Below are 72,089 nucleotides of genomic sequence, written 5' to 3' on the forward strand. Positions count from 1 at the left end.
GATTATAGTTTAACTATATGATCTGCTCTTGATAGACAGTCAGTAGCCCGGTTAGACCAAAGTATGGTTACCACATTCAACTACCTGGAATAGCTAGGTTGGATTCTCAACCTAGAGAAATCTTCCTTAAAACCATGAAGAAGGCTAAAATACTTGGGTCTGATCATAGATACACCCAGAAAAGCGTATTCTTGCCCCAGGTAAAGATCAGCGCCATAAAGGAACTGATTCAGGTGGTTTAAGCAAGATGAATTCTTCTATTCAGCTTTGCATGAGGTTGTTGGGAAAGATGGTGGCTTCATTCGAGACCCTTCCTTATGCTCAGTTTCATTCGAGACTGCTGCAAAACCGTATCCTATCGGCTTGGAACAAAAGGGTTCAAGCTCTTAGATTTCCTAATGTGTCTGACTCCAAAGGTGCGCCAGAGCCTCAGTTTATGGTTAATAACCAAAAATCTGCAAAGGGGAAAATCCTTCCTTCAGTTACCTGGGCAGTGGTAACAACATATACCAAACTTTTCTAGGTTGGGGAGCAGTCAACTGTCCAAGAGAAGTGGCCCAGATCAGAAATAGCCTTGCCCATTAACATTCTAGAAATTTCGGCAGAGCACTTGGTCCTGAAGGCCTGAATGTTCAGTTTACGGAATTGTCCTGCCAGGATCCAATCCAAAAATGTCACAGCAGTGGCCTATATCAATCACCAAGGGGGCACACTAACTTGTGTGGCCCAGAGAGAGGTGAATCATATTCTTTCTTGGCCAGAAAACAATGTACGTTGCCTATCGGCAGTCTTCATTCTAGGAATAGAAAATTGGCAGGCGGACTACTTGAGTTGTCAGCAGTTGTTCCCGGGAGAATGGTTCCTTCACCCCGATATCTTCCTGTCAATATGTCAAAGATGGGGGATCCCAGACGTAGATCTGTTTGCGTCCAGGTTCAACAAAGAAATTGACAACTTTGTGTCAAGAACAAAGGATCCACTAGCATGCGTAACAGATGCCTTGCTATTCCTGTGGAATCAGTTCTCACTGATTTATGCATTCCCTCCTATTCTACCTGCGTCCACGACTTCTTCGTGGGATCAAGCAGGAAGGAAAGTATGTGATTCTTGTGGCCCCCAGCGTGGCCCAGGAGATCTTGGTATGCAGAGATCATAAGGATGGCGGTAGTGGTCCCATGGACCCTACCACCACGTCCAGACCTTCTCTCGCAAGGTCCAGTATTGCATCCACCTTACAAATACTAAATTTAATGGTTTGGCTATTGCGTCCCACATTCTGAAAAAACGTGGGCTGTCAAGTTAAGTGGTATCTGCCTTGGTTAATGCAAGGAAGCCAGCCTCCACAATCACATATTCGAGTCTGGAAGGCATATGTCTCCTGGGTAGAATCCAGGGGTTGGCACCACAGGAGGTGTCAGGTAGAATCCTTGACTTTCTGCAGATGGGGTTAGAAATGAAGCTGTATATAAAATAAGTGCAGCGCTAAACCATAACCGAAAAACATGTAAATACCAAAAAATAACACAAGTGAACTGTGCGTAGTGTAATAACTGGCAATAAGGTGAATCAGCACATATAATATAGTACCTAATAATAAAGTGAATCAACACAGAAATCACTGGAGTAAGTATGAATGTCTATAATGTCATATGCTAAACTCTGTAACCAGAGTCCATGAATAAAGATGAAAGCAGTCTTCTCAGACAGTGGGAGTGCTTAAACACAGGATGTTGGCTTGAAACTGAACTGCACGGCAACCACAGGTAATGCGTCATAAACATCTAAGGTTGGACACTCTTACCGGATGTTGTGGAACATATCTGCCATATAGCAGTACGTCTGTCAGCCTGTGGAGGTAGCCTCCTGTGAAATCCTGTGACCCTTCAGTCCCGATCTCGGATAGGCAGGGTTTGTCCCTTGGGTCACGGTCACCGATAGCCAGGATCGTCACAGATGGCGACTGTCCCCTCACTCACACACTCCAGTTCCAGGCAGGTTCAAGAGGTCAGAGGCAATCGAATGATAGATGAAATCATGGAGAAAAAAGGGGCTCCACATGGCGCAGGTCAAAAAAATAAAAGGATTTTATTGGATAAAAAGCCTTACAGGATAAAAAAGTGATCACTGAATAAAATAATGGCAACATGGGACCCAAACGCCCTACGCGTTTCGACTAAGAAGCCTTCAACTGGGGCATGAAACAACCTCCCCACGTTGCCCATATATATATATATATATATATATATATATATATATATATATCTCTATATATATATATAGAGATATATATATAGAGATATATATATATATATAGACTACAAACACAGTTTCGATTAAGAAGCCTTCAACTGGGGCATGGAAACAACCTCCCCACGTTGCCCATATATATATATATATAGACTACAAACACCATTTCAAAATAATTGGGTCTGCCCCCATCATGGCGGGACCGGAAGTGCATTGTTTAGTACTGTAATCCTGATAAACTGATCTCACATAATGCTATTTGCATATATAATGACACAAAGCATCTGGTTACAGAGAGGGGAATAATTCCTGGGGTTATACTGGAACATACACCGTGGAGGGGGCCCCGAACGTCAGATCGCCGAATCAGAAGGGATAACTTGTTGGATTTCACAGGAGGCTACTTCCACAGGTAAGAGTGTCCTCCGGTAAGAGTGTCCAACCTTAGATGTTTATGACGCATTACCTGTGGTTGCCGTGCAGTTCAGTTTCAAGCCAACATCCTGTGTTTAAGCACTCCCACTGTCTGAGAAGACTGCTTTCATCTTTATTCATGGACTCTGGTTACAGAGTTTAGCATATGACATTATAGACATTCATACTTACTCCAGTGATTTCTGTGTTGATTCACTTTATTATTAGGTACTATATTATATGTGCTGATTCACCTTATTGCCAGTTATTACACTACGCACAGTTCACTTGTGTTATTTTTTGGTATTTACATGTTTTTCGGTTATGGTTTAGCGCTGCACTTATTTTATATATATCTTTTGTGACTTGGTTTGTCTGTGTGTTAGCTGCTACCTGTTTATATTGTTTATATATTTTTACTTTTGGGCCAGCGCAGTTTCCTTTTCATATCACTAGAAATGAAGCTGGCCTTGAGTACTTTCAAAGGCCAGGTCTCGGCCTTATCGGTATTGTTTCAACGACCACTTGCTTCGCATTCTTTGGTTTGTAGTTTTTTCAGGGGGTAACGTGGCTTAATCCCCCGGTTAGGTCACCCCTGAACCCTTGGGACTTGAATTTAGTTTGTAATTAATTGTCTGCATTACAAAAACAGCCTTTTTGAGCCGATACAACATTCCCTTGGTCCTTTTGACAAGGAAACTAGTTTTTCTGGTGACCATATCCTCTGCAAGAAGGATATCAGAGTTGGCTGCTCTTTCTTGTAAAGAGCCATATTATTATTCAAGGATAAGGTAGTATTGCGTCCTCATCCTAACTATCTACAGAAGGTAGTGTCAGGTTTTTTTTTTTTTTATCTAAACCAGGATGTGGTTCTATCTTCATTTTTTTCCAGAACCCTGTTCTATGGAAGAGAAATCACTACATTCTCTTGATGTGGTGGGAGAGGTCAAGGTCTACTTAAAGGCGACTGCTCAGATTCGAAAAACGGATGTTTTGTTTGTGTTACCTTAAGGTCCTAAAATAGGACAGGCAGCATCGAAATCTACTATTTCTAAATGGATTCAGCAAGTAACTGTTCAGGCTTATGGTTTAAAGAGAATTCCACTCTCTCAAATCAAAAGCGTACTCCACTAGGACTGTTAGTGCTTTGTGGGGGTGCATCAGCAAGCTTCCATGGTTCAAATCTGCAAGGCCTCAACTTGGTCTTCAGTCCATACATTTACCAGATTTTATCAGGTGAATGTAAAAAGGCATGAGGATATCACCTTGGGCGTAGTGTGCTGCAGGCAGCAGTATAACTCCTCTAGTCTCATGTTGCCCTAATTCTGTTGTGTCTCCCTACCCTCAGTTGGCATTGCTCTGGGACATCCCACATAGTAATTACTATGGCTCTGTCCCCCTGATGTACGATTAAGAAAATAGGATTTTTATAACGGCTTACCTTTTAAAATCCTTTTCTTTGAAGTACATCACGGGACACAGAGGTCCCTCTCCTCTTTCTGGTATACACGTTTATTGCTTTGCTACAAAAACTGAGGTACTCCCAGTAGTGGGAGGGGTGATATAGGGAGGCAACTTACAGTGTCCATCACCTGAAGGTGGCATATAATCCACATAGTAATTACTGGCTCTGTGTCCTGTGATGTACTTCAAAGAAAAGGATTTTACAGGTAAGCGTTTTTTTTTCAGTTTCGGGGGCCATGAAATGCCAAGATAGCACAAATCTTCCCCAAATGACTTTTTGGAAAATAGTGTTAAATTTGGTATTACTGCTCTCACTCTCCCATACTGGTCACTGGAAGTTCAACATGGCACCTCATGGCAAAGAACTCCCTGAGGATCTAAGAAAAGAATTGTTGCTCTGCATAAAGATGGCCTAGACTTTAAGAAAATTGCCAAGACCCTGAAACTGTGCTGCAGCATGGTGGCCAAGACCATACAGTGGTTTAACAGGACAGGTTCCACACAGAACAGGCCTCGCCATGGTCGAGCAAAGAAGTTGAGTGCACATGTTCAGCGTCATATCCAGAGGTTGTCTTTGGAAAATAGACGTATGAGTGCTGCCAGCATTGCTGCAGAGGTTGAAGGGGTGGGGGGTCAGCCTGTCAGTGCTTAGGCCATACGGCGCACACTGCATCAAATTGGTCTGCATGAATCTCGTCCCAGAAGGAAGCCTCTTCTAAAGATGATGCACAAAAAAAGCCCGCAAACAGTTTGCTGAAGACAAACAGACTAAGGACATGGATTAGTGGAACCATGTTCTGTGGTCTGATGAGACCCAGATAAATTTATTTGGTTCAGATGGTGTCAAGCATGTATGGCGGCAACCAGGTGAGGAGTACAAATTCAAGTGTGTCTTGCCTACATTCAAGCATGGTGTCAGGAAGTTCCTGCCAGTAACAGGCATCCTGAGCGTGCAGTTGCACGATCGCGTGCGCCTATGCACAGCAGCGCGCGCCCATTAGCAACAGGCGGGCTATTTAAACCAGACTTTCACACTGAGATCTTGCTGTCTACTCTACAGCGCTACGTATGTTTTGATCCTTGAGAACCTGTTCCTGTGCTAAACCCGGCTTGCTCCTGACTATCCTTGTTGTCTGCCTGCATCTGATCCTGGCTTGTCTCCAACCATCCCTGTCATCTGCCTGCATCCGACCCCGGCTTGTCTGACTACAACTTCTGCCTGACCCTCTGGCACCTCCACTGTCTGCCTGACTACCGACCCGGCTTGTCTGACTCTCCAGTCTCAGTATCCTGTTCCAGTCTGCTGTCTGGCTCCAGTCTGCTGCACCAGCCTGCTGATCCAGCTCCCTCCAGGTTCCAGTCTACCTTCCATTTCAGTCTGAGGTTCTTCTGCACAGTGCTTCCTGAGTTCCAGACCCATCTCCTGCCATTGATCCTACCATGCACTCGTGCTTCCTGTTCACCCTACCTGGGCCCTCGAGTCGGAGCCGCAAGAGAGGCCATCCCCTGCAAGTCCGGCTCGTCCACAAGGTATGTGACACATGGTGGTGGGAGTGTCTTGGTCTGGGGCTGCATGAGTGCTGCCGGCACTGGGGAGCCACAGTTCATTGAGGGAACCAGGAATGCCAACATGTACTGTGACATACTGAAGCAGAGCGTGATCCCCTCCCTTCGGAGACTGGGCCGCAGGGCAGTATTCCAACATGATATTGACCCCAAACACACCTCCGAGACAACCATTACCTTGCTAAAGAAGCTGAGGGTAAAGGTGATGGGCTGGCCGAGCATGTCCCCAGACCTAAACCCTATTGAGCATCTGTGGGGCATCCTCAAACAAAAGGTGGAAGAGCGCAAGGTCTCTAACATCAGCCAGCTACATGATGTCATCATGGAGGAGTGGAAGAGTACTCCAGTTGCAACCTGTAAAGCTCTGGTGAACTCCATGCCCAAGAGGGTTAAGGCAGTGCTGGAAAATAATGGTGGCCACAAAAAATATTGATACTTTGGGCCCAATTTGGACATTTTCACTTAGGGGTGTACTCACTTTTGTTGCCAGCGGTTTAGACATTATTGGCTGTGTGGTGAGTTTTTTTGAGGGGACAGCAAATTTACACTGTTATACAAGCTGTACACTCACTATTTTACATTGTAGCAAAGTGTAATTTCTTCAGTGTTGTCACATGAAAACAAATCCTAAAATATCTACAAAATTGTGAGGGGTGTACTCACTTTTGTGAGATGCTGTATATAGAGAAAAACATATTTTATAAATAAAATAAAGATAATGATGAAAAATAGAGTAAAATAGAATTAGAAATAAAAATAAGATAGAGATAAAAATAGAGATACAAAAATAAAAATGAAATATAGTATAAAGATAAAAATAGAATAAAAATAAAATAATGTAGAGTAAAGAAATATAGCATTAAAATTGTATATCTATGGGTTTAAACGGTAAGCATGAATAGGAGGTTCATTCATTTCCCTGGTATACTTACAAATTGACATTGTGACAATCTCTTTGCCTAACAAAATTACCATCCACACACATGCATATCTATGTGTGTGCATGCGCACACCTGTACCCATAAGGGAATTGAGTCATTATGCAGAAACTATGCAAACAACAATCAAAACGTGGGCATGTGCATAAAACGCAAGCATATGTGCATGTTTGACCGCACACATTATTGCTATACATGCTTGTCTCCAAAGCACTGTGGGCTTCACAAAATGAATGTGAGTGGCCCTTGGGCTCTTAGCGATAATGGGGGAGGGAGGGAAAGGAAATCATGGGTTAATCTAGCAATTGGGTGAGTGCTGGTGGTAGGTTATAGGGAATGGCTATGATTGGGATGGGTGGGTCTGTAGGTACCAGTATATATTAATAGATGGAATGAATTTCAATATCCTCGCTTAATCCACTAGGCTTTAAACTATCCAGGGCGTAGATCCAGAAGGTTTCCCTCTCGCACAGACGCTTAATGCATTCGGCTAGAGGGAAACTACCCTATATGGTCTCCACAACCCAGACATATAGGCCATTGGTGGAGCCCTGATGGAATTCAGTGAAATATCTTAGGATAGTGAGGTCGCTTTTGTCTTCAATTGAGCATCTATGTTCTCCGAGCCTTTTGCGTAAGGTTCTGATGGTGCGACCTACATAAAGCAGGCCGCAGCGACAAGAGAGGCAATATACCACACATTTTGTTGAGCAGTTAAAGAATTTGCCAAGGGAATATGTTTTGCCTTTTGTGGTGAATTGTTTTTGTCTGTGTTGGACAAATTTACAGGTTAAACAGTTAAACTTGCTGCATTGGTACATTCCCTTTATGTCTAGAAAGGTGAGGGTTGATGTTAATTTGGGTTTACAAGATTTTAAATTGCTGGTGCTATTCTTTTTAAGTTTTGGGACTTTCTATATGTGATTTTTGGTACATTGCCAAGGCTGTTTTGAAGGTGGGGATCTTCTCGTAGTATGCCCCAATGTTTTTGAAACATGTTCCATCTTTTTATGCTGTGTGTGTGGAACTGGGTAATGAATCTGGGTGTCTGGGAGGATGAGGTGGACTGATGGTGGTTGGGTCTGGGTGCTTCACTCAGAAAATGGTTATAAGCGCCCTCAATGAAGGGGGCAGGATAGCCCTTTTCAAGGAACTTCTTCTTGAAGAGATCACTCTTTTCTGGTATAGTCCTCTAAACGGGTACAGTTGTGTTTTAAACAACAAAATCGACTTTTTGGTATGTTGGAAATCCAGCTACGAAAATGAAGGTATGAGTTTGCCTGCGGTAGGTTTTGTGTAATTCTTTGTGTGAATGGTGTTGTCAGTATGGCTGAGTTCTAGAACTAAAAAGGCTAAAGTGTCGGGATCACAGATTGAGGTAAAGGATAGAACTAATTTGTTGACATTCCAATAGGCCACAAAATCATCAGCCTGGGGCCAAGACCCTTCCTAGATGATGACTATATCGTCTATGTGTCGTCCGAAATACACAATATGTTCGGAGTAAGGGTTATTATTCCAAATCGCACGTTGTTCCCAGAGGCCTATTGTCAGTTTGGCATAGCTTGGGGCAAAATTTGCTCCCATAGCTGTGCCTTGAGTCTGTAGGTGGTATTGGTTCTCAAAAAGGAAATAGTTATGGGTTAGGCAGAATTTTGTGGATTCTATGATAAATTCTACCTGTCTAGAATTGATTAAGGTGTCTTGGGAGAGAAAATATTGTACTGCTTCTAATCCGATGTTGTGGGGAATAGATGTATACAATGAACATACATCAAGGGATAACCACAGGTAGGTGGATTCCCAGCGGTAGTTTTGCAGTGTGTTCATTAAATGGATACCGTCAAGAATATATGCTGGTAGGTTCTGAGCCAGTGGTTTGATTTCAGAGAAGACGACTTGGTAGAAGCTCTGTATATATGGGCCTTTGACATGGGTGGGGTTGAAAGTGGATTTTGGTCAGAATGAAGTATGTTGAACAGGTGGGGAGATGTGGTGTTAAATTAGATGAATAAATATCCTCATTGCCCTCTCAAGCGTACAAGTCTTCAAGAAGAGCTAGGCAGGAAGCATCCAGCCTGTGGTCAGTGGTGGGTTTCTCTGGGGGTTCTGGTTTAGGGTCTCCAGTGGAGTTTTTTTTTATAGCTTTAATATTAAAAAATCTTTTTTACTGTTTATTTGTTGCAGACAAATTTATTGAGGTCTACAAATAAGGTGAAAGGGTTGGGGCGGGCTGACGGGGCAAAGCTGAGACGTTTGCTCGGTAGTGAGGTGTCCTCTGAACTTATTGGTAGTGTGGATAAGTTAAATATTTTTATCATTTGGGGAGTTTCCCTTTTCTCCTTTTGTCTTCTTCTCCCCCCTCGTTTGCCTCTTCTTCTAGTTTTCTTTTTTGTGCAGGTTGGGGAGTTTTTACTTAAAAAGGAGGGTCTCAAGTAGATATAGGATCTAACATTTCTATGCTAGGTGGGATAGCCTGCATTGTTGTGAGGGGCTGATCTATAGCACAAGGTACCAGTCTAGACATCTGGGTGTCTGCTATTTCCAGGGAAAGGGGGTCTGGATGAATGTGGCATGAGGTGGTAGGGATGGCTGGAAGTAAAAAATATCCCTCAACATACCGCCCCTAATCCCCCCCACTTATCCCCCTGTTTGGAAGTCTCACTTGCATACACACAACCACCCAGGCCTCAAAACTATTGTGGACCCAGTTCAACTTATCAACAGACCACCACAACAACAATCCCATTCCCTTGCCTCATACCAACACACAGAGGAATACCCCACCACCTCTCACACAGAACCTTACCACCCCTGATCGCCAATCCTAAGCCAAAAAGACAGAATTCAAAAACATGCCAGCAGTACCATTAGTGAAGCACCTCTCTCAAAAACTGAGCGCATCACCGATGCTCCAGCCATTCCTACCACCACATTCCACATTCATCCAGACCCCCTTTCCCCAGAAATAGCAAGCACCCAGATGTCTAGACTGGTACCCTGTGCTATAGATCAGCCCCTCACAACAATGCAGGCTAACCCACCTAGCATAGAAATGCTAGACCCTATATCTACTTCAGACGCTTCTTTTTTAGTAAACCCCCCCAACCCACACAAAAAAGAAAACTAGAAGAGGCAGACAAGGGGGGAGAAGAAGACAAAAAAAAAAAAGGAAAAAAAAAGAAAAAACTCCCCAAACGATAAAAATATTTAACTTATCCACACTACCACTAAGTTCGGAGGACACCTCACTACCGAGCAAAGGTCTCAGCTTTGCCCCGTCAGCCCGTCCCAACCCTTTCACCTTATTTGTAGACCTCAATAAATTTGTCCGCAACTTAACGGCAAAAAGATTTTTTAAAATTAAAGCTATAAAAAAACTCCACTAGAGACCCTAAACCAGATGAACCCCCAGAGAAACCCACCACTGACCACAGGCTGGATGCTTCCTGCCTAGGTCTTCTTGAAGACTTGTACACTGGAGAGGGCGATGAGGATATTTATTCATCATATTTAACTACTTGAGGACCGCCTCCGATCGGACCCCCCCACCCCCCCCCCCCCCCCCCGGTGCCCGAGGCGGTCCTCTTTTGTCCCCCGGCGATCGGAGGTGAGGGGGAGGCCATCCGTTCATGGCCCCCCCCTCGCGATCGCCGCCGGCCAATCAGAGCATTCCTTTGCTGCTGTATGCTAAACAGCAGCAAAGGAAATGATGTCATCTCTCCTCAGCTCGGTATTTTCCGTTCCGGCGCCGAGGAGAGAAGACATGTGAGTGCACAAACACTACACCTCACAGTAGAACATGCCAGGCACACAAAACACCCCCGATCCCCCCCTGATCACCCCTCCCCCCCCCCCCCCGTCACACTGACACCAAACAGTGTTTTTTTTGTTTTTAGTGTCGCTAAGCGATCATTTTTCTGATCGCTGTATTAGTGCTGAGAGGTATAGTGAGTATTTTACAGACCTCAATTTTTGTCACAAAGTTTTGAAAATTGAAAAAAGAAAAAAAAAAGTTTTTTCTTGTCTGTCTTCATTTTCAAAAACAAATGAGAGCTGCAAAATACTCACCATGCCTCTCAGCAAATAGCTTGGGGTGTCTACTTTCCAAAATGGGGTCATTTGGGGGAGGTTTGTGCCACCTGGGCATTCCATGGCCTCCGAAACTGTGATAGGCAGTGAAGAGTGAAATCAAAAATTTACACCCTTAGAAATCCTGAAGGCGGTGATTGGTTTTCGGGGCCCCGTACGCAGCTAGGCTCCCAAAAAGTCCCACACATGTGGTATCCCCATACTCAGGAGAAGCAGCTAAATGTATTTTGGGGTGCAATTCCACATATGCCCATGGCCTGTGTGAGCAATATATCATTTAGTGACAACTTTGTGCAAAAAAAATAAAAAAAATGTGTCACTTTCCCGCAACTTGTGTCAAAATATAAAATATTCCATGGACTCAACATGCCTCTCAGGGGGGGGGGGTTGTGCCATCTGGGCATTTTATGGCCTTCAAAACTGTGATAGGTAGTGAGGAGTGAAATAAAAAATTTACGCCCTTAGAAATCCTGAAGGCGGTGATTGGTTTTCGGGGCTAGGCTCCCAAAAAGTCCCAAACATGTGGTATCCCCGTACTCAGGAGAAGCAGCTGAATGTATTTTGGGGTGCAATTCCACATATGCCCATGGCCTGTGTGAGCAATATATCATTTAGTGACAACTTTTTGTAATTTTTTTTTTTTTTTTGTCATTATTCAATCACTTGGGACAAAAAAAATGAATATTCAATGGGCTCAACATGCCTCTCAGCAATTTCCTTGGGGTGTCTACTTTCCAAAATGGGGTCATTTGGGGGGGGGGGTTGTACTGCCCTGCCATTTTAGCACCTCAAGAAATGACATGGGCAGTCATAAACTAAAAGCTGTGTAAATTCCAGAAAATGTACCCTAGCTTGTAGACGCTATAACTTTTGCGCAAATCAATAAATATACACTTATTGACATTTTTTTTACCAAAGACATGTGGCCGAATACATTTTGGCCTAAATGTATGACTAAAATTGAGTTTATTGGATTTTTTTTATAACAAAAAGTAGAAAATATCACTTTTTTTTGAAAATTTTCTGTCTTTTTCCGTTTATAGCGCAAAAAATAAAAACCGCGGAGGTGATCAAATACCATCAAAAGAAAGCTCTATTTGTGGGAAGAAAAGGACGCAAATTTCATTTGGGTACAGCATTGCATGACCGCGCAATTAACAGTTAAAGCGACGCAGTGCCAAATTGGAAAAAGTCCTCTGGTCCTTAGGCAGCATAATGGTCCGGGGCTGAAGTGGTTAACACATCTCCCCACCTGTTCAACATACTTCATTGTGACCAAAATCCATTTTCAACCCCACCCATGTTAAGGACCCATATATACAGAGCTTTTACCAAGTCATCTTCTCTGAAATCAAATGTATGTGTAACCAGACCCCGACCCCCTCACATAATCATAGCTTCTCAGTGCCAGAAAGGGCATGCGTTAAGGCTCTAACCCAAAATACCAACATAATCATCAAAACAGCCGATAAAGGTGTCTGAATTGTTATACAAAATAGGGACTCATATGTCAAAGAAGCCCATAGACTTCTGTCCGATAGCAACAGCTATACCAGACTCCCCCGTGATCATTTACCTCAATTCACTTCTGAAGCCCATGTGCTGGTTGATAAAGCCATCAAAGACAGAATTATGGAAAAAACCAAAGCCGCATTTCTTAAATGCGAAAATTACCACACACCATATTTCTACCATCTCCCCAAAATTCACAAGAGCCTGACTGACCCCCCTGGACGCCCCATAGTGGCAGCCATGGACAGCGTTACCAATCCCTTTTCCATGTACATTGATCATTTTTTGCAACCACTGGCTCAGAACCTACCAGCATATATTCTTGACGGTATCCATTTATTGAACACGCTGCAAAACTACCACTGGGAATCCACCTACCTGTGGTTATCCCTTGATGTTCATTGTACACATCAATTCCCCACGACACCAGATTAGAAACAGTACAATATTTTTTCTCCCAAGACCCCTTAATCAATTATAGACAGGCAGGATTTATTCTAGAATCCACAAAATTCTGCCTAACCCATAACTATTTCCTTTTCGAGAACCAATACCACCTATAGACTCAAGACACAGCTATGGGGGCAAATTTTGACCCCAGCTATGCCAACCTGACAATGGGCCTCTGGGAACAACGTTTGATTTGGAATAATAACCCTTACTCCAAACATATCGTGTATTTCGGACGATACATAGACAATATAGTCATCATCTGGGACGGGTCTCTGCCCCTGGCTGACGATTTTGTAATGCCAACAATCTAGGTCTATCCTTCACCTCAGTCTGTGATCCCAACACTTTAGCCTTTTTAGATCTAGAACTCAGCCATGCCGACAACACCATTCACACAAAGAATTGCACAAAACCTACCGCAGGCAAACTCATACCTTCATTTTCATAGCTGCCACCATCCGAGATGGATTTCCAACATACCAAAAAGTCAATTTTGTTGTTTAAAACACAACTGTACCCATTTAGAGGACTATACTGAACAGAGTAATCTCTTCAAGTAGAAGTTCCTTGAAAAGGTCTATTCTACCCCCTTAATTGAGGGCGCTTATAACCATTTTCTGAGTGAAGCACCCAGACCCAACCATCAGTCCACCTCATCCTCCCAGACACCCAGATTCATCACCCAGTTCCATACGCAGCATAAAAAGATGGAACACATTTTTCAAAAACATTGGGGCATAAGATCCCCACCTTCAAAACAGCCTTAGCGATGTAACAAAAATCACTTATAGAAAAGCACAAAACATAAAAAGAAAAATAGCACCCAGCTAATTAAAATCTCGTAAACCCAAATTAACATCATTCCTCACCTTTCTGGACATAAAGGAAATGTACCAATGCCGCAAGTTAACTGTTTAACCTGCAATTTTGTCCAACACAGACAAAAACAATTCACCACAAAAAGTAAAATATATCCCCTTGGCAAATTCTTTAACTGCTCAACAGAATTTGTGGTATATTGCCTCTCTTGCCCGTGCAGCCTGCTTTATGTAGGCCACACCATCAGAACCTTACGCAACCTTACGCTCCATTGAAGACCAAACCTGACCTCACAATTCCAAGACATTTGACAGAATTCCATCAGGGCTCCACCAATGGCCTGCAGGTCTGGGTTGTGGAGACCATCCCGGGTAGTTTCCCTCGAGCCGAACGCATTAAGCTTCTGTGCGAGAGGGAAACTTTCTGGATCTACACCCTGGTGGCTTAAACAAGGATATTGAAATGCATTCCATCTATTAATATATACTGGTACCCACAGACCCACCCATCCTAATCATAGCTATTCCCTGTAACCTACCACCAGCACTCACCCCATTGCTAGATTAACCCATGATTTCCTTTCCCTCCCCAACCCCCTCTTTTCCCCTCCCCCATCCTACCCCTTCCCCCCCCCACCAGCTTCCATATTATCGCTACAAACCCAAGGACCACTCACATTAATTTTTTACCACAGAAACTACTCTAGCCCACAGTGCTATGGAGACGAGCATGTATAGCAATAATGTGTGTGGTCAAACATGCGCATGTGCTTGTGTTTTATGCACATGCCCGCGTTTTGATTGTTGCTTGCATAGTTTCTGCATAACGACTCAATTCCCTTATGGGTACAGGTGTGTGCATGTGCACACATAGATAAGCATGTGTGTGGATGTTTTTGGATACCTCCAAATCAGTGCGATTTTCCTGCTCATAATTAGTTAGAAACTAAAATTCCTGCAAAAAATAAAAAACAAACCACATGTATTGATTAAAATTAAAAACAACTTTTCAAAATAATCTCTCAACAGGAATTTTGTTAGTCAACGAGATTGTCACAATGTCAATTTGTAAGTATCCCAGAGGAACCTATAGATATACAATTTTTTTGCTTCATTCTACATTATCTTCTTTTTATTTCTAATTCTATTTTTATCTTTATTTTTGTTCTATTCATCATTATCATCTTTATGTTTATAATATAATTTTTTTCTCTATATATATTTCTTTTTCTTTATTTTCATTAGTAGCTCTACTCCATCAAATTTTACTGTATTTCAGTTTATTTACCTACCCTTAGTTCTGTGTTGTGTACATATAAAAATAGATATGTTTTTATATTTCTTACCAAACATAAGCACCTTTTTATTTGATGGCTATCTGGAACCGAGGGAATATCCAGGACCGCTTAAAGAACCACAACTACCAATGCCTGTATAACACTGCTCAAATGTGAGTTTACATTTAAAGCATATTAAATCTTTCTTAACTAACTTATGCTTAGAGCGGCGCTGCTCTCTCTTCCTTCTAGTCCATTCAACACCGTCCTCTCCGTTGATTGACAATTATGCTTTCCGAGAGTAACTATATTACTACTCCAGATATGCAGTGGAGGAGTGAATATAGCAAACGTAAGACAGGTGGTGTTTTACTGGCTGATCACCAGATGAAAATGAAGCAATAAAAGCCTGAAAAAAGAGAACTAATGCAGCCACCACAGCAATGATTGATAAGTTACAATGCATTACATTTTTGTTTTTGGGTTTAGATATGCTTCAACCTGTTCTAGCCCACACTATAGCCAAAAGATAGCTTACAGTGTGGGCCTCCAGTTCTGGGAGGACATCCCCTACATCAGCGCGCTCTGTGACTGCTGTGTCCTTTGGACACAGCTAATTACAGCGGCCCTTTACCATGTGATCAGCTGTGTCCAATCACATCTGGTCCCATGTAAACTGACTTGCTGGTTTTCGGCATTCCTTTCCTCACACCCTATCTCTGTGTGAGGAAAGGAGAGCCTATAACCGGCAAGTCTTACCGGGCACAGTGAGTACAGTTTACACTGATAATCACTGCACTCATCATCAGTACCCTGATAATTAGTGCAGCCTCATCAGCACAGAAGAAAAATTATTTATTTGCAAATTTTTATAACCAAAACTAAAAACCATTTAGAAAAATAGAAAAAACCCAGTGTTGATTAACTACCACCAAAAGAGAGTCCCGTCTCAAATGTGAATGTGCCCAGGATTGAAGTGGTTATGTTCTCCTAAGGGACAGGTTTCAGCCTTGTCCATGCTTTTTCAAAAAACATCTGGGTTAAATTTCCTTGGTAAAAGCCTAGTAAACAAAAAATAAATTGTCCATGAACATCCCTGTGGTTTTCCTCCATTAGGCTGGATTCATACCTATGCATTTTTAGTGCTTTTTTGCATTTTGCAGATTTGCACTACTAACGTGTTCCATAGGAAATCATGTTAAATGGACTGTAGTGCAAATCTGCAAAATGCAAAAAGCACTAAAAATGCATAGGTGTGAATCCAGCCTTAAATCAAATTCCAGTGAGACCTCCACCAAATTATTATGGGCACACCCTCACCTTGCTGAAATGACCCTTTAAAAGGAAAAGGTCTATGAAGCTTATCCTTTTTATAGCCAGGACTCGGCTGTATGCTGTCTGGTGGATGAAAGCTGTTCTTCCTCCAGGAAATTAATCCACGCTCGAAGACAAAAGGAAGGCAGTGCTCTCTGTAATGCTGGTTTCTAAATAAAAGTGGATATTCACTTGTATAATAACATAAACAAGCCTTTAGTCATGGAGTGGGCATGAAAACAGAGCAGCATTAACTCCTGCATGGGCTCTGCTTTATTCTCCCACAGAATGAACCTTAGGTTCTGCCCAACAATAAGATTTTTTAAAAACAACTTACCTGTAAAATCCTTTTCTTGGGAATACATCACGGGACACAGAGCCTTTGATAATTAGTGGGTTAGATAGTCACCATCAGGTGATTGGACACTGGCAACCCTAATTACAAGGCGAGTTCCTCCCCTATATAACCCCTCCCATATGGAGAGTGCCTCAGTTTTGTAGCAAAGCAATAAGTATCCCAACGTATAATCCCAAAGAGGGGCAGGAGCGCTGTGTCCCTTGATGTACAGTGGGGACAGAAAGTATTCAGACCCCCTTAAATTTTTAACTCTTTGTTATATTGCAGCCATTTGCTAAAATCATTTAAGTTCATTTTTTTTCCTCATTAATGTACACACAGCACCCCATATTGACAGAAAAGCACAGAATTGTTGACATTTTTGCAGATTTATTAAAAAAGAAAAACTGAAATATCACATGGTCCTAAGTATTCAGACCCTTTGCTCAGTATTTAGTAAAAGCACCCTTTTGATCTAATTCAGCCGTGAGTCTTTTTGGGAACGATGCAACAAGTTTTTCACACCTGGATTTGGGGATCCTCTGCCATTCCTCCTTGCAGATCCTCTCCAGTTCTGTCTGGTTGGATGGTAAACATTGGTGGACAGCCATTTTTAGGTCTCTCCAGAGATGCTCAATTGGGTTTAAGTCAGGGCTCTGGCTGGGCCATTCAAGAACAGTCACAGAGTTGTTGTGAAGCCACTCCTTCATTATTCTAGCTGTGTGCTTAGGGTCATTGTCTTGTTTGCAAGGTAAACCTTCGGCCCAGTCTGAGGTCCTGAGCACTCTGGAGTAGGTTTCCGTCCAGGATATCCCTGTACTTGGCCGCTTTCATCTTCCCCTCAATTGCAACCAGTCGTCCTGTCCCTGCAGCTGAAAAACACCTCCACAGCATGATGCTGCTACCACCATGCTTGGCTGTTGGGACTGTATTGGACAGGTGATGAGCAGTGCCTGGTTTTCTCCACACATATCGCTTAGAATTAAGGTCAAAAAGTTCTATCTTGGTCTCATCAGACCAGAGAATCTTATTTCTCACCATCTTGGAGTTCTTCAGGTTTTTTTTTAGCAAACTCCATGCGGGCTTTCATGTGTCTTGCACTGAGGAGAGGCTTCCGTCGGGCCATTCTGCCATAAAGCCCCGACTGGTGGAGGGCTGCAATGATGGTTGACTTTCTACAACTTTCTCCCATCTCCTGACTGCATCTCTGGAGCTCAGCCACAGTGATCTTTGGGTGGTTTTTTACCTCTCTCACCAAGGCTCTTCTCCCCCCATAGCTCAGTTTGGCCAGGCGGCCAGCTCTAGGAAGGGTTCTGGTCGTCCCAAACGTCTTCCATTTAACCACCTCAATACCAGGCCTATTTTGGCATTTCTCTCCTTCATGTAAAAATCAATTTTTGCTAGAAAATTACTCAGAACCCCCAAACATTATATATGTTTTTTTTAGCAGACACCCTAGGGAATAAAATGGCGCTCATTGCAACTTTTTATCTCGCACGGTATTTGCGCAATAATTTTTCAAACGCCTTTTTTTTGGAAAAAAAACGGTTTCATGAATTAAAAAATAAAACAGTAAAGTTAGCCCAATTTTTTTGTATAATGTGAAAGATGATGTTACGCCGAGTAAATAGATACCTAACATGTCACGCTTTAAAATTGCGCACAATCATGGAATGGCGCCAAACTTCATAACTTAAAAATCTGTATAGGCAACGCTTTAAAATTTTTTACAGGTTACCAGTTTAGCATTACAGAGGAAGTCTAGTGCTAGAATTGTTGCACATGCTCTAACGCACGTGGCGATACCTCACGTGTGGTTTGAGTGGCGTTTACATATGTGGGCGGGACTTGCATGTGCGTTCGCTTCTGAGCGCGAGCTACCGTGGACAGGGGCGTTTTAATTTTTTTTTTTTTATTATTTTATTTTTTATTTTACTTAATTTTTTTATTTTTACCCTTTTTTTTACATTTTTTATTTTTTGATTACTTTTATTCCTATTACAAGGAATGTAAACATCCCTTGTAATAGGAATCTATGTGACAGGTCCTCTTTATGGAGAGATGCGGGATCAATAAGACCTCACATCTCTCCTCCAGGCTGGAAAGCATGAGATTGGGTAAAAATTTTTTACCGATCTCATGCTGACAGCAGCGATCGCGGCTTCGGTTATTTCCGGGTACCCGGGCGTGACGTCATAACATCGTGCCTGGGCCTCCGACGTCATAGAGATGACTGGTGACCATCTGGTCACCAGACATCTCTATCATCCTCATCCGGCGCCAGCCGATTCATTCTCCGGGCTCCCGATGGCACAGGAGAGACCGGAGAAGCACCGGATGGCGGCGGGAGGGGGGGAGGTCCCCTCCCTTCGCCTATAAGAACGATCAAGCGGTGGAACTGCCGCTATGATCATTCTTATCGTGCACAGAATCGCCGGCTGAAAATAATAATATCTGAATGATGTCTGTAGCTACAGGCATTATTCAGATATCACCCCCCAAAGTCCAGGACGTTTATATACAGTGGCCGGTTTTGAAGTGGTTAAGGATTATGGAGGCCACTGTGCTCTTAGAAACCTTAAGTGCAGCAGAAATTTTTTTGTAACCTTGGCCAGATCTTTGCCTTGCCACAATTCTGTCTCTGAGCTCTTCAGGCAGTTCCTTTGACCTCATGATTCTCATTTGCTCTGACATGCACTGTGAGCTGTAAGGTCTTGTATAGACAGGTGTGTGGCTTTCTTAATCAAGTCCAATCAGTATAATCAAACACAGCTGGACTCAAATGAAGGTGTAGAACCATTATAAGGATGATCAAAAGAAATGGACAGCACCTGAGTTAAATATGAGTGTCACAGCAAAGGGTCTGAATACTTAGGACCATGTGATATTTCAGTTTTTCTTTTTTAATAAATCTGCAAAAATGTCAACAATTCTGTGTTTTTCTGTCAATATGTGGAGCTGTGTGTACATTAATGAGGCAAAAAAAATGAACTTAAATGATTTTAGCAAATGGCTGCAATGTAACAGAGTGAAACATTTAAGGGGGTCTGAATACTTTCCGTCCCCACTGTATTGCCAAGAAAAGGATTTTACAGGTAAGCTGTTTTAAAAAAATAATCCTATTTTCTTGTTCATACACCACGGGACACAGAGCCTTTGATAATTACTTAGTGGGATGTCCCAGAGCAATGCCCAAATTTGAGGGGAGGGAGACAGAGATGAGAAAACATAGACCGCCAACGGACAAGAGGACCTATACTGCTGCCTGCAGCACACTGTGCCCGAAAGTGGCATCCTCATGTCCTTTTACATCCACCTGATAAAATCTAGTGAACGTATGGACTGAAGACCAAGTTGCAGCCTTGCAGATCTGAGCCATGGAGGCCTGGTGATGCACTGCCCATGAAGCACTAACTGCTCTAGTTGAGTGCGCTTTAACCTGAAAAAGGAGGAATCGTCTTCTTTACACCATAAGCCTGAACAATAACCTGTCAAATCCATCTAGAGATAGTGGATTTCAACGCTGCCTGGCCTTTTCTAGGACCTTCCGGCAGCACAATCAAAGCATCACCTTTTCATATCAGAGCAATCGCCAGACAGATCTTGACTGCTCTTACTACATCAAGAGTGTAACAATCTTTCTTCCTCAGAATACGGATCCGTACAAGGACGGTAGGACAATATCTTGGTTCTGATGAAATCCTGATACTACCTTATGCAGCAAAAAGCTGTTAATTCTGATACCCCCCTAGCAGAGGATATGACAACCAGAAAACTGGATCTTCTGGTCAAAAGAACCAAAGGAATATGGCGTATTGGCTCAGAAGGCTGTTTTTGCAAAAACAGACCATTCAAATCCCACAGGCACAAGGGAGACTCAACTGGCAGAATTAAACGCGACACCCCTTGGATAAAAAGCCCGGACTAAGGAATGAGAGGCAAGTGGCCTCTGAAAAAATTGATAAGGCCAAGAACTGACCCTTGATGTGCTCAAGGCCAGTTTCATTTCTACCCTAAATGTAGAAAGGCGAGACTTCTGCCACTGGCATACATTTGAGGATGCCAACCCCTGGATTCACGCCAGGAAACATATGCCTTCCAGGTTCTGTGATAGACGAGCCTGGAGGCCGGCCCCCTAGCATTAACTAGTGTAGAGAGAACTGGACCCGAAAGCCCACAACTTTTCAGGATTTAGGCATCAACTGTCAAACCATCCAATTTAGATTCCGTAAGGAAGGATGGAATACTAGTCCCTGCAAGAGCAGGTCTAGGCATAGTGGAAGATTCTACAGTCTTCCTACCGCCATCTTTATGATTCCTGTATACCAAGGCCCTTCTGGGCCAGGCTGGAGCCACCAGAATAACCATGTGGGTAGGGGGGTGGTAATTGCGCTGTGATAGGAAGGGAATAAAGGGAGGGGGAAGGGAGACTATACTAAAGTGCATGTGACAACCATGCCAAATGACATGAAAACATCAATCAAATAAATGAAAAAAGAGAGAAAACTGACGTGTGCAAATAAGTGGTGAACTACAAGGGGATACCACTTAGTGGTGTATGCAAAAAATGCTATCATCAAGCAACAAAGAAAATATTGCAAATTACATATCAGCAAGCAGTGCACAAGGGTATGAAAAGCAGCTAGACAAGTGCAAAATCCCAAAGGTGGTTAAATGCAATACCTAAAACGTATAACATATGCTAGAAAATATATATGAAAGACAAATATTTGATTAAATATCACCAACATAAATGCATGAATAAAAAATATATATAAAAATATATGGAAATAGTATCAAAGTATATAAAATAGTCCCAGTGATAAATGTTGGTGAAACACCAACACTTGACAGCTGACAAAATCCAAAAATAAAAATAAATGTTATATATATATATATATATATATATATATATATATATATATATATATATATATATATTTTTTTTTTTGGATTTTATTTGTTAGCTGTCAAGTGTTGGTGTTTCACCAACATTTATCACTGGGACTATTTTATATACTTTGATACTATTTCCATATATTTTTATATATATATATATTTTTTTTTTTTTTTTTTATTCATGCATTTATTCCCTTCCTATCACAGCGCAATTACCACCCCCCTACCCACATTATTGTTTTGTCTGTTTGGAGCAGTCTTTTAGGTGTTGCAGCAGTGTCCCTTTAGTATAGAAGTCCGCTGACAGCGCAGGAGTTTTTTCCCCTCCCAATCCTGTGAAGAAGACGCAGAAGGAGCGGACCTGGAGACAACACCTAGGTCAGAGAGAACTGATCCCAAGGAATTAGCAATGCGTCTGTTCTGCATGCTAGTGGACCCTTTGTTCTTGACAAAAAAATCGTCCGGCTTCATGTTGAACCTGGAGGCTAGAAGATCTACATCAAGGGTACCCCATTTCTGGCATATAGCCTGAAATATGGAGGGGTGTAGAGACCATTCTCCTGGACACAGCTGCTGGCGACTTAGATAATCCGCCTGCCAAATTTCCATCTTTGGAATGAAGGCTGCAGATAGGCAGGGAACATGCCTCTCTGTCCAAACAAAAATGGTTCACCTCCCTCTGGCCATTCGGACTCCTGGTGCCTGCTTGATTGATATAGGTCACTGCTGTAGCATTGTCAGATTGTATCTGAGAGGACAGCCTTGTGACCAGTAAGTCCAGGCCCTGAGGGGCAAACGTACTGAATCTCCAGAATATTGACGGGCAGGAACCTTTCAGTTTGGACCATTTTCCTTGGAGCGAAAGCTCTTCTAGGACTGCACCCCAGCCTATAAGGCTGGTATCCGTAGTTACCATTTTCCTGGTGACTGGAATAAAGGATTTTCCTGTAGTCTTTTGGCTAACAACCACCAACTGAGGCTGGCTTGGATCCTCTTGCTCCAAGCAGACAGTTTGCTGTTCAGTAATGGAGTTGAGTGAAAACTGGGAGAAAGGAACAGCCTTAAATGAGGCTGCCGTCTTCCCAAACAACCTCATACAAAAAGGCAAATGGAAGGTCTATCCCTTGCTTTGCCCACTTGGGCCAAATCTTTATGGTCTTGGCCTTTGATTTGAGTAAAAGGTACCCTGCTTTGGGCTATGTCCCCAAAAACTCTAGCCTCCATAGGGGCTATAAAGACCATGCTGGACACACGTAGGTCCAGCCATGCTACCGACTGATCTATCGGCAGCAGACTGCCTTGGTGTGTCATTACAGCTATACCCTGAGCCCTTTAGACCCACTAGAGGTGGGCCCTAGCAGTTTATAAAAGACTTGAGTATGGTGGCAAACCACAAGGGCAAGCCTACCAACCAGAAGAGATGCTGTTTCCCTGTGAAATGCAGACAAGTTCTGAAAACACATATGCAAACGAGTCTCCATATGGGTAAGTGGCAAGAGTTAACGCCATATGCCTCAAAAGAAGCGTGCGTTCATGGAAGCATGAATTTTCAATAATATGTTTAAAACATAAAACGTGTGTGCTGTACACACGCATACCCATAGCACGTGTGCTATGGAAAGGGCACCTTGGAAGCAAGCAAGCGTCTCTGAATGTGTAATGCAAGATTACACATCCTGTATCCAGGCAGACACGTATTCCTATGTGAACATAAGGAATCCTGTATAATTAAGGAGGCTAAATTAACATGCCTCGTATGCAAGCATGCAAATGTAGGTGATCATGCATTCTTATGCGATTCAGCATTTTTTATGCGACCAAACATTCTATGCATTATAAGCACTACTGTGCGGACAAGTACCCTTGTGAGACCAAGCACTCTTGTGTGATCAAGCACCCCTGTGCGATCCAGCATCTTTATGCAATCAAGCATCTTTATGCGATTTTAAGCATTTCTGAAAAAAATTAGCTTCTCCGCGTGACCAAGTAATGAGTAATCAAGGACTCTTGTGAGATCAAGCACCCCTGTGTGATCCAGCATCTTAATGCAATCAAGCATATTTATGCGTTTTTAGGCATTTCTGTAAAACAAGCCTCTCCACATGACCAAGTATTCTTGGGTAATCAAGGACTCTTGTGAGGTCAAACACCCTGGTGTGAACCCGCAACTTTATGCAGCCAAGCATTCTTATGCGATTTAGGCATTTCTGTGAAAACAAGCCTTTCTGCGTGAGCAAGTATCCCTGGGCAAACAAGGACTCTTGTGGGGTCAAGCACTCTTGTGCGACGCCGTATCTTTATGCAAACAAGCATTTATGCGTTTTTAGGCAATTGTGCGATTTTAGGCATTCATGCGATTTTTAGGCATTTGTGCGCAAATAAGCACTTAACGACCAAGCATTCTCATGCGACTATGTAAGTCCACCACAAACAGAAAAAAAATGTATCTTTATGTGTATTACATGTTCTGCCACATGCATCTTGTACATTCCAGGTCATTTATGCAAATATGTGGATGATAAAAATGAAGCTATCCTCCGCTGATGTGCGTTCCTGCACTCATGCGTTTAGCTGTTTGTGTTAGCAACAATGTGCACAGAACCATGTACAGCACCTGGTATTCCCAGACGGTCTCCCATCCAGGTACTAACCAGGCCCGACCCTGCTTAGCCTCTGAGATCAGATGAGATTGGGCACTTTCAGGATGATATGGCCGTAGGCATCTCAGCAGTTGTGCGTTTGGCTAGTTTGTAAGCAAGCACCTGCATGAGGACCTTGTGGAGTTACTACACCTCTTTGTAGTAGTGGACGGACTTGGAGAGGTACAAGAAGCCTATGGGAATTTAAGAGAAAAACCCAAGTAGGAGACAGAGGCTTCGGCCTTCTAGGCTTAGGGTAAGTTATACGCAGCATGAATCTCTGAAAAAGATTGCAGCTACAACTCCAGAGCTTGTAAGGCCTCTGATACCTCCGCCTCATCCGATTTCACCTGTTCCCTGTCCCCTGATGGTGATCTTTCATCATCAGATTGTTGATCCTCTTGATTGAGGATTTAAGGCAGGGGAAGGGGAACTACCCCAAGTTCTGCCCTCTTGTGAGGATGCTGCGATTAAGCAGCTAACTTCTCCCGTACACCACACACTGCAAATGAAAACAACCATCTTTAACCACTTAAGGACCGCCTCACGCCGATGTACATCGGCAAGGCGGCACGGGCAGGCAGAATCACGTACATATACGTGATCTGCCTCCCGCGGGTGGGGGGTCCGATCGGACCCCCCCCGTGCCCAAAGCGGTCCTCTTTTGTCCCCCGGCGATCGGAGGTGAGGGGGAGGCCATCCATTCGTGGCCCCCCCTCGCGATCGCCGCCGGCCAATCAGAACATTCCTTTGCTGCTGTATGCTAAACAGCAGCAAAGGAAATGATGTCATCGCCGAGGAGAGAAGACATCAATGTGAGTGCACAAACACACACACACTCAGTAGAACATGCCAGGCACGCAAAACACCCCCGATCACCCCCCCCAATCACCCCTCCCCCCCCCCCCCCTGTCACACTGACACCAAGCAGTTTTTTTTTTTGTTTTTTTTTCTGATTACTGCATGGTGTCAGTTTGTGACAGTTAGTGTGGTAGAACAGTTACTGTTAGCCCCCTTTAGGTCTAGGGTACCCCCCTAACCCCCCCCTAATAAAGTTTTAACCCCTTGATCACCCACTGTCGCCAGTGTTGCTAAGCGATCATTTTTCTGATCGCTGTATTAGTGTCACTGGTGACGCTAGTTAGGGACGTAAATATTTAGGTTCGCCGTCAGCGTTTTATAGCGACAGGGACCCCCATATACTACCTAATAAATGTTTTAACCCCTTGATTACCCCCTATTAACCCTTTCACCACTGATCACCGTATAAGTGTTACTAGTGACGCTGGTTAGTTCGTTTATTTTTTATAGTGTCAGGGCACCCGCCCTTTATTACCGAATAAAGGTTTAGCCCCCTGATCGTCCGGCGGTGATATGCATCGCCCTAGACAGCGTCAGATTAGCGCCAGTACAGCTAACACCCATGCACGCAGCATACGCCTCCCTTAGTGGTATAGTATCTGTATGGATCAATATCTGATTCGATTAGATCTATACTAGAATCCCCAGCAGTTTAGGGTTCCCAAAAATGCAGTGTTAGCGGGATCAGCCCAGATACCTGCTAGCACCTGCATTTTGCCCCTCCGCCCGGCCCAGCCCACCCCACCCCACCCAAGTGCAGTATCGATTGATCACTGTCACTTACAAAACGCATAACTGCAGCGTTCACAGAGTCAGGCCTGATCCCTGCGATCGCTAACAGTTTTTTTGGTAGCATTTTGGTGAACTGGCAAGCACCAGCCCCAGGCAGCGTCAGATTAGCGCCAGTGCCGCTAACACCCACGCACGCACCGTACACCTCCCTTAGTGGTATAGTATCTGAACGGATCAATATCTGATCTGATCAGATCTATACTAGCGTCCCCAGCAGTTTAGGGTTCCCAAAAACGCAGTGTTAGTGGAATCAGCCCAGATACCTGCTAGCACCTGCGTTTTGCCCCTCCGCCCGGCCCAGCCCACCTAAGTGCAGTATCGATCGATCACTGACACAAAACACTAAACGCATAACTGCAGCATTCGCAGAGTCAGGCCTGATCCCTGCGATCGCTAACAGTTTTTTTGGTAGCGTTTTGGTGAACTGGCACGCACCAGCGGCCTAGTACACCCCGGTCGTAGTCAAACCAGCACTGCAGTAACACTTGGTGACGTGGTGAGTACCTTAAATGCAGTTCAAGCTGGTGAGGTGGCAAGCACAAGGAGTGTCCCGCTGCCACCAAAAAGACAAACACAGGCCCGTCGTGCCCATCATGCCCTTCCTGCTGCATTCGCCAATCCTAATTGGGAACCCACCACTTCTTCCCCCATTCACATCCCCAACCAAATGCAGTTGGCTGCATGAGAGGCATTTCCTTTATGTCCTCCCGAGTACCCCTACCCAGCGAACCCCCCCAAAAAAGATGTCGTGTCTGCAGCAAACGCAGATATAGGCGTGACACCCACTATTATTGTCCCTCCTGTCCTGACAATCCTGGTCTTTGCATTGGTGAATGTTTTGAACGCTACCATTCACTAGTTGAGTATTAGCGTATGGTACAGCATTGCACAGACTAGGCACACTTTCAAAGGGTCTCCCAAGATGCCATCGCATTTTGAGAGACCTGAACCTGGAACCGGTTACAGTTATAAAAGTTAGTTACAAAAATATATATATATATATATATATATATATATATATATATATAATTAAAAAAAATAGTTGTCCTTTTATTGTTCTCTCTCTCTCTCTATTCTGCTCTTTTTTACTGTATTCTATTCTGCAATGTTTTATTGTTATTATGTTTTATCATGTTTGCTTTTCAGGTATGCAATTTTTTATACTTTACCTTTTACTGTGTTTTATTGTTAACCATTTTTTTGCCTTCAGGTACGCCATTCACGACTTTGAGTGGTTATACCAGAATGATGCCTGCAGGTTTAGGTATCATCTTGGTATCATTCATGCCCAGGTGGCACAAAACCCCCCCAAATGACCCCATTTTGGAAAGTAGACACCCCAAGCTATTTGCTGAGAGGTATAGTGAGTATTTTGCAGACCTCAATTTTTGTCACAAAGTTTTGAAAATTGAAAAAAGAAAAAAAAAAGTTTTTTCTTGTCTTTCTTCATTTTCAAAAACAAATGAGAGCTGCAAAATACTCACCATGCCTCTCAGCAAATAGCTTGGGGTGTCTACTTTCCAAAATGGGGTAATTTGGGGGGGTTTTGTGCCACCTGGGCATTCCATGGCCTCCGAAACTGTGATAGGCAGTGAAGAGTGAAATCAAAAATTTACACCCTTCGAAATCCTGAAGGCGGTGATTGGTTTTCGGGGCCCCGTACGCAGCTAGGCTCCCAAAAAGTCCCACACATGTGGTATCCCCATACTCAGGAGAAGCAGCTAAATGTATTTTGTGGTGCAATTCCACATATGCCCATGGCCTGTGTGAGCAATATATCATTTAGTGACAACTTTGTGCAAAAAAAAAAAATTGTCACTTTCCCGCAACTTGTGTCAAAATAGAAAATATTCCATGGACTCAACATGCCTCTCAGCAAATAGCTTGGGGTGTCTACTTTCCAAAATGGGGTAATTGGGGGGGGGGGGTTGTGCTATCTGGGCATTTTATGGTCTTCAAAACTGATGGGTAGTGAGGAGTGAAATCAAAAATTTACGCCTGAAGGCGGTGATTGGTTTTCGGGGCCCCGTACGCGGCTAGGCTCCCAAAACGTCCCACACAGGTGGTATCCCCATACTCAGGAGAAGCAGCTGAATGTATTTTGGGTTGCAAATCCACATATGCCCATGGCCTGTGTGAGCAATATATCATTTAGTGACAACTTTTTGTAATTTTTTTTTTTTGTCATTATTCAATCACTTGGGACAAAAAAAATGAATATTCAATGGGCTCAACATGCCTCTCAGCAATTTCCTTGGGGTGTCTACTTTCCAAAATGGGGTCATTTGGGGGGGGGGTTGTACTGCCCTGCCATTTTAGCACCTCAAGAAATTACATAGGCAGTCATAAACTAAAAGCTGTGTAAATTCTAGAAAATGTACCCTAGCTTGTAGACGCTATAACTTTTGCGCAAACCAATAAATATACGCTTATTGACATTTTTTTTTACCAAAGACATGTGGCCGAATACATTTTGGCCTAAATGTATGACTATAATTGAGTTTATTGGATTTTTTTTTATAACAAAAAGTAGAAAATATCATTTTTTTTTTTTAAATTTTCGGTCTTTTTCCGTTTATAGCGCAAAAAATAAAAACCGCAGAGGTGATCAAATACCATCAAAAGAAAGCTCTATTTGTGGGAAGAAAAGGACGCAAATTTCGTTTGGGTACAGCATTGCATGACCGCGCAATTAGCAGTTAAAGCGACGCAGTGCCAAATTGGAAAAAGTCCTCTGGTCCTTAGGCAGCATAATGGTCCGGGGCTGAAGTGGTTAAAAGACCTATGCAGGGCTGCAATGTTGGGAGAGGCTGCAAGCCTGACGGGCAATGGCTCATCCTGTGCGGCTGCCTCCAGTCTTCCAGGGGGGATAGAACCCTTAGATCTAGGCTCTTTTACCTGCCCCTGAAGCCCTCTTACGGGGAGACATAGTCCTAAGCTGACAAAAGCAGAGGTACTAGTATAAGTGCAATCACTGTTTTGCCTAGTCTTACAATATTATTATTAGCTTAGTCTGCACAACCTGATGCAGAGTAGGTGTCTTAAATATGCCTGGATCCGAACCCACCGAGATGCTTACTGCCCACAGATCTGTGTTTCACTGCTTACAGGGCTCTGGCATTCTGGGCTTTTAAAAACAGCCGCTTCGCACCTGTGTACTGATGCACTGTGTACGCCACATGTGCATAGCGCTAGCAACCACTTTCCCCCTCCTTCTCAGCCAAATCCACCGTATAAGCGCGCCCGTAGGACCAACATGGCGGCGGCCGGGGGCGAGGGGGGGAGAAAGGAGACAACCGGAGGACTACGTGGGACCCTCTAGACTCCTTGGGATCCCCCCTTTCAGATCATGTGGCAGAGCCTGCAGCGGAGGAGGGGAGAAGCTTCACAGACCGTCTTCACTGAGTGTGTATCCTGGAAGGCATGCAAGTATACACCAGGTATGTCTCTTACTCCCTCTAGTGGCGGAAAACAGGTAAGACATGCAAACTACTCATAGAAGATAATCCATAAGGTGTATACTTAGGATTGTCTTCACTTACCTTATCCCCTCCGCAGGACTGCTGAGAACAGACAGATCCAACCTTCACGGCGGGTAGCGTTGTCCCAACCTTCAGTGTTCTGGGTTTCTACTTACAGGATCCTCTTCCCTGGACCTGTAGAAGACTCTGCCAGAAACTTTTCAAGCAACTTTTAATTTGTGCCCCAAAGTGCTGGATCCCAGAGCCCAGTCCTCAGAGAGAGACATTATTGGCAAAACCTTGTTTCTTCTTTCATGAGGCCCGGGTACCATCTATCTTAGGCGTTTTTATTGGCCCGAGGCATAGATCCGGTTGTATATCTCTTAGGCCCCAGCAGAGACCATTAAACAGAGCTTTCTTCTTGGCACATCTTTAACGTGACCAACCACCTTAGACACTCGCGAAAAAACTGAGGTACTCTCCATATGGGAGGGGTTATATAGGGGAGGAACTCGCCTTGTAATTAGGGTTGCCAGTGTCCAATCACCTGATGGTGACTATCTAACCCACTAAGTAATTATCAAAGGCTGTGTGTCCCGTGATGCATGAACAAGAAAAGTTTTTTTCAATTATGAAGTTGTTAGGGGCATGGAGAGAAGGGATCTGCATAATGGACTTGCCAATGCAAATAACAATCGCACCGACATGCGCAGTAAACAAAAAGAAGGCACCCTAAGACCCCTTTCACACTGGGGTGGTTTGCAGGCGCTATTGCTCTAAAAAGAGCGTCTGCAAACCGACCCGAAACAGCCGCTGCTGTGTCTCCAGTGTGAGAGCGGTGCGCTAGCAGGATGGGAAAAAAGTCCTGCTAGCAGCATCTTCGGAGCATACACCGCTCCTGCCCATTGAAGTCAATGGGGCAGCACAGCTATACCACCGGCAAATTGCCTCTGCAGGTTTTTAACCCTTTCTCGGACGATATCAGGGCTAAAACGACAGTAAAGCGCCGCTAATAATAGCGATTTATCGCCGACGCACCTCCTGCCCCAGATTTACAGCTTCTATCAGGAAGACAGGCACCCTATTTGTCCTTTCCCCCCTGCCCTCACAAGGACCATCCTGCTTCAGGATCCACCATTGTTAGGTTGATAAACAACACGTCATCTCAAGAGCTTCTACCCTAAGGCTTGGTTTACACATATGCGATGCAGGAACCAGCATGATTCCTGTGCGGTTTCCTGCATCCCATGTCACTCACAGGCAGTTCACACTACCCTCTACGAACCTCTGCGAACCACTGCGGGTGTCAATAGAAAGTTAATGACACCCCCAGACCAGTTTGCAGATCGCAGTGTGAACTGTCAACCATGCGATCTGATTCCAGTGCGGACCAGTTTGTATGGCTGAATTCACATCGCACAGACATCGAATGTGATGTGCACAGCAATGTGGTGCGAATAATGTGTTGTCTGTGTTCGCACCCGTGTGAACCCAGCCTAAAGGATAAAGCACCTCCTGCACTAATACATTTTCACTCCACCAGGTTGGAAGGCCTTCCTTGGGTATTTTGACATCAAGTCTCTGTTGCCCAGCTAAGGCTGCCACCTGGTCTTCTGTTCATAACTTTTCCAAGTTCTGCTAGATCAGGGGTCTCAAACTCAAATTACCTGTGGGCCACAGGACAAATGTTCACATACAATGGGGACCGCATGCAAACTGGTGTCAGCGGATGCACTATTAACCCCCAGCACTGGTGTCAGCGGACGCACTATTAACCCCCAGCACTGGTGTCAGCGGACGCACTATTAACCCCCAGCACTGGTGTCAGCGGACGCACTATTAACCCCCAGCACTGGTGTCAGCGGACGCAATATTAACCCCCAGCACTGGTGTCAGCGGTCGCAATATTAACCCCCAGCACTGGTGTCAGCGGACTCAATATTAACCCACCAACACTGGTGTCAGTGGACTCAATATTAACCCCCAGCACTGGTGTCAGTGGACTCAATATTAACCCCCAGCACTGGTGTCAGTGGACGCAGTATTAACCTCCAGCACTGGTGTCAGTGGACGCAATATTAACCCCCAGCACAGGTGTCAGCGGACGCAATATTAAACCCCAGCATTACCCCCTACACTCCACAAATACCCCCACCACACTCCACTTCACAAATATCCCCCCTTACACTCCACAAACACCAACCACCCCCCCCATACACACACATACACACTCTACAAATACCCGCTCTTCACAAATTTCAACCCCAGTCACGTAACTAAGGACTTTTCTCAGCCTCTGTGTGATGGCTCACTTACCTCTCCTCCTGGCAGTCAGCTGGTGGCCTGATCTTCTGCCTTCCGAGTCCTTTCCTCTTGTCAGGTCCTGGCTTCATCACAGGCCTAGTGGCAGGGCACCCTGAGAACGCTACAATCTTCCGCCCTGAGGTGGCAGCATGACCCTGGATCCAGGGCCAGTGTTCTGTCGAAGAGCCCGCTATCGAATAGTGCCCAGGACGAACTGTGCATGTGCCGTACATAATAGCACAACAGCTGATTTTATGATCAGCTGTTGTGTCGGCGAGGCGGTGCCTGCGCACAATAGCCGACTGAAGACATTTTTCAGTCAGATTGTGCCTCACGCTGCCGAGGAGTGCTCATGTAGGTGAGGGGCGGAATTTAACATGAAGGGCACGGATGTTTTCAATGATGGCCAGTGCTGCAAAGATGGGGGGGGAATTTTTAACGATGCCCAAACAAATCTGCTAAACAAATCTTTATCTGCTATTCTTCCTGGAGGGCCTATTTAGCTAGCTAAACATTTAAAATTCTGCCCCCATCTTTGCCGCAGTGGCCATCCTTGAAAACATCCGCCCCCTTCATGTTAGATCAGCACTGGCCTTCAATGAAAACATTCGCCCCTCACCTACATGAAAGTGCCTCGGCACAATCTGACTGAAAAATGTCTTCTGTCGGCTACTGTGTGCAGGCTGATCGTAAAATCAGCTGTTGTGCTATTACGTACGGCGCATGTGCAGTTCGTCTAGGTCAGTGGTTCTCAACTCCAGTCCTCAGGACCCACTAACAGGTCAGATTTTAAGTATTACCTAGGGGAGATGCAGACTAGAATACTGCAATCACTGAGCAGCAAATGATATCACCTGTGATGTACTTCAGTTATCTTGAAAACCTGGCCTGTTAGTGGGTCCTGAGGACAGGAGTTGAGAACCACTGGTCTAGGTGTTCTGTCGAGAAATGCCCCCATCGAATAGTGCCTGGGCTGAAGGGCGCATGTGCAACGTATGCGCCATACGTAACATCACAACAGCTGATTTTACCATCAGCTGTTGTGACGGTGCAGGCGCACAATAGCCAACATAATTTTTTTTTGTCAGATTGTGTCCCATGCTCCCCCGTGCTCCCGTGGTGAGTTAATGTCCATGATGGGTGGATTTATGGGCACTTGGGGGCGGAATTACATGGCCAGCAAAACAAAACTTTGTGATGGGCGGATTTCTAAATTTCTTGTGGGCGGATTTATGGGTACTTTGGGGTGGAATATCACAAAGTTTTATTTTTTTGCAGCACTGGTCATCTAATTCCGCCCCAAAGTACCCATAAATCCGCCCACAAGAAATGTAGAAATCCGCCCATCACAAAGTGAGCGCGGAGCACAATCTGACAGAAAAAAAAAAGTCTGTCGGCTATTGTGCAACTGCACTGTCTCGCCGTCACAACAGCTGATGGTAAAATCAGCTGTTGTGATGTAACGTACGGCGCATGCGCCTTCAGCCCGGGCACTATTCGCTGGGGGCATTTCTCGACAGAACAGATGGGCGGGGCGATGGGAGGATCCTCCCTCTGCTCTGCTCTCCTGTGTTGTGCGCGCTGGGCTGCAACAGCATGCGGGGGAGAGGAGACACAGAGAGAAAGCTCCCAGCCACTTGGGGATGGCCCAGGTCTGTGAATATCAGGCCTCTGTACTGTATGAGTAAGACAAAAGGAATTTTGACTTGCCTGTAAATCTCATCTTGAAATGCAGTACAGGACACAGGCCCCCCCTCTGTCCCGGTGTTGCTCTTTGTTGCTTGCTAAAAACAGAGGACCTATGGAGTGGGGTGGGGAGGGGGATGCCCAGCAACCTACAAAATAAAAAAGTTATAGGCTATATTTACCAACAAGTATGTACATAACTGAATACACATGGAATTTTAAGTTTTGGGCTAACATACACTTTAAACCCTGATAGTCCTGGTGGAGGTCTTGGTCATTAAGGATGCCATGTACATTATTGGCACCCCTGCATTTCTGTCAGATGATGCACCACTTCGCCCAGAAATTTGTTGCAATTACAAATGTTTAGGCATTGTAATGTTTATTTCTTTTGTTTTTATTGGTATGAAACAAAAAAGCAGAGAAACAAAAAGCCAATCACATTCCACTCAAAACTCCACAAATGTACTAGACAAAATTATTGGCACCTTCTCAAAATTGTAAGAAATACATGCATTCCAAGTTTGTGATGAACCTGTAATTTGTAATAAAACTCACCCGTATCAATTAACAGGTGCTGACAATATAGAAATCACACGGGCAAACTGAAAAATTGACTTAACCATTCTGTTGTGTGTCTGTGTGCCACACGGAGCATGGAGAAGAGAAAGAGCAGCAAAGAAATCTCAAGGTTACAAGTCTATTTCCAGAGATCTTAATGTTCCTGTGTCCACCGCGCACAACTTTATCGAGAAGTTTACAGCCCATGGCACTGTAGCTAATCTCCTTGGATGAAAGAGAAAAATTGCAATGATTTCCTACAATTTTGAGATGGTGCTATTAATTTTGTCCAGTCCATTTTTGGAGTTTTGAGTGGACTGTGTCAGATTTGGCTTTTTGTTTCTCCACTTTTTTGTGTCATACCAATATAAACAAAAGAAATAAACATGAGAATGCCTAAACATTTGTAATTGCAACAATTTCTGGGAAAAGTGGTGCATTATCTGACAGAAATGCAGGAGTGCCAATATTTTTGGCCATGACTGTATAAGAAGTTAGAGGCCCTCTTTAAACACTCCCACCAGAGATAAGGATGCCTTAAAGTCTGTGGGAAAAGGAAAATGTTGCTCCAGCTGAGTGATGGAACCAAGTAAGCCGGTGAATGGACTCCTCCCAAGAGTGCTAGCCTCGGCTCGCCGGCCATGCAATAGAATAGAAAAAAAATGGATGGCTGCACTCCGAGGTAAATGATAAGTCTCTTTAATGTAAAATTCGTAACATAAAATGACACCACAGGACAAGAAAACGGGTACAGGTAGATGCGTTTAACACAGCGATGCTGTGCTTATTCATTACGGATTGCCTGCCGTCGTTATACGTCGGTACTTTGAAGAGGGTTATCGTTGTTATGGCAGCGGCTAGCTACCATAACCCCGGTATCCTCATCTTCAGCGGGCAGTCCACTTTCAGATAAAAGTAGTCTCTGTGGCGAATTCACCGCAAGATAACTTTTTTCAGTGGCGGGAGGGGGCCCCCCTCCCGCCGTGCTCCGGTGCCCTCCACCGCTTACCGGAGCCACCGCCAGAGGCAATCGTGTCCTGTTGGGTATGGAAATGAGTGAGGGGAAGATGGCCCCCACCCGTCTCCATACCATTGCAGGACGGAAGCGACATCCAAAAGTCGCTCCGCCCATAGCTCTTAAAGCAACTTTTTTTTTTAATGACATGAATTTTTTTTTTTTTATTATTGCATTTTAGTGTAAATATGAAATCTGAGGTCTTTTTGACCCCAGATCTCATATTTAAGAGGTCCTGTCATGCATTTTTTTTCTATTACAAGGGATGTTTACATTCTTTGTAATAGGAATAAAAGTGACAGTTTTTTTTTTTTAAAGAACAGTGTAAAAATAAAAGGTAAAATAAATAAGAAAGATTTTTTTTTTTAACGCGCCCTGCCCCGCTGAGCTTGCGTACAGAAGCAAATGCATACGTGAGCAGTGCCTGCATTTGAAAACGGTGTTCAAACCACACATGCGAGGAATCGCCACGATAGAACGAGAGCAATAATCCTAGCCCTAGACCCCCTCTGTAACTCAAAAAAATGCAACCTGTAGAATTTTAAACATTGCCTATGGAGACTTTTAAGGTTAAGTTTGTTTGCCATTCCACGAGCAGGCGTCATTTTGAAGCATGACATGTTGGGTATCAATTTACTCGGTGTAACATTATCTTTCACAATATAAAAAAAAATGGGCTAACTTTACGGTTGTCTTTATTTTTTATTTTAAAAAAGTGTATTTTTTCCAAAAAAGTGTGCTTGCAAGCCCGCTGCGCAAATACAGTGTGACAGAAAATATTGCAACGACTGCCATTCTATTTTCTAGGGTGTTAGAACTCCCAAACATTATATATTTTTTTTTCTAAGTAATTTTCTAGCAAAAAAAACTGTTTTTAACTTGTAAACACCAAATCTCAGAACGAGGCTCGGTCCTTAAGTGGTTAAAGAGACTTATTTACCTCAGAGTGCAGCCATCCATTTCTTCCTGCCTTAGTCTGGACAGAGGGCATGCTCTGTTCCACCGAATCTGATCCAGAAGATCCTGTCATTTGTAAGCTCCTGGATGCCTTTCTAAATGCCTTGAAAGGCTCTATAAGGCAGCTTTCATGGGTAGGCACTATGGCTGTCCACATGAAATGGATAGAAAGGCTCAAGTGTTAGTTGGTGGCACTTCTCTGCATGAATCAAATTGAGAGGCTGCCCTTTGTTGGTGAATGCTTGTTTGGACTGTATAACAAGGTTGCAGCTCTAGGAGTGAGACCTCTTTTTCACAATTCTGAATTTGAAAGATGGTCCCTCTATTACATATTTTCAGTGCTACCATTTTCCAGCCGTAAATACATCAACCAGTAAAGGTCAAAGTACTCAAGTGATATATGGAATCTAGTTATCCATGATATAATTGTAACAGATCACCACCTTCACAAGGAATCAAAATTTACATTTATGGAATTTCCAGACCTGCATTTATAGAGGTCATTTTGCACTTGGTAATTTTGACAGGTTGAAACTGCAACCTGTCCTCCACAAATAATCATCCCAACAGTGTGCTTATATAAGAGGGAGATACTAATAGTACAATAATGCTTTTAATTAAAATCTTCTCATAACTCACATGAACTGCTCCCGCTACAAATGAGCCGACAGCATGTGACATAAGTACACAAAGCTCTTCCCAATACATTTCATCTTGTGGGCCATTGTTAAGGGCTGGTGATACTGGCCATTCACACACTTTAAAAAAAGAAAAGATACCTGAGGCATTGGTCTGCCCACAATTCGAGCATAGGTCCACCCAGCAAGCACCCCAAACTCTGTGCTCCCAGTTAACAACAAACCCAGAGTGAATAACAGACCCTATCAGACTCAGGAAAATGCAAGGTTATTACACCTGATCAGTTCGAGCACTGACAATGCATCCAAGAGATCATCTTTCAAGATTAGAATTGTGAAAAGGAGGTCGTACTCCTAGTGCTACAATCTTGTTATACATCAACTGAGAAGGATTTTATAAATCAAACTTCATTGCAAGCTGTTTTTATTATTGGGAGATTGCATAGACAAGAGCATACATTGTTTCTGAATTCAGCTTGCTTTGACTTTCCTTGGATGCTCTAATGCAGAACGTGACTTACCGAGTAAGACGACAAGTCAGAAACTAGTGATGCTTTCAAAATTCAACAAGAGTTCCTTTCGTAAGCAACTAGCTTCTGACACTAAACAGAAGCCCACGACTCAGTTTAATAAGAATTGGACTCCCATGTCCTCTGCTTCTGGACGCAAATCCCCCTCACGCATGGGTAGAGAGATGTCTGTTGGCCTTCACTCAGGAAATCTCAGACTATTGGGTCTGCAGAGTGGTGAACAGAGGTGTTTTGCGGCTTTCCTCCTCCATACTTAATGAGCTCAAGGGAATACGCAGAAAAAGTTTTCTTTGCGACCCTGGAAAGACTCCTGTTCCAAAGGGTCATCACATCGGTGCTGACAGAGGAGAAGTCTTATGGTTTCATTTACAACTTGCCCAGAGTTCCAAGCCAAATCAAGATGTCCAGCCTGTTCTGGTCCACAAGGGTCTGAAATGGTGATTGCTTTGTTTCATCAAGGTGGCTTTCTGGCATCAGTGTGTTGCTATAGCTATTTGTAGTGATTTTCTTTATCGTACATCATAGGACACAGAGCCTCAAGTAATTACTTGGTGGGTTATGGGCCTACATTCAGGTGTTGACACTGGTATAACCAAGACAGGAAGTTGACTCCCCTATATAACCCCACCTCCTTCCAGGAGTCCTCAGTTTTTTCGTCAGTGTCTAAGGTGTTGGTCACGTGTGAAGATGTGTTCTGAGGAGCTCCAGGGAGCGATCCATGTTGGATTTAAAAAACCTCCACAACTGGATCCATCCTCGCCACTGAGGCCATAGGATGGTACCCGGGCCTTGCATTGAAGAACAAGGTTTTGCCTGTAAGCTTCTCTTTGAGAGCTGGACCCTAGGAACCAGGACGCTTTTTGGTTTTTCATATTACCTAAAGTTGTTCCTGAGGGGGTGCTATACATGGTCCAAAGGAGCGGAACCCCTTTAAAAAGGGCCCCAGTCTTTGAAGGTTTAACTACGCTGCCCGCCGTGATGGGTGAAGGTTGGATCTGTCTGTTAAATCAGCAGTATCCTGCAGCGAGGATAAGGTAAGGGGAGAAGCCTAGGAACTGTAAAAAGTCCTATGCCCTTTTCTCCAAAAAATACATATACATTTTATATATATATATATATACATATATATATAGCTGTATGCCTTAAAATGTCTCCTCTAGAGGGAGTATATTACACTTGCCTAGTAAGATGCCTTTTTCAGCAGCTCTGTGTCTGGCTATAGCAGCGGGTGTGGTCCCTGCAGCCAGAGGGGAGTTCTTAATTGAACAGATGGTGTTCCTCTTCTGAGGGATCTAAAGGGGTTACAGCAGTAGTTTATGAACATAAACAAAATCAGCCATTTGCATTTTTTTGTATAAAGTGAAGTCTTCCTTTAAAACTAGGAGCTTAACAAACACTGCTGATAAAAATTCCCCTCCCCCTCCCCTCTCCTCCTGGAGAGGTGCAGTAACAGCTGACACTGATGTGTAATCAGGTTCTCACCTGAGGCTTAACACAGATGCTCTCAGTTCATATGCTGAAGACAGAGGTCTGTCACACTAGTGCCCCGTACACACGGTCGGACATTGATCGGACATTCCGACAACAAAATCCTAGGATTTTTTCCGACGGATGTTGGCTCAAACTTGTTTTGCGTGCACACGGTCGCACAAAGTTGTCGGCATTTCCGATCGCCAAGAACGCGGTGACGTCAAGCACGTACGACGAGACTAGAAAAGGCCAGTTCAGAACCAAGCGCGGCACCCTTTGGGCTCCTTTTGCTAATCTCGTATTAGTAAAAGTTTGGTGAGAGACGATTCGCGCTTTTTCAGACTCGTGGTTTTCAGATCGTTTTCTGCCGTTTAGTTTGTGCTTGTGGGTTTGTATCTGCTCTTCAGTGCGTGCAAGCAAGTTCCGCGTGACTTTAATTAGTCATTGTGTACTTGTTCCTTCGTTACTGTTTTTCAGGTCGCTCTTCACAGGCCTTGCTGTTCTTCAGTACGTTCTGTTACTTCGTTCTGAGCAGCCGACCATTTTCTAGCCATGTTGCGTATGCGTACTCCTCGTAGAGTTCGTGCTGTGCGGGGGCTTGGTGTTGGGATCCTGACCTTGACACAAGTCCAAAAACCTGCGCTGGCAACTCACCATAAAAAATAAATAGATAATATATGTAAAAGAAGTATATATAATTCATGAAATATACAAGTGCACAAATGATGTGGACTGTGTGAGATTGAAGGAAGAGCCACTTAAAAGCTGTGCGACTCAAAAAAATCCAATGTCGCTACACCAGTGCAATTAGAAAATGTGACATATAAATTGTCATTCATGACCAAAAACACAGGTGTAAAAATAATAATAAATCATGATGAAATAAAATGTGCAAAAAATGGTGTAGACTGTGTGAAATTGGCAAAAAAGCCACTAGGAACTATGCGACTAAAGAACAATTGTATGTCGCTACTCTGGTGCAATTCAAAAAGTGTGACATATAAATTGACATTCGTGACCACAATTGCGGGTAAAGAAACCTCTTATGAGACAGATGCCAAATGATATATAAAGAAAATAAATGTAAACATAAATTTCTATTGACGGAGAGTCCTTTACATCAAGGTGTTTCTTCACAAAAACATTCAACAGACTTCAAGCTTTTCAATCCGCACACTAGGTCTGGGCATGAAGGTAGGCTAGTGCTGGTAGTGGTTATGAAGAAACTTTAGGAACCACAAATCTCACGTTCCACCAAAAAAAAAAGAGGAGAATGGATATAGTGTAAAAACCTATGGCACAGTGAGATCATCTGCGCATATAAGCGTCAACATCCTGCTTACGCCTGTGAATCCGAGAACCAGTGACATCACTTCCTGGAGTTGGTGGAACGCACGCCATTCAGTAGCGAACACCGACGGAATATCTGAATGCCTGCTCTGCACATCGGTTCCGTGAGTAGCGCTTATATGAAAAAAGCATGTAGTGCAAGGGCCTGCCTGTATACTTTCAAATGGTACTGTTTGAATTTTTAAGATCCTATTATTATCTTGAGACAGGTAATAGCAGAATGTTCAAATGTGCTCAAATGTGTACAGTGTGTATTTATATCTTTGTATTCGGACACTTCTTACCTGTCCAGTGGGCTGCCAATAGTGTAACTAAGGAGGGGCTGTTCCAAGTAATACCCTGTATTTAGGCATTCATCTCTTAATGAAGTGAAGAGGGTTACCTGTCCAAGATTTCCACACCCCCCATAATGTTAGAAATGGCCCATGAGAGGGGGGAGGGGGAATATGATAGGTGTACCTTATACTTTGGTGGTGTTAAATTCCCCTTAATAAATGCTATCTGGAGGTTTCCCCAGAATGTTTGTGCCTAATCTGCTTGCCATGTTTCGGAGCAAAAATATTAATTTTTTTTTTCCCTCAACAGTTTCCTTCCACGCCACAGGAATGGCAGACTGTGGCCTCCCACTTTGCCCAGCGGTGGGACTTTCCTAACTGCGGAGGGGCAATTGATGGGAAACATGTCCACATCATCCCACCACCCAACTCAGGGTCGTACTATTTTAACTATAAGGGGTTCAATAGTATTGTGATGTTGGCGGTGGTGTCGGCTAATTACGACTTTTTGTATGTGGACGTGGGGAAGAATGGCCGGATGTCCGATGGTGGAGTCATCGACCAGACGGAGTTCCACAGGCATCTCCAGAATGGCAGCTTGGACTTGCCAGCTCTAGAGGACAATGTGGAAGGACTCCCATTCGTGTTCGTTGCTGATGAAGCGTTTGCGCTGGGGGACCACCTTATGCGGCCATTCCCTATGAGGACCCTCACCCCGGAACAGAGGGTTTTTAATTACCGGCTGGCCAGAGCCCGAAGAGTGGTGGAGAACACATTTGGAATCCTGGCCAGCCGGTTCCGCCTATTTCTGACACCTATCCATATGGCGGAGTATAAACTTAATCATATAATCATGGCGTGCTGTATTCTCCATAACTTTTTACGGAAACATTCGGCCAATTATGCTGGCTCAGTTGGGCCTGAGGCCGGAGTGATACCTGAAACAACAATGACGGCGCTTGAAAGCGGCCGTCCTGGCTTGCCCTCCCTGAGTGCCCGTGATGTCCGGTTACGATACCTGGAGTTCTTTGCGGGTAGGGGGGCCATCAATATGCCTTCAAATTTGTGAAGCCTTTTTCAAATAAAAAAGCCAAAAAAAGAAATTCTTTGTGGACATTTACTGCTTGTGTTTGTTTTAGCTGACCCTGACAGAAATGTGTTGAGTCCAGAAAATGGCGTGATTGTGTAACCTTATACAAAGCACTGTTGGGTGTTATTTACTAAAGGCAAAGACACTTTTCACTACAAGTGCACTTGCAACTGCACTGAAACTGCACTTGTAGTGCAAAGAGAATTTGCCCTTAGGAAATAACCCCCATTTTCATAGAAAACACCAATTACATCACCAACAAAGTGTTTTATTAGCGTTGACATCAACATTCTTGATTAACAATCTAATACCTGCACAATCACGTGCATTTCGAAAAGGTTTTTCTAACAAACACACATGTTTGTTGGTTTTCAATTTTTGGGGTAGCATTAGAAACCAGATAAAGGTCCATTTATTTAAGATAAAACAGGCATGTGTAAAACCAACAAGAAAGACACAAATCTTGAACTTACAAAGTTCACATTTGGTAGAACTTGAAGGCAATATCAGACATGAGTATTTAAGAACTGTGTTTGAGATTGCGTTCAGATGGGGTGAAGTCACCCCAGGAAAAGACAAATTTGGAAGATGCACACAAATTTACCAATGTCAACATGTGCGACCTGCCATCACGGGGGAGAAACCCCTTCCTCTCAGCTACTTTATTATAGAGGAAGGGGTTGCAACCCTAAATCGCGTCCACTGATCTCCCGTGATGGCAGATAGCACATGTTGGCACACTGTGTGCATCCTACAAATTAGGCTTTCCTCCAAATCTTGCAAACATTTTGAACATTGGAGCACACCAAAAAACCAAGGGATTGGGAGGGGTTTTAAACTCGCCCCAAAACATCAATGATGTTCTTATTTTTTTGGATAACATCATTGATGTTTTTCTTTAGGTTTTCCAATTGTAAATTACACCCCATGATCTCCCCGATCAGGATCTGGGCACTTTCTGAAAGGATCTGGATCCCCAACATCACCTAAAAAGAGATAAACAAAACAAAAACAGGTATCAAAATAATGCCGGCATCCATCTCTTACCTGAGCCTGTGGTCGCAGACACTCACCTGTTGTGGTGACTAGTTCCACCACGTCTTCTTCATCCTCCTGCACTTTTGGTTTGGGGGAATTTCACCTTCTTCCAGAGGTGGGGGGTCTCTGGTCTCCTCGGATGAGGGGTGTCCTCCGAGTCTTTTCTCCCCTATGTAAAACAAAAATGCTATACTTAGCACACAGTGATTTGATGGCAGAACTATAAATATGAAACATTGCTTGGAATTGGGGTACAATTGTCTGTTTTGGCCGAGTGCAAAAATTTAGCGTTTTCAGTGTCCTTTGTAAAGCTTCAATACTTTACCTGTTTGGTACAAGCTTCACAGATGGAGACCCCCCATAGTATACACTGGAGCACCTGTGTGGCCCCCTAATAAAAATGGTGTTCTGGTGTCCCACACTAGTGCTCCAGTGTCCAGATGTGAAAACAGCTGCTGAGTGTCCTCTCCTTACACAGAATCTAGTTTGCATTTCATTCTAGTAACAAAGCCATCTACACAACCAAATTAGTTTCTGACAAGTAGGGCTTAAAAATGTGGCCAAATGCATATGGCCTAAACAATGGTGTTTTAGAGGCCAAAAGAAAAATGTTTGATACGAACGAATAATGGGCCCATGAACATGAAAGTTGCCATTTAAAAATGTACACTTGAAAGAAAAGCACATGGAGCAGCACAAATGTAATAAACATAAAGAATAGGAACACTGGACAACTACTTACTTTTTTGCAGCACTCTCCGGATCTTTCTGTACTGCTCATGTTCTCGTAATTTGAGGTCCAACCACCGCTTCCTGAGCTGATCTTTCGATCGTCATACCCCGAATTTCCGTTGCAGACTTTTGACCACTTTCGCAATTATCTTGGCCTTTCTGACATTGGGGTTGGGGTAAGGTCCATACTTCCCATCATAGTCGGCCTTCTTCAGGATGTCCACCATCTCCAACATCTCCCCAAAGGACATATTTGAGGCCTTAAATCTCCTTCTGGATCGGGACGTTTCCGGCTCCGGGCTTTCCTCCTACTCCTCCTCGTTGCTATAATTAGCACGATCCTGCTGTGTATGCGCCATGTGCTCTTTCCCCACTGCGCAGAATAAAAAGGGGCGGGGAATAGACTAGAAAGAACGTCAGGGGCGAGCGGAGTTACACGCATGAGCAGTGTGTATAAAGCGTAACACGCGTGCGTATTACGTACGATCTGTGAGCGGAGGAAGGAGCATCGAAAGCGCCGATCGTGATAACGAAGGTAAGATCTAAACTTGGGCCTATACTGCTTCGAAATAGAAGCCTAGATTTTAACAAGATTAGGAGAGTTTGGCCTGACCTTAGGGTTTGTCTTGTGTTGTGTCTTGCAGAGAAAATGGATGGCTTCAATGACCACAACTTCCTCCCCCTGTTCATAGACAAATACAGGGAGCTGCCCTGTCTGTGGCAGGTGAGACATCCTCATTACAACAATAAACAAAAGAGGCAGGCAGCGCTGGAGAAACTGCTGGAGTTGGTGAAGCCGGTGGTCCCCACAGCAACCATCCCCTATTTAAAAACCAAAATTGGAAGGGCGTGACCGGAAGCCGAACCTGATGGCAGCCTGAGCTCTCAGCTCCCTAAGCCCACAGCACTAAAGGCGACTTTTTGGGTATTTCTACTGCACCCACATGGGCAAATCTAGGACCACTCGATCCTCCAGACCTAGGGGATCATCCCTGCCCCCTCCAGGGACCTCCACGGACCTCCGCTCCTACTTCTCTCAGCCCGGAATGTCCCAGGACGAGGAAGCCAATATGGCGCCGGACACCCCGGACCGCATGCAGAGGAGTCCCGCCCAGCACTCACAGCCGGCGTACACAGAGAAGCGGCTCCCAGAAGACTCGCAGCGAGGCAAAGAGACTCCCCAAGTTACGGCTGCCAGCATGGGAAGGGTGAGTCCCCAACAGCTCCCAGATATCCCCACGGAGCAGACACACGGATCCTGACCCGCCACGCCGCCCGTCTCCCCCACGCACTACACTCAGTGCTCGGCGGCCTTCCCGAGGCTTCTGAGGACGGCTCCGGAGCCGCCCTCACAGACTATGGAATCAGTGTCCACAGACTCCTCGGACCTTTCCCGGGACTTCCCCCCCGCCGAGTCCTGCAGGCCCGCAAGCTGGAACCCACAGCCTCCCTGATGGCCTACACGAGGGAGCCTGGGCAGGGGTTATTACCTCCCCCCCTCCCAAAACGCAGAGACTGTCCCGCTCCAGGGATCCCAGTCTACCACAGCAGCATAAAACCACAGCCCCATCTTATGCACAGAAGGCCAGTACCTCACTCTCCCCCCCCAGCAGAGGACTTTAACACCAGACCCCTTCCACACCAGCAGCAAACAAGGGCACGCATGGATTCATGGGACCGCTCAGCAACTGGAATGCAGTTTAATCAGGGAGCAGATGCTTTATCACCGCATTCCCCACCACGTGTGTCATCCCCTGCTCCCCACTACTACAGTCCTGCACAGGATCCTTACTTGCCCCCACACATGCCCCAACAATGGCAAACCTATCTGCAAGCCATGCCTACTAAGGAGGACTTCAGACAACTAATCGAAGACGTGAAATCCACGTGTCGCACGGAAATTCAAGTACTTCAAACGGGCCTTAAACATCTGGCAGACAGGGTGGAAATGGCCGAAGAAGAAATACAAGAAACAAAACTAGCGGTCTACAGAACACAACTCCAGGGAGCAGACCACAGAGCATAGCTGAGAGATATGCAGAGACACGTGGAAGACCTGGACAATAGGGGGCGCCGCAATAACATTCGGGTGCGAGGCATTCCAGAATCAGAAAACACAGAAGATCTGCAAGCAATCCTGCAGTCTGTCTTCAACAATCTTACTGGGGACCCCCCCTCTAAACATATAGAAATGGACAGAGCCCACCGAGCGCTTAGGCCCAAAGGCGCCACCTCCAAACCAAGAGACGTTATATGCAGAATCAGCTCCTACCCTCTTAAAGAGGAAATTATGAAGCAGGCACGCCTGGCACGTAAAGTAACTTACGCGGATACCCAGATACAACTGTACCCTGACCTTTCGTGGATAACCCTGCAAAAACGTAGGCTCCTCCAACTGCTCCTACAACTTCTCCAGAAAGAAGCCATTATCTACAGATGGGGCTTTCCTTTTAGCCTCACGGCAAAACATCAGGGAAAATCCGCAGTACTGCGATACCCAGAAGATCTTCGCACATTCTGTGACACACTTGAGATAACAGCTCCACAGCTACCGGAGTGGGAAATAGTTGCTACCCCCCCACCACCGCCCGCTACCTGGCAAAAAGTGCCTGCATCCAACCGGCCCAGGAACTCTGACACTCAGCGTAAACCCTCCAAGCACAAGGCCCGCTGAATAGCGTTTCCGGCAACAACATACAGTTCAGAGACTCGAGTACCTAGACTCAGTGAATAGAAATGTTTAACTAGCATATGGTCTGTTAGACCCCTAGAATATCTTACCTGATTGTACCCCTACGCCCAACTACAGTTTACTATTACGGGCTAGTTTTAGAAGAGCCCTGAGAGGACGGGCACTGAAGCCATTGTCCGTCACTCCCCCTCCCCTTTCTATTGTTTCTAACCCCCGTTGGTTGGACATGGGTGCGCGGTATTAGGCTGCGCACAGTTTGAAAAATTACAGTTGACGGGACGCGGGCTCCTGGGTGTGCCCCTATGCCCGCCCTATCCGGGGTGGGGGCGGGGGCTCACGCGGAGGTCCGCTCTAGTCCAGGCCTGTTGGCCGTTTATAGATGGATTATAGGGTTGAATCTGTGTTATTTTTGTGCACTAAATGTACCTCTCTTTTTTTCCCCATCTCTCTTTCTTTTTCCAACTCTCCAGCCATCCTACCTCGTGCATGGATTTGTACGTGAAGATTCCTGGTCTCCTCCTGGAGGGTGCCCACTCTGAACCTGGGGTCCTGAAGGTTAACAACCCATCACTGGGTAAGCGCACATTCCCACACACCTATCCACCAACACCATGGCCAAGGTACTATCATTAAATGTACATGGATTGAACTCCAATAGAAAAAGACATCTGGCGCTGAGGGAGTTTAGACAATCGGGAGCTGATATCGTTATGGTCCAGGAGACCCATTATAATAAGGAAGGCTCGTTTGCATTCGCATCCAGATATTATTCCCAAATATACATCGCATCGTGTAATCGTAAAAAAGCTGGAGTAGCCATACTTTTTAAACGGGGGGCCCCCTTCACCTGCGTGACCCAATATAGGGACCCAAACGGCCACTTCATAATTTTGAAGGGTCTCTGGCAAACACAAGAACTGACGTTGTGTGCAATATACGCCCCCAATGTTAATCAGCATAGATTCCTATCCAAGGTACTTTCACGAATTTTTAAGTCCACCCCCAAGATCCTTATTCTGGGAGGTGATTTTAACCTCATTCAGTCGACTACTGCGGACCGCCAGGCCATAACCCCCCATGCTCCTTCACCTAGGTCCCATAGAGACTCGAGATTATTCAGACAAATTACCAGAAGATACGCACTCTTTGATGCATGGAGGGCTCTCTGCCCACAAGGCCGACAGTACACGTTCTACTCGGCACCCCATCGTACACACACCCGCATTGACTATTTCTTTGTTAATAACTACACACTAAAACTGACACGCAAAGCACAAATATGCCCCATTTCATGGTCGGACCATGCACCCATCTTAATCACATTGGATCTAGATAGCCCAATCCGTAGACCCTATAATTGGAGACTGAACACATTCCTTCTCCAACACCAACCAACCCTAGCAGAATTAACCTCTACGCTCAAGCATTATTTTCTAGAAAACTCCAATCAGGAAGTTTCACTTCCTATACTTTGGGAGGCCCATAAGGCGGTCCTCAGAGGTAAATGCATAGCAACTTCATCAGCATTAAAAAAAGACGCCATAGCGGCCAAAGTAAAAGCAGAACGGGAACTCAGAACACTCGAAATCCAGCTCCAGACAAACCCTACAATCTCCAACTTAAGGAAAATAACTAATCTCCGCACAACTCTTCGTGACCTAGCTATGGGACAGGTAGAGAAAGCTCTGACGAGACTAAAACAGAGGTTCTATGACAAGGGGAACAAGGCACACTCTCTTTTAGCCAACAAATTACGGGAGAGATCCCATATGCAATCCCCGAACCAAATTAAAAATAAAATGGGACAGCTGCTATCACACCCTGAAGACATTGCACGCACATTTGCGGACTTCTACCAAAAACTATACAACAACCCGGACATACCCACTAATCCTCCCTCCATGGACCTGACCCACACGATGAAACAATATTTAGAACAGAGTGGAATCCCCCATCTCCAACCAACCGACCTGATAGCACTTAATGCCCAGATCACAGATGAGGAAATAGAGCTTACCATTAAAAATTTGCCGTCCCATAAGGCCCCAGGCCCGGACGGCTTTCCGTACGAATACTATAAAGCGTTTCTTCCTATATTACTCCCCTATCTCAGTAGACTGTTCAATGCCTTCCTTCAAGATACCCAGATCCCCCTGGAGATGCAGAAATCCTTTATCACCTTAATCCCCAAACCGGGTAAAGATCCAGCTATATGCGCAAACTACAGACCCATTGCGTTGCTAAATTCTGACTTAAAAATTTTTACCAAACTTCTATCCAATCGCCTGAATATGATTTTACCATCACTAATCCATAAGGACCAGGTGGGATTCGTACCAATGCGGCAAGCGGGGGATAATACTAGAAAAGTGATAGACCTGGTGGAAGTGGCAAACAGGGATGGCACCCCCTCTATACTACTAAGTCTAGACGCTGAAAAAGCATTTGATCGGCTGGGATGGCCGTTCCTGTTTGCCACGCTGACCCATATGGGCTTCCGGGGCCCCTTTCTGCGGGCAATAAAACACTTATATTCTAACCCCTTCTCACAGGTCAGGACTCCCTTTGCCCTTTCAACATCATTCACAGTATCAAACGGCACAAGGCAGGGATGCCCGCTTTCACCCCTATTGTTCGCACTATGTGTAGAACCCCTAGCGGCCTCTATTAGGAATAATTTTAACATACGAGGAATAACGGTCAGAGACAGGGAGTTCAAGATTTCCCTCTTTGCTGATGACATAATACTCACCCTGATCCAACCCCACATCTCCCTCCCGAACCTACACGCGGAACTGGACCGTTTCCGCGTCCTTTCAGGATACAAAATTAATGCTTCAAAATCAGAAGCTTTACCCATTAACCTCCCTGAAGCAGAACTGGAACTCCTGAAATCCAACTACAACTATAATTGGCAAACAGCCCTGAAATACTTAGGGATCAATATCACCCCAAAATTTAATACCTTGTACCAAGAGAATTTTCCTCCTCTCTATGCTACCATTAGATCCCTCCTGCTCCAATGGAAAAAACATCATATCTCCTTATTAGGACGAATCGCATCAATAAAAATGACCATTCTCCCGAAACTTTTATACCTCTTCCAAACACTCCCTATACCCATACCACTCAAACATCTAAAAAAGCTCCAAACAGATTTACTCCACTTTGTGTGGAATTACAAAAGACATAGGATCTCAAAAACGGTGCTGATGGCGTCGCGCGGTGAGGGGGGTCTCGCTTTCCCGAATATAGTCAAATACTATCAAGCGACACAGCTGAGAGCTGTGGCATCATGGTTTACGCAAAAATCATATAATAAATGGACAGAGATAGAAAAGCTATGGCTAGCACCAATACACCCGAACAACCTACTATGGAATGCGGATGCGGACGTAGCCCCGGAACGCCTGCTGGGCCCCATGCTCATGCTAAAGAGAATATGGCGCACATTGGCTAAATCTAGTAAACTAATCTCGGAGAAATCACCTCTGACTTCCTTTGTGTGTAACCCCAAGGTGCCAGATAGTCTCACACGCCAGATGTCACACCCCTGGTCCTCCAGGAGTTTGTTCCATTTTGGGAGTATAGTAGATCCTAGAACCCATAGGCTCTTGTCTTTTTCAGACCTGCAGGCCAAACATGATATACCAAAACAAGCATTCTATGGATATTTACAAATAAGACATTATGCACTAACCATAGCCCCTGATCTACAATTTTCACCCCCATCCCCGTTCGAAACCATTATACTAGCAGGCAATACACAGAAGGGACTTATATCAGAGATCTATAAAATCTTGAATACCATCCCCCTAGAGGAACAAAGTAAGCATTACTACATGCTCAAGTGGGAACAGATCCTAGGGGAAGACATCACATTAGCACAGTGGCAGACAATATGGAACCAGGCAGCGAAGAGCTCAATGTGCACGCTATATAAAGAAAACACATATAAAATCCTTTACTTCTGGTACATGACCCCAGATGTGCTACACACAATCTTCCCAAATAGCTCAGATAAATGCTGGCGTTGGGAGCTAAAGGCACTCTTCTACACGTGTATTGGACCTGCCCACTGCTAGCTCAATACTGGGAGAGGGTTAGTCACCTCCTTGCCCACCTCTTAGAAACCGAAGTACAAGCGACTCCAAAATTCTTCTTATTAGGACTATCACCACTTAAAATTTGTAGACCATACAAAAAATTAGTGCGACACATACTTACGGCAGCGCGCTGCCTAATAGCCTTAAATTGGAAACGCACTACCCCGCCTTCAGCAGAGGACCTATACGCTAGAATCAGAGATGTAGAGCTGATGGAGAAAATGACAGCTAGAATCCAAGATAGACTAGAGGCACATAACAGGGTTTGGGAGCTGTGGCACCTCCGGGAGGACCCACCATGACCAGGTAATAAAATCAACTAGAAGGCTCTTCTTCTCTTCCCCCCTCTTTCTTTCTTTCCTTCCTATCCTATTTCTAATCCCTATATACCACAGGTTTACGCAACTTTGTTTTCAATTACAAATATCTGTTTTATTTTTATGTCTTTTTTCTTTTTTGTTAGTTCTATTCCAGTCAAGAAGACTGGATTACCATTTAGTAACTAAATGAAGTTCGCATTTGCTATCTTGTTTACCATAGGAACTAAAGACAGCTAAGCCATACAGGATATATGTTTAAAACTACTTATGGATGCATTGAACAATGTATGTGATTATTCATGTTCCTTTATTCTGTATCACTAAAACTCATAATAAAAAAATTCGCTATTTGAAAAAAAAAAAACAAAATTGGTGGCCTGAGGAGCACTTATCTTAGGGAGCGCAAGAAGATCACAGATTCCCAGAGGTCCGGAGCTGGAGCAGATGACATTTATGTCCCCAGGCTGTGGTACTATGAGAGACTGCGATTTCTGTCAGACCACACTGAAGTCAGGGAATCCCTCTCCACTCTTCCTTCCACTCTTCCTTCCACCCCAGCTCAGGCTTCCGATGTCCAACCTGGGCCTTCCAGCCAGGAAGAAGTGGAGGAGCCCAGCTGGAGTCAGGTATAGCATTCCTCTACAGATTTCAGGACAATAAAGAAATGATGTTTACTAGATGTTAGTATTGATCACTAATTGCTGATTGAAAAAAGTTTTTTACATATCAATAGACAGTAGTGGGCAAAAATAATTTGGACAAGAATGAAAAATGCTGGGCTCAGAAGGCTAGTCTGTTATATTTGTGAACATTCAATTTGCAACAGTCAGAAGGTCAAAATTGTGTGTGATTGATGAATAAAATACTAAAACTATGTCCATTTTTCATACACAGGAAGACCTCAGCCAGGAGGAGGTTGTGGAATGTGGCAGCCAGGAGGAGGCGGGCTAAGTGTCAGCCAGGAGAAGTCTGGGACCAGTCGCAGCCTGACCGAATCGCAGGTTCCTCCCCTCCGCCTTCCATATAAAAGAGAGAGGAAGACGACTCCCATGCAGGATTCTGCGATCAGGCTCATTCAGGAGGCTTCTGCATCCCTCCGAGCCTTACCCACTCCTGAAGAGGCCTTTGCCTGCATGGCTGCCACAAAACTGCAGGGCATGCAGGAGGGTCAACGCAAGCTGTGTGAGGACCTGCTTTATAAAGTCCTAAGTAAGGGGGTGAGTGGGGAACTAACACCCAAGACCGACGTGATTGAGTTGGACCATCCTCCTCCTCCTCCTCCTCCTGCTGCCACAACTCCACCACCACAGCCACAGCGTGGACGGAAGCGTGGAAAAAAGACCAGAGAGTGATTGCCCTGGGTTCAGTCTGGTCTGCCAAAAGCTGCAGTCTCTCGTATGACCATAGCCTGGGGACATGTATGTCATCTGCTGCTTTCCTGATCTCTGGGACTTCTGGACCAGACTGGCCTCCCTTAGATAAGGACTCCTCAGGCCACCAATTTTGCGTGAAAATTATTGATGTCTGCCCTGGGGGTCCAAGGCTTCACCCATTTCTGCTGTTTCTCCAGCATTGCCTCCCTCTTTGTTTAGTTGTGACCCCTTAATAAAAGTTTTTTATTTGGGAAATTATACTCTCCTATATGTGTGTTTTCATCGAAAAAGGACAGTTTGTTGGTGACGATTCAGGTACATTTCTATGAAAAAAAAAATGTGAAATTAACAAGGGACAACAACACCAAACAATCTCCTACAGATTAAATAGAACAACATATTAATGGTGTTGTGGTAACTTGACCCAAAAAACACAAAAAATTTTCACGAGTACAAAGAAAAATCCCAAAAACCAAAAATACGCCTTGAAAAAAATACAAACCCTGCAAAAATTAATCGGCCTTAAAAACCAAAAAAAAAAAAAAAAAATTGTCAGATGTGACAAATCAAAATATATCAAAATATATTGAGGGAATCCCGAAAAATAGTAAAGAAATTAGTTTGTGAGAAGTGTGTGTGAATATGAGCAGCAAAACTACTTAATTCTTGTCCCATTATAAAGAAGAAGAAGAGAGTGCGCTGTATTAAACCATTTTTAACATTGCAGCGTGACGAAAGTGATGTATCCATTGCGAACGCTCATTTTACCTGACCGAGCTGTTCCGTGTCGGAATTTCTTCTGAGCATGCGTGGCACTTTGTGCGTCTGAACAGGCCACACACGGTCGGAATTGACGCGATCGGATTTTGTTGTCGGAAAATTTTATCTCCTGCTCTCAAACTTTGTGTGTCGGAAAATCCGATGGAAAATGTCCGATGGAGCCCACACACGGTCGGAATTTCCGACAACACGCTCCGATCGGACATTTTCCATCGGAAAATCCGACCGTGTGTACAGGGCATAAGAGTCACAGGAGCGCTGGGCATGTAAAGGTGTGTAAACAGGCATTTCCAGCACAGTAAATATTATGGTACTCAGTATCAAAGGTTGTTTCTTATGATGACATTGTTTGTTTTCTTTTGCTAAAACTATTCAGCAAATACCATAATTTGTTAAAGTGCCTCTGCTGTTGTGCTTAGCACATTTGATTTCCAGTGTACCACAAAGGTACCAAGGATTCCACCCCCAGGCGCTGGGAACTCCAGTCATGCCTCCACACTGTCATCCTCTCCAGAGATACCTGACATGGCACGCCAGGGTGAGTCATTGGAAGCAATTGGTGGTGCAACTGCTTCTCACACTTCAGATGTGACTGAAAATGCATTCTCCTCTGCCCTGTTGGGCTTAGAAGGAAGATTAGCTGTTTTAAACGCATTCTCCATCCAAGAGGATAGAAAGCATGCTAGATTCCCCCCCCCCCCCCCACCTCAAACCCCCTTTTTCCAAGGGAACAGTGGGCACAGGATGAGGTGTTATCCTCAGGTGATCACCGGGGAAAAAAGCCCAAATTTTCCTCTGTGGAGGAGACAACAGTTGATGAACCTTATGCAACCTCACAATCTGACAGATTGACTCTTACAGAGATGGTTCATTCCACTTTTTATACTACTCCTAAACAGAGTAAGCTGAAGGTCCAGGTCCCTTCTTTGGTTTTTTTTTTTTAAAAAAAAAAAAAACCTTTTACAGCGCTTATTTATGCTGAATGGGATCATCTGGATAAGCATTTTTTCCCTCCAAAGAGTTTCTCAGTTCTCTATCATGGAGGAAAAATTCACAAAGGTTGGAAAGTACCAGCAGTAGAAGCTGCGATTTGCAGCATCAAGATGCATAATTGCTTAAGCATCCAACAGATAAGGAGTTGGAATTTTTTTGTTAAAATCCTCCTACCAATGGCGCTATGTTTCGCCATAGATGCCATAAAAGACCCTATCCATCAGGCATCTCCCTTGCGCTTGTTCTAAAACACATGCTTAGGACCCTGTGATTAAAAGGGTTGGTCAACAGAAGCATCTTGCAAAAAAGGGGTGTCTGACTAGTTTCCCTTTCAATTGGGGAAGGTTTGGTGAAATACATCCAAATGATTTCTAGCAGTAAAGCTCTTTTGTCCAGTAGAAGGTATAAATGGCCTTTTATTTAAAGTGAAGCCACAACAGCTCACAGGTTAAGTAGTCTGACGGCCAGTGCAGCCATGGGAGACTTCCTGACAGACATGGGTTCAGATCCACATGTCGGCGTTCACTAGTGAAGGAGCCACTCCTCACAGGTTAACTACTCTGACGGCCAGTGTAGCCATGGGAGGCTTCCTGAAAGACGTGGGACCTCGTCCTCACGTTGGCTCCTTGTGACCTTGGACAAGTCACTTAAACAGATTCCTTCCCCTGCGCAGGGGCAGCTGCCTCTAGGCAGCGGTGACGGCCTCCACCGTCAGATTCTAGGGCATGATTTTCAAGAAATACTGTTCAGATTTGTGCGACTTCAAGGTAGTCCCTGCACTACTTTGGTACCACTTTGATGCGACTTGAGGTCCATAAACCTCTAGAATACACAGGCATTGTTTCCTGTCGCATCAAAATCGCACTCCGATGTATTCTCGGCGGCAACTTTGGGGTTGCAATAGTGGAAACTGAACCTAAGAGGAGAAAATATTCAGCCCCTGTATACATGATTGAAGATACGTTTTTCCTCCGCCCTGCAGGGCCTAGAAGGAAAATTAGCGACTTTAATCGCATCCGCTATCCAAGCATGAGAAGCGTGTTAGACCCCCCTCCCCCACCTGAGATCCCTTATCAAGTGAACAGTGGGTAGAGGATGAAGGATTACCCTCAGGTAATCGGGAAGAAAGGCAAACCGAGTACTCCTCTGCAGAGGAGACAACTAGAGTTGAACTTTTTTTCAGCCTCGTAATCTGAGAATTTGCTGGTACAAACCTCTTACAGAGATGATTTGTGCCTCTTTCAAGCTACCTCCAGTAGAGTCAGCTGATAGTTTTGTTTTTTCTTAGGTTCCTTGGAACCTTCACTGCCATTTTCATGCGTTTCCTGTACATGTACAGAGCCACGCAGAAATTCAACAGATCCATTCTAGATCTAAAAGAATCTAAATCAGTTCCTAAAGATCCGCTCCTTTCTATGGAGTTGATCAAGTCAGTAGTTTCTATCCTGCAAGGAGGAAAACTCCTGTTGCCTATCGGCATCAGGGATGCATATCTGCATGTCCATATATTTCCCGCTCACCAAAGGTTTCTGCGGTTCGAAGTAGAACAGCACCATTTCAGTTTATAGCCTTGCTCTTCGGGCTAGCTACAGCACCTCGAGTGTTCACAAAGGTGCTAGCCCCACCTGTAGCCAGGTCAAGGGCACAGGGCTTAAACAGTCTTGGCATACCTAGACAATCTATTGCTAATAGACCAATCGCTGTTCGGAGTAAAGTGTACGCATTACAACCAGTTACCTGGAAAGGTCTGGGTTGCATTCTCAACCTAGTAAAGTCCCCATTAAAATGGCTAAAAGAGGGCTGCAGTATTTTGGGTCTGATCATAGATACAGCCCAGAAAAAGGGTCTTCTTGCCCAGAAAAAAAAAAAAAAACACCACTCTATAAAAGAGTTGGTGCGGATGGTCAGGTCAAAAGGAGGTCCCTCCATTCACCTTTGCATAAGGTTGTTAGAAAGGATGGTGGCTTCATTCGAAGCAGTTCCCTTTGCCCAGTTCCATTCGAGACTGTTGCAAAACAGTGTTCTATTTTCTTGGAACAAAACGATCCAAGCTTTGGACTTGCCAATGTGGCTGTCCCAAAGGATGTCCCAAAGCCTCAATTGGTGGTTACTAAAGAATGTCCTAAAGGGTAAATACTTCAAATCACTTTTCTGGAAAGTGGTAATGACAGAAGACAACTGTCCAAGAACCGAAAGAGCCTTGCCCATCAACATCCTAGAGATTCAGGCAGTGCGTCTGGCTCTAAAAGCCTAGACTTCCAGGTTAAGAGATTGTCCCGACAGGATCCAATCCACCAATGCCACGGCTGTGGTCTATATCAATCACCAAAAGGGGCACCAAGAATCTCTCAGTGCAGAGAGAAGTGAACCATATTCTAACTTGGGCAGAAAGAAATATTCCGTGCCCATCGGCAGTCTTCATTCCGGGAATGGAGAATTGGCACGCGCACTACTTGTGCTGCCAGCAGATTATTCCCAGGGGAATGGTCTATTCACCCCGACATGTTTTGGGCTGTTTGTCAAGGATGGGGGACTCCAGATGTAGATCTTCTAGCATCCAGTGCAACAAAGTTAGTCAACTTTGTGTCCACAACAAGGGATCCATTCGCATGCAGAACAGATGCGTTGGTGATGCTGTGGGATCAGCTTTTACTGATCTATGCATTTCCCCCTATTCAGTTGCTGCCTCGACTTCTTCTTTGCAGGATCAAGCTGGAAAGAAAAACGGTAATTCTGGCAGCACCAGCATGGCCCAGAAGGTCAAGGTATGCAGAAGTCGTAAAGATGGCAGTGGGGGATCTCTGGTCCCTTCCACAAAGGCCAGACCTGCTCTCACAGGGGCCGATATTCCATCCTACTTTACGAATGCTAAATTTAATGGCCTGGCTATTGAGACCCACATTCTGAAGAAACGTGGGCTTTCCAGGGCAGTTATTTCTAATTTAATGCTAGGAAGCCAGCTTCTAGAACTATATATTATAGAGTCTGGAAAGCTTATGTTTCCTGGTGTGAATCCAAGGGTTGGCACCCTCGGAGATATATATTATAGGCAGAATTCTTGCCTTTCTACAAGTAGGCGTAGAGATGAAGTTGGCCCTGAGTACTACTAAGGGCCAAGTCTCAGCCTTATCAATTTTATTTCAAGGACCATTTGCTACGCATTCTTTAGTCCGGGGTTTCATGCGAGGTGTGATGCGGATTAACCGCCAGTTAAATCACCCTTAAGCCCTTGGGACTTGAATTTAGTTTTGTCAGTGTTACAAAAACCGCCATTCTAACCATTACAGCATGTTCCCTTAGTTCTTCTGACTAGGAAGCTGATAGTTTTGGTTGCTATATCCTCAGCAAGGAGGGTTTCAGAATTGGCTGCTCTTTCCTGTAAAGAGCCATATTTGGTTATTCATGAGGACAAAGTGGTGTTGGGCCCTCGTCCAGGTTTTTACCAAAAGTGGTCTCAGGTTTCCACCTGAACAAGATATTGTCCTGCCTTTTTTTCCGAAACCATGTTGATTATTCATGAGGACAGAGTGGTGTTACGCCCTCGTCCAGGCTTTTTGCCAAAAGTGGTTTCAGGCTTTCATTTGAATGAAGATATTGTCCTGACATAATTTTTTCCAAAACCATGTTCCAAAGAAGAAAAGTCACTACATTGTCTTGATGTGGTGAGAGCAGTGAAGATCTATTTAAAGAAAACTGCTCAGATTCGTAAGACTGATGTCTTATTTATTCTGCCAGAGGGTCCTAAAAAAAGGACAGGCAGCGTCAAAATCCACTGTGGCTAAGTGGATTCGGCAGGTTATAATTCAAACTTATGATTTAAAGGGAAAGATTCCCCCTTTTCAAGTTAAGGCGCACTCTGCCAGAGCGGTTGTTGCTTCTTGGGCAGTGCGTCACCAGGCTTCCATGTCTCAGATCTGCAAGGCCGTGACTTGGTCTTCAGTGCATACATTTACAAAAGTAGATGTAAGATGGAATGATTATATCGCCTTCGGGCGCAGTGTGCTGCAGGCAGCAATATAATTTCTCAAGGTCTGGGGGTACCCTACGGGTTGTGTCTGCCTCCCCTCAAGTAGCATTGCTATGGGACATCCCACCAAGTAATTACTTGAGGCCCTGTGTCCTATGATGTACGATAAAGAAAATAGGATTTTTAAAACGGCTTACCTGTAAAATCCTTTTCTTGGAGTACATCATAGGACACAGAGCTCCCGCCCCTCTGTTTTATGGGGTGAGAGTATATTGCTTATATTGCTTGGCTACAAAAACTGAGGACTCCTGGAAGGAGGAGGGGTTAAATAGGGGAGTCGACATCCTGTCTTGGTTATACCAGTGTCAACACCTGAAGGTAGGCCCATAACCCACCAAGTAATTACTTGAGGCTCTGTGTCCTATGATGTACTCCAAGAAAAGGATTTTACAGGTAAGCTGTTTTAAAAATCCTATTTTTATAGCACTACTATGGAGTAACATTTTATGCCCCGAGCACACGAGCAGAATTTCCGTCAGAAAAATCTTGGATGGTTTTTCCGACGGAATTCCGCTCAAGCTTGGCTTGCATACACACAGTCACACAAGTTCACTGAACTTTCGACCGTCAAGAACGCGGTGACGTACAACACTACGACAAGCTGAGAAAATGAAGTTCAATGCTTCCGAGCATGCGTCAAATTGTTTCCGAGCATGCGTGTTTTTTGCGCGTCGGAATCGTATACAGACGAACGGAATTTCCATCAAGAACAATAGAGAACCAGCTCTCAATCTTTTGCTGGCGGAAATTCAGACATAAAAAGTTGGATGGAGCATACACACGGTTGGAATATCTGACCAAAAGCTCCCATCTCACTTTTTTTGATGGAAATTCTGCTCGTGTGTACGGGGCATAAGTTACACGTGTGGTTTTTGGAAGCTAGGCCTCCCCCATTGATAGGCTATTGATCCCGTGGGACTGGTTTGAGTTTAGCACAGAAAGTAAGGCTACAAGAAATTAGGCAGCAAGAAGTGAGGGGATAGAACAAGTTTTTGAACAAGCCATGTGCTGAGACAAAGACACAGTTGTTTGTAGACGTTGAAGAAGCAAACAGTCTGGAAGATGACTCCATCACCAGGAAGAAAGATCTAAGTTAAGAAGATGTTTAGAATAGTTAGCGTGTGCATGTTGTAGGCATATTTTGTAATAACTTGTATGCTATGCATTGTGTATCTGAATGAATGAGCAGTTTACAGCTCTCAAGATCAAATCTAATGATAGGACAATTGCCCTATGCCTGTAAGCAGAAGTAGGACATGTACCATTTGCAGCTTCCCGCTTATGGGAAGTAACAGTCGGCTAATCAACTAAAACAAATTGGGTTATGTCCACATGGCATGGCTACCATGGACATATGATAGTACGCTTATGTCTCGTCCCTGAAATGTGTGAGAGAACGAGAGACCAAAAAATATGGGACTTTATGGGCACCGTATCAATGACTAGGCATATGTAAAAATTAAATCTAGTAATTTATTAAATAATAATGTTAAGAACATCATAAAACATCAACAATGATAATACCAATTTTAGATGAGCATACCCACCCCCTAAACATAAGTAGGGAGCCTCCAAAATGTAAACAGTGGTGAATCTGTAACATAAGGACAAATATCACCAAACACCGGTAGTGTGCATATGGAGCTATATCTGTAGAGGGGTGAGAAGCTTTACCCTAGATGGAATGAACTGTGTTCAACATGTTTCGCGTTGACAAAGCTTCTTCAGGAGCGTGAGGGGTTAATTATGGTTTAAAACCCTATTCAGGGGTAAACACAGAGTCTTATTATAGCAAATTTCAAATATAATATACAGTACATACATTTTACATAAGAGGTAGATAACCATAAATACTTACTGAAAACATGCATGAATCAGGTAGAGCGAGGGACAGAGCCTATGACCCCTGTAGGCAGATATGGAGATATACCTAGGTATGTGGTGCATAAAACATATTTTCTATCCGTATAAAAACGCATTAATGTAGATGCAAATGTGGATGTGTATACGTGTAAACTCTGCAGTACATATATAGAGAACAAGCATATCCAAGTATAACACTTATGGGAAAGGTTGTAGGGGGCTGGAAAAGTATGATGATAGCCTGACTATAGATCTATATAGTGTTGCATTCACAGCTTGAGTTTTCCAGAGTAAGTGCATCTGTTAAGAAAATCAATCACTATATCAAGACAGATGCTCAGCCAGAGCCCTCCCAATGGACATCCTAATACATAGGAAAATGTTATGGATAGTGAAAATAGCCATGGAAATAAGTCCAACAGGCATAATAAGCACCATAGTACACTCCATGGGGAGTAACTTACCCTGACCTCAGCATGTGTGGCTCAGCCTGCTCCTTTTCTGTTCACTGCCAAACAGACCACTGAGAATGAACAGCAAGTCTAATCCAGACCCAGCTGGTAATCTCCCCTTAATATGCTGTATCCCAGCTGATATGTCAGGTGCGGACAAACCTTCCACATCTGACATAAATCGGCCTGGCCAAAGGTGCACACCTGCGGTGCCTGTCCATAAAATAAAAATTTAATCTATGAACCTGTACCAACATAGAACATGGTTCATATACACTTCCAAGGCACCTGTGTGCCAAAGACCGTGCTCTCACCCCCCCAGGTACAGGTTTGCATAGGCCGGGGCACAGCCAATGCCCATGGCCACGCCCTGCACCAGGAGGTAGTGGGAGTCTATAAAGCTGTGTAGGTTTGTAGATCTTATCGTCTATTTGATGTCCTGTGTGTGTGGAGCTTTCTATGTGGGAAAGACTATTAGGCCCTTTAGGAAAAGAATCCACGATCATATTTACTATGCATGAAGGGGAAAAATGATTACCCCAGTTAGTCGACATCTTGACTTATGCCATGATTTTGACACCTCACTGTTGACCTTTATAGCCCTGGAAAGGGTTCTAAAAGATCCGAGAGAGGGTGATTGGGACAAAAAGTTCTCTAGAGGGAAACCTTTTCTTTAATCATTTCTTGTTAGTCTTGTTCATTTCCAACTGTGGCATCCGTTAGTATTACCACATCATGTACATAGGTGGTTCTCACATATCCCTTGGTTTGATTTCTAGTTAGAGCACCCAATATTTTGTATGTCCATTACCTCAATAGTGGATGTATATGGTATAGCGCTATATAATAAAATAATTTTTCATGTTTTGCTGGCTAATATACAAAATATTCTCGTTAAAAAGCGACATTTGGCAATCCATTATTTTATAATCTTGGGTTCAATGTTTATTCAATTTATATGTAAATAATATGTTTCAATTCAAATTAAGTTTTCTTTCTATATGTAGGTGTGAATCAAGGAAGAGCAACTTAACATGCCATGTGGTTTGCCTTTCTCCCTGTTTTCGCCAACATATTCATGGCTATTTTCACTATCCATAACATTTTCCTATGTATTAGGATGTCCATTGGGAGGGCTCTGGCTGAGCATCTGTCTTGGAGCGTCACAAACAAGAGTTGACACCGCATGCTGGATAAAGTCTTGATATAGTGATTGATTTTCTTAACAGATGCACTTACTCTGGAAAACTCAAGCTGTGAATGCAACACTATATAGATCTATAGTCAGGCTATCATCATACTTTTCCAGCCCCCTACCTCTCCCGTAAGTGTTATACTTGGATATGCTGGTTCTATATATACTGAAGAGTTTACACGTATATACATCCACATTAGGGATGAGCTTCGAGTTCCAGTCGAACTCATGTTTGACTCGAACATCGGCTGTTCGCCAGTTCGCCGAATAGCGAACAATTTGGGGTGTTCGCGGCAAATTCGAAAGCCGCGGAACACCCTTTAAAAGTCTATGGGAGAAATCAAAAGTGCTAATTTTAAAGGCTTTTTTTTTTTTTTATTTCCACATCAGCAAGCACTTTAGAGAGATTTAACTCAGCCGAGCCATTCATTTATGTCCCCTCTCGTTTTCGCATCATTGTGGCAAAGAATATTTTGTTTTAACATTTTCATTTCTTCCTATTGATTAAACTTTTAATTTTTAATTTTTTTGTCTGCCAAACATAAATATATATTTATCTCCCCCTCCCCCCACCCACAAACCCCCCGCCTTACCCCCTCACCCTCCCATTCCCCCTCACCCTCCCATTCCCCCTCACTCTCCCATTCCCCCTCACTCTCTCTCTCTCCAACCCTCAAGTATCCATAATTATCGTATATCTCTCCATATTCCTAAACTCCAACCATTTCGCCCAAGTCCTGCAGTATTTTTCCCGTAGGCCCTCCGTCAGATGAATTGATTCTGCCATGCCTCTTACCCATTCCCTTAACCTTGGGGCTTCCAGGCCCTTCCAGCAACACGGGATCAGCGTTTTAGCCGCGTTTAGGAGGTGCGGAACTAATGACTTACTATATTGGGGTATCTCTTTCTCCGTATGGTGGAACAGACACGTCCATGGATTTTTGTTAACCTGCTCCCCCGTTATTTGCCGGATTTCTCCCAAGATTTCCTCCCAGTACAGTTGTATTTTGGGGCACTACCACCAAAGGTGCACAAGGGTTCCGACTGCCCCACACTTCCTCCAACAGGTTGGGGGGGGTCTCAGAACCATACTCGTGCACCCGCTGGGGCGTCCTGTACCACCTCGCTATCACCTTATAGGCCATTTCATATGTCCGAGAGTCTCTTGCCTCTTACCATTTTTAGTATCTTGCATCTATGTTCCTCGTCTTTTAGGTATCCTATTTCTCTTTCCCACTTCTTCAGGAAAGTAGGGTGCCCTTTACTCGCTTCCCCCCTTAGTACTCTGTAGAATTTAGATATACTGCCTTTCACACTAGTGGGGGTGCTTAATAATTTTTCTATTGCTCTTAGTTGGTCTCTTCCTCTCAGTGGTTGTGGTAGTGATTGTGCAAAGTGCTGTATCTGAGCATATCTCCATTTGTCCAGTGGTTTATTCCCCCATACCCGTGTAATTTCTGTGTAAGTGTACAGTCTATTTCCCCTCATCACATCCTGTAATTGTATCACATCTTTTTTTGCCCACCTCGTGAAATATAAGTGTTCCTCTTTCCCCAGCAGAAAATAATTAGTATTCAATAATGATATCAATGGCGAATTATATTCCCAGTGGAATCTCTTGCTTAACCCATCCCAAATTTTAAATGTGTTCCTAATCACAAAATTAACACCGTGTCCTAGCTCCCGAAATTGTGGAGGAATCCATATCATTTTTTCTATGTCAGCCCCACTTTGTGCAATTTCTATATTCACCCAACTTTTCTCTTGTTTACTATATAACCAATCAGTAACCCTAGAGATAACAATAGCTTGATAATACTTTTTAAAATCCGGCGCTCCCAACCCTCCCTGTTTTTTTTTTCCTTCACCAAGGTATTGTATGCTATCCTAGGATGCCTACATGCCCAGATAAACCTTAGAGTTATAGACTGTAATTTATCAAAAAAAGTAGGAAGAAAGAACTATTGGGATCATTTGGAAGGTGTAGATTAACATAGGCAGGACAAACATTTTTACCGCGTTTATCCTGCCGATCCACAACAGAGCTCTGTACCTCATCCTGCCTAATAGGTCCTTGAGCTTATTGAGTAAGGGAATATAGTTAGTGGCAAACAAATCCTTAGGTATCCTCTCACACCATGTAAAAGGGAATCTAGGTTGGATTGCCTTCTGCTCACGCATAGAAATCGATATATTTAAGAGCTCTGATTTCCCATATTTATTTTAAAGTTTGTCAATCTTCCATAGCGCTCAAACTCCTTGAGCGCCATGGGGATTGTTGTTCTAGGGTAAGTGATATAACAGAGTAAGTCATCTGCGAATGCCGCTACTCTATACTCCCCTCCTCCCACCCGGATTCCTTTAATATCTACATTCTTGCGGATCGCCGCTAACAGTGGTTCCAGGGTTATTACAAACAGGATCGGGGACAGGGGGCAACCCTGTCTTGTCCCATTAAATAACTCAAGGGGAGAAGACAGGGTTCCATTTACTCTAATTCTAGCCTTTTTCAATGTCTATATAGGGACAGAATCCATCTCATCATCTTCTCCCCGATTCCTAGGTGTTTCAAAGTTTCAACCATAAATCCCCAATCCACTCTATCGAAGGCCTTTTCGGCGTCGATTGACAATAGGGCCGCTGGGGTGTCGCTCCTGACCACTTCCTGCATCAAAAAAATTGATTTCAGGGAATTATCCCTCCCCTCCCTTCCAGGTACAAATCCCACCCATGATCTTTATGTATTCACTGCTTCAACCCAACTTTCAGCCTATCTGCAAGTATTTTAGCAAAGATTTTTGTATCTATGTTTAATAACGACATTGGCCTGTAGCTTCCAGGGGATTCTGGGTCCTTGCCTTCTTTCAAGATAAGGGTGATATGAGCTAACAGGGACTCTTCTCGGGAACACCTCACTCTCACCCAGGGAATTCAGATAATTTCACAGTTTGGGCACCAAAATTTTAGAAATTTTTTTCATAGTATGCAATGGAGTATCCGTCGGGTCCCGGGCTCTTTCCCAGGGCAGTATTATTTATCGCTCTTTCTACTTCCTCCTGCGATATGGGTATCTCAAGACGCTCAACCTCCTCCCTTTCTGCCCTGGGAAGGTCTAGTCCCCGCAGGTACTCCCTTATCGTCTCCTTCTTGCTTTCACTCGTCTCCTCTTTCCGGCCTAGAGAGCTATAGTAGGAGTGAAATATTTTGGCAATCTTTGGGGAAGAGAATTCCAAACTCCCTCCCTCATCCCTCATTTTAGGTATAAAGGTCCTATTCTTTTTTTCCTTGATCTTTCTTGCCATCTACTTTCCTAGTTTATTACCCTCCTGATACATATCCCTATTAATAGTGTAAAAAGCACAATTCCTTTCCTTATCCAATAACTCATCCAGTTCTCTTCTTTTCCCTATTAGCTCTTGCTTTTCAGGGATCCCCCTGGGTCTTGTACTCTGTTCTAATTCCTGGATCTCCCTATATAGGCGTGCCATCTTTTCCCCCCTTTCTTTTTTTTTCCCCGCTCCAATACCGATCAGAATCCCTCTTATATAAGCTTTGTGCGCCTCCCAAAGGGTGGCCCTATATATGTCCTCTGTGTCATTTATCTCAAAGTAACTCTTCAATTCCTGCTCTATTTTCCCAGCTGAATCCAGATCCTGGATGAGAGAGTCATTCAATTTCCAATTCATCCTAGTTTGGGTCGCACCGGTGATCTCTAACTGGATTTTCACCGGTGCATGATCAGACAGGGTGATTGCTTTGATTTCTGCTGTCTTCAGGTAAGGGACCAACTGGTGTTCTATTAAGATATAATCTATCCTTGAAAATGATTTATGTGCAAAAGAATAAAAGGTGTAATCCCGTTCCTTTGGATGACAGATCCTCCAAGCATCCATTAGCTGGAGGCGCATTAGCATTTTTTTTGGTGCCACACCTTGTATACCAGGCTTTATTACACCCCTTGAGGTACCAATCCCGGGGTCCAATCTCCAGTTTAAGTCCCCTGAAATTATTAGTTTATCTTTTTTAAAGGTCTCAAGCTTCCTCAAAACTTTCCTTAAAAATTTGTCCGGGTTTCTGTTAGGGGAGTAGATGTTCGCTACCGTGACCCACATATCGAACAGCTTCCCCTTCACAAAAAGGAACCTGCCCCCCTGGGTCGGCCAGTCGCTCATCCTCTATGAACATCATTGTCCTATCAAACCCAATAGCCACTCCCCCTGAATGTGTTGATCCTGCGTCCCCATAGAACCACTTTGGGAACTGATACGATGCCATTCTTCTTCCTGAGTGCGTAATATAAGTCTCCTGCAGGAACACCACATTTGCTCCCAAAAACTGCAGCTCCTGGTTAATTTTATACCTTTTTTTTCTGTATTAAGTCCCCTTACATTAACAAAATTTACCACTCCCATACTTCACCTCAAATAAGAGCGTCTGGCCAATCCAGTAGGACACGCCCAGGAGAGAGAGAAAAAAAACAAAAGGTAGCCCATACCCCCCCAAACCCAACCCTCGATCCCTCCCTTCCTTCCCCCCACCCATCCACCCCCCCACCCCCCCCTCCACCCATCCACCCCCCCTCCCCAGTCCTGGGATACTATCAAATAGGTCTTTGAGCATTAAGTATCTAAGTGTTCAGTGGGTGAGCTCTTATGAGTCCAAATGTTAACAGTTCATATATACAAGCAAAGAGAAAAATGCATCCAGACAGTAGTTTCTAAGCCAACATTAACAATCATATCATCCTCCACTTCCCCTGCTTCTCCTACTCTGTTTTTATCTGCTTCCACCTGTGGTTAGGGTACAAAGAGGATTTTCTTACCAACAGTTTGCTTTTATCAGGTGCAAGGAGGTATCGCCGTCCTGATCCCTTTCTATACTGATCGCATTTCAGGGGGACACACAGGGATACACAAACACTCTCACCTCCTCCTTCGTATGTCACAGAGGTCTTGTGATGGGGAGCCCCTTTCCTGCTGCTGCTTTGCTCTGTCCCACTTCACCAACCTGCTCAAAGAGGATCAGCTCTGTCCCGCTCCACCATCCTGCTCACAGGGGGTCATCGCTGTCTCTCCATACTCCAGCTCCCGGGGCACCCTACACAGGCTGACAGCCCGATCCAGCGTGGTCCACCACTCTCCGGGCTCCGACGCATACGGAGGGGGCGGACATAAACCCCCAAAGCCAGCAGGGGACAAGCGACGGCTCACCGCTCACTGGGCGGTACAGGCTCCAACTCTCACCGCCGGCATCCCGGCATCTCTTCCTTTCAGCCACGAGCCAAACGAGTGTGTGGGGAGGGCTGAGGCTCCAGGGCATCCTCGGAGCGCGCCTACGTGATGACGCTCCGCCCCATCCTCCCCCAAGTCGGGGGGTGAGAAGCTTTACGCTAGATGGAATGAACTGTGCTCAACATGTTTTGCATTGACAAATAATGCTTCTTCAGGAGCGTGATGGGTTAATTATGGTTTAAAACCCTGTTCAGGGGTAAACACAGAGTCTTGTTATAGCAAATTTAAAATATAATATACAGTACATACATATTACTGCGATAGCCAGTTATGAATGAAGGCGGTGGCAAGTTTTTTGAGATCACCTTGGTGTGTTTATTGGTCCAGAAACGCACCAGCACCTTTGCAGCTATGATGCTATTTGCTGGGTGTTTGGTGTGCTTCTGTACATTTAAGAAGGGATGGGCTGCCCTTCAGTCCACCTGCCAGCATTTATCTATTAGAATGCATGTGCCTCCACTGTGGGGACACTCATATTTTAGTGTTAGGGCCACAGATATCAGGGTGCCATGACGAGGCTCTGTGGCTTACGCATGCATTTGCAAATGCGTGCGGACTAAACCCCTGTTTTTAACGCGTACTGTTAGACAGGTCAATTTGGTTGTCTGCAAGCTGGTGGTAAGTAGGCTTTGGTTTTTTCCTGGGCATTCCCCAGGCTTTGTTTGCATATTACATAAGAGGTAGATAACCATAAATACTTACAGAAAACATGCATGAATCAGGTAGAGCGAGGGACAAAGCCAATGGTAAGCATGACTCCCCGTAGGCAGATATGGAGACACACTTAGGTAGATAGTGCATAAACAATATATTGTCTATCCATATAAAAACACATAATGCAGATGCATATGTGGATTAGGGATGAGCCGAACACCCGCTGTTCGGTTCGCACCAGAACATGCGAACAGGCAAAAAATTTGTTCAAACACGCGAACACCGTTAAAGTCTATGGGACTCGAACATGAATAATCAAAAGTGCTAATTTTAAAGGCTTATATGCAAGTTTTTGTTATAAAAAGTGTTTGGGGACCTGGGTCCTGCCCCAGGGGACATGTATCAATTCAAAAAAAAGTTTTAAAAACAGCCGTTTTTTCGGGAGCAGTGATTTTAATAATGCTTAAAGTGAAACAATAATAAAAGTGTAATATTCCTTTAAATTTCGTACCTGGGGGGTGTCTATAGTATGCCTGTAAAGGGGCGCATGTTTCCCGTGTTTAGAACAGTCTGACAGCAAAATGACATTTCAAAGGAAAAAGGTCATTTAAAACTACTCGCAGCTAAAATGAGTTGTTGGTCCGACAATACACATAAAAGTTCACTGGTATAAACGGCATGGTCCTTCAGGTCTGGAAGAAGAAGATGGAGGAAGAAACCTAAGGAAGAAGGAAGGAAGGAAGGAAGAAGACCCGAACAAGATGGAGAAGACTTTAAATAAAAGAATTGTCAAAACTGTCTCTTGTCATTTTTAACATTTTTGACATTTTTTGTGAAATGGTAGGGGTACTTTTGTACCCCATTATCATTTCACACGGGGGGCAGGATCTGGGGGTCCCCTTGTTAAAGGGGGCCTCCAGATTCCGATAAGCCCCCTGCCCGCAGACCCCCACAACCACCGGGCAAGGGTTGTGGGGATGAGGCCCTTGTCCTCATCAACATGGGGACAAGGTGCTTTGGGGGCCCGCTACCCCAAAGCACCCTCCCAATGTTGAGGGCATGTGGCCTGGTACGGTTCAGGAGGGAGGGGGGTCGCTCTCTTGTCCCCCCTCTTTTCCTGTGGCCTGCCAGGTTGCGTGCTCGGATAAGGGTCTGATATGGATTTTTGGGGGGACCCCACGCCATTTTTTTTTTTAATTTTGGCGCGGGGTTTCTCTTAAAATCCATACCAGACCTGAAGGGTCTGGTATAGATTTTGAGGGGGACCCCCACGCCATTTTTTTTTTTTAATTTTGGTTCGGGGTTCCCCAGTGGGGAAATCCCATGCCGTTTTTATCAATGAACTCTTATGTGTATTGTCGGACCGACAATTTATTAAAAGCCGCGAATAGTTTTAAATGACTTTTTTTCCTATGAAATGTCATTTTGCTGTCAGACTGTTCTAAACACAGGAAACATGCGCCCCTTTACAGGCATACTATAGACATCCCCAGGTACGAAAGTTAAAGGAATATTACACTTTTATTGTTTCACTTTAAGCATTATTAAAATCACTGCTCCTGAAAAAACGGCCATTTTTAAAACTTTTTTTGCATTGATATGTCCCCTGGGGCAGGACCCAGGTCCTCAAACACTTTTTATGACAAAAACTTGCATATAAGCCTTTAAAATTAGCACTTTTGATTATTCATGTTCGAGTCTCATAGACTTTAACGGTGTTCGCGTGTTCGAACAAATTTTTTGCCTGTTCCAATGCATTCGGACGAAAACAAATGCACATGTCTAGTGGGTATGCTCATCTAAATTTGGGATTATCATTGTTGATGATTTATGATGTTCTTAACATTATTCTTTAATAAATGACTATATTTAAATTTTACATATGTCTACTCATTGATACGGTGCCCATAAAGTCCCATATTTTTTGGTCTCTTGTTCTCTCACAGCTAATCAACTGAAACAGACATAGCTGAGTTAAAAGAGAAGTATGTTTTTTTTTTTTTTTTTTTTTTTTTTTGCCTAATTATACTTACGTAGGTGGATGCAGCATCAGACCGATGCTGCATCTGTCCCCCACCGCCTCTTCACTGAGAACTGAGCCACCGAACACCGCCAATGGCTTGGTTCTCTCACCTCCCCAAGCGGAGAGCTGCTGCCTGTCAGTCATCATCTCTACTGCTCTACTCCTCCACGCTCATTGGAGCGCTGGGCTGTGGAGGGGCGGGGAGTGGCCGTCTCAGAATCTCAGCGGCTCACTTAGACTGCATTTAGTCCAGGCAGCTGGCAGATCCAGACTTCCTGAGTTGGGATGACGTCAGCGGAGAGCAGACTTTAGACCGCTCTCCGCTGAAAACGGGTCACAGAAGTGCAAAGCGGATTGCACTCCTGTGACCCATAGGAGAAGCCCAGCATAAAAAATCTCAGGCTGGACTTCTCCTTTAAGTCAGATAAAAGGAAGGCAAGGCTTATGATCTTCAGGAGACAAATATGGACTGATTTTACTTAAGGTGGGGGTCCCTAGAGAGGAAATAAATGGGATTCCCTACACCAACTTTGCTTAAGAGGTGGAAGCAAGTGGATGGGAATGGTAGATTCAGTCACAGGTGTTTTTGTTGTCACATGCTGGGACACAGCTAGAGAGGGCCATACTGTGAAGACTGGATGACAGCAGGCCAGTGTTTAGTGTGATAGTTAGCTTGTGCATGTTGTAGGCATATTTTTTAATAACTTGTATGCTATGCATTTTGTATCCTGCAGTTGTATATGCAGTTTTTTCTGTTCAGTAAAGCACACTACAGTGTTTTAATCACTTCCTTCACTTATACCGCAAAGAACCTTAATAGACACCAAGCAAAACGATCAGTGAATATCAAGGATACTTACCTGCCCATTTTCCAACCTCACCAACAATTTCTACATTTGGAGTGGAAGATCACCAATATGAATTTGTAGTGTTACCCTTTGATCTGTCCATGGCCCCCCAGGGTGTATACCAAGGTGTTGGCTCCAGTTCTGGGGCCGTTGAAAACTCCAGGTATCCCATTGTGGGGTACATGGACAATCTTCTTCCATGGGAGCAGTTGGCTCAAAATTTGACATCAAATGTCCAGCAAATAGTACAGGTCCTGGAGATGTTGACATGGGTACTACACCTTCACAATTTGGCCTATGTTCTGATCTCAACATCTGAAATACTTAGGCTGTTGTTAATACAGCTTAGGTGAAGATACTGTTCCTGCAGGAGAAATGCTGATTGGGCCCTCCATTCAGGCCCACATGAAGGTGCTGGGGAAGTTGGTAGCTGTCTTCGATGCAGTCCCCCGAATCCGCAGTTTTACTTCAGAGCACTTCAGCTCAATATTCTGTTGGTGTGGGACAAACGTCAAGAGTCCTTGGATCTGCGATCTTTGACTTCCAAGACCAGGACAGCTCTAGAATGGCGGTTATCCACACAGATGCTGGATGCTGGGAAATCATTGGTTGCAATTAGTTTGGAAGATCTTGCCAAAAGATGCCAGCTTGTGGGGCTGGGGAGGTGTTTTTGAGAACCCCTTTGGTTTAGGAAATGTGGTCGTCGGACAACAAAAGTTGCCAGTCAATAGCCTGAGCTTTTTTTGCCTGATGTGAGGCTCATAAGTTTTAAACCAGACAGTGTGTTCTGGGGCACATTTCAGCTTTTCTCCAGCCTGGTGTGAAGATGTCTCTCATTTTAGGTGCCATCAAGGGACAGATCCTGCCCTTGACCTTTTCTGTTTTATTCCTTGGTAGAAGTCTTTGTGCAGGGTGTCACACAGATCGTTCCTCCCCCACCTTTCCACATCTTCCATGAAAGGTTGTCATTTTGGTTGCCATACCATAGTTCCAGGGTCTTGTATTTGGATGTAAAGAAAAAAAACTGCACTGTGTCCAAACCTACAACTATAGCAGCAGCTCAAAGTGAAATACACACAAACATTATAGATAAATAAACATGAGGAGCTGCGCTCTACAAATGATATGTGACCCAATAATGGGATGCAAACAAACTTATATATAAAATTCAACAAGTGCCAATAAGTGAATCATGTGACATATTAGAAAAAGTCCTGCTATGTATTGGGAAATCTTGAAAAATCCTACAATGGAAGAAAAAGTGGATAAATCAAACCACAAGACTGTGTGCCTGCCTCCTTGAGGAGTCTCCCCACCCTGGCTGCATTGCTGTGCCTTTTCTGGGGAATGGGACACTGTGCACTAATCTAGGAGGACTTTGCACACTGACCATCAATATCGAGTGCGGATTTGAATGCTGGGCTTCTGACCATCTTCATGATCAACAGTCCATAGCAGTATATGGTTCGTTCGGTCACCTGAGGCTCCTGGTAAAGGCCCGGGCTGGTAGTTAGCCACAAGCTCTAAGGCTTGTGCAGCTGGTAAGCGTGCACTCTTTGTGGTGGTGGATTCACTTTGTCCGTCTTAAAGTCACAGAAGAAAGTCACTATATTTTGTGGATTGATTTATCCACTTTTTCTCCCATTGGAGGCTTTTTCAGGATTTCCCCATACAGACGACTTTTTTTTATGTCACATGATTCACTTATTGGGACTTGTTGAATTTTATATATAAGTTTGCATCCTATTATTGGGTCTCGGGTCTTTTTTAGAGCGCAGCTCCTTATGTTTATTTATCTTGTATTTGGCTGAAAGCAATCCCTTCCTGATTTACCAGTATAAAGTGCTGTGCTGAAGTCTCTGCCTCCTTTCCTACCTACATACGTTTTGTTTGGGTACAGCATTGCATGAACACACAATTGTCAGTTAAAGCAACGCAGTGGTATATCATAAAAATGGCCTGGTCATAATGGGGGGAAATCTTCCAGGGCTGAAGTGGTTAAAGGATTTTAATGATGTTTAAAGTGAAACAATAAAAATGAAAAATTCCTTTAAATATAGTGCCGGGGGGGGGGGGGCAGCAAAACTGACACATACTGTATAAAAAAATAAAAATAAATTACTTTTAAACAGATTTTTGTGGCTGCAAAAAAAACAAAAGACCATTTCCGGCAATAGAATTTTTTAAAGAAAAAACTATGTGGGATCCCCCCAAAATCCATATCAGACCCTTATTTGAGCATGCAGCCTGGCAGGCCAGGAAAGACAGGGGCAAGCGAGCGCCCCCAAACTATACCAGGCCACATGGGGCAGTGGTTGTGCGGGTCTGCGGGCAGGGGGTCCCCAGATTCTGATTCTGACTCTGCCAGGTGAATGAGTAGGGGTACATTGTACCCCTACTCATTCACCAAAAAAAGTGTAAAAAATAAAGACAGGAGGTAGTTTTTGACAATTCCTATGTAAAAAAAAAAAATGTCCCCCGATGTAGATCCATTGTCAATCACAAAGTCGGCCACACTGCCAGACCTAAAAAACAAAAATGAAAGAAAAAAAGCTCTGCTCACAATGAAGGCCCCCTCCACAGCCCAGCGTTCCAGTGAGCACTGGAGGGACAGAGCAGGGACAGGATTGATTTACCTGCATTTAGCACAGCTTCTTTTATACAAAAAATGTTTTTCACATACAAAACATTGACTTTTTGGGTTATGATCTGGCATAGTTCAGCCAGTTTGGTATATGCCTC

At 44.2% G+C, this 72,089-nt stretch overlaps 1 pseudogene; it reads right to left on the reverse strand.

Annotated features, from left to right (window-relative positions):
• Positions 1–23,933: 23,933 nt before the first annotated feature.
• LOC141130833 (5S ribosomal RNA) lies at positions 23,934–24,052 on the reverse strand (annotated as a pseudogene).
• Positions 24,053–72,089: the final 48,037 nt, after the last annotated feature.

The sequence above is a fragment of the Aquarana catesbeiana genome, linkage group LG02, assembly GCF_042186555.1.
Source record: "Aquarana catesbeiana isolate 2022-GZ linkage group LG02, ASM4218655v1, whole genome shotgun sequence".
In the NCBI taxonomy this organism is placed as follows: Eukaryota; Metazoa; Chordata; class Amphibia; order Anura; family Ranidae; genus Aquarana; species Aquarana catesbeiana.